Source organism: Dipteris shenzhenensis, chromosome 25, assembly GCF_047967505.1.
Source record: "Dipteris shenzhenensis isolate YYH24624 ecotype China chromosome 25, Dip_SZ_1.0, whole genome shotgun sequence".
NCBI classification, from domain to species: Eukaryota; Viridiplantae; Streptophyta; class Polypodiopsida; order Gleicheniales; family Dipteridaceae; genus Dipteris; species Dipteris shenzhenensis.
The window spans coordinates 229,184-301,272 of NC_141620.1; the positions used below are offsets into that span (position 1 = coordinate 229,184).

Consider the following 72,089-nt stretch of genomic DNA (forward strand, 5'->3'; position numbering starts at 1 on the left):
GAATGGTTGAGACCTTTAATGGTTAGGAGCCATCCCCCTAGTCACAATAGGGATGGAGGCCTTTAATGATTAAGTTGGATTGTGGTGGGAGATGGACATTATACATCCTCTATGGATTGTGGAGAATGGTAGAAATGATATTCTGGGTGTAATGATGGGCATGGAATTGACACTTCCATTAGCACTCCCCATAAAATGTATGATATACCCTTGAAACTGATTCGGAATCTTACCCCCTTAAATGAATGATGGATGTGGGGAGATGGATAGTATAACCCAAAGACACTTTAGGTGACTAAAACCTCGGGGTGTGATAGCTCTATGCCTACTGAGGGTTCTGATTAATCAGGCTAAATGGCCTTCCCTCGACCGTATCATTGCACAAAAGGGAAAGGAAAGGATGGAGCAGATTACCCATATTACTGGGGACAAAACACTAAAGGAATTTGGACGATCAATTGATGGCACAAGATAGGAATTTGAAATTTCCTAACGTGCCCATATGGAGAATTAATTGTAGTAAGAGGTACGTCTCCCCTTCCCCTCCAACTTTGGGAATGGAGTCTTATTCTACATTTCTGGATGCCTTCCCTGAACTTGAGGGACCCTTTAGATGTGATGGGCCTAAGTACATCCCTACCAACAATGGTTGCTCCAATTCACATCGTGAGGAGCCCTCCTCCCCCAGATCGAGGCATTTGGACAAGCTAGAGTTCACGAGACGAAGCATGGGGCTAGTGGAGATCTCTGAAGAATGGAGCCCATCCCCAAGAACCAAGTTTTGAGGACCTCAACTTCCATGATTCACTGTTGGAATATAGCGTTTTGCTTTGTTGTAAATTTAACAAATTTAAGTACTAAGAACCACTAGGCTGGTCAATAACAATGTCTATTTAACCATGCTGATTCAGGACAATCACATAACTAGTGATTGAGCTGGAGCAGCCACAGTTGCATGATGTTCCAACCATCGGGCTGGTTTAGTAAAACAACAATATATTGCTGTTAATTTCTACTCAACCATGCCACCGGGCTGGACAACAACTAATGTCTATTCAACCATGCTAGTTCAGGACAATCACATAATTGGCAATTGAGCTGAACCAGCCTACGATTGCATCATGTTCCAACCACCGGGCTAGTTTAGGACAATCACATTTAGTCCAATCCTGGTTTAAGAAATGAAACAAGTAAACTATCCCAAAGCTCAATCACAAACAACCACCGTGCTGGTTTAGGCACCACTGACCTGCGTCATGTGTATCATGTGCTCCTCAAACACCTTGCGTCCCATCTGCTTCTTACAGATGTCCTGTATATTTGGAGAAACTCTTGTATTTTCATGCCAAAACGTCATCACTATAGTAATGACCTCTGCACTAAGGCTATCTCTCTTTTTCTTACGTTTTGTTGAAGCTTACAAACTTCTCAGATCGGAATGATTGTGCATTGCTTATGCTCTACGTTCAAGTGTTGGAGCCATGTTGGTCCTTCTGATTGAAAACATCTTTGACATTGTGTGCCCAAGCCATTTCTTCTTTGTTTCAAGGGACACCAACATAGCTAATGTCGCCCTCTTTGCATCTAGTTGATCTAAGTTGTGCACCCCTTTCACTTTCTATAGGCCATTTCTTAGGTTAGAGAGCATCGCCTCTTGATCGTGCATCTCCCAAGGTGTTGGTAGGGTTGTTACTCTACAAACTTTAGGGTGCAAGGCTAAATCTTGTGAAGACTCGAGACTTGGTAATCACCTAAATGGCCTGATGTTGTTGCCTCAAATGCTCCCACCAATCGTGACAGCACAACTCGTGTTCTTCGCTCCGATGGCAATGATCGAATGCGTGCATTTGCAAACTACTTCTAGCTCCTGCTCTGCAAGGAGTCTTCTTTCTTCTCGTTGTTTCTCCCTTTGCAGATGTTGCAAAAGTCTCTTTTGTTCTTGCCGATTTGATACCATGCCATTGTCTATTATATGTCTACCTAAGACTTGATCCTCTAATTCATCTTATTTCTCAATAGTATTGGGTGATACATGATCTCCATCTTCTTTCCCAATGTCGTGATCTCCACCTTGCTCCATTATAATGTCATTATATGAAATTTCTTCTTTGCTACATATCATGATCTTCATCTTCTTCCCTAGATCCATTAGGATTGACTAAATCTAGATCGAAACGATTTGGATGGAAGACCACCTATGTTTAAGATGCAAAGCAATTTTATTAATTTATGCTTAATCATATATGAACATGTACAAATTATTTAAAAATGAAGGCATTAGGTTAATTAATTCATTAGTATGTACTTGCTCACAATGCAAAAGTATCACTTTCATCGATCTAGAGTTTGGTGGAGTCTATGGCAAAGAGACCACTACTATCTATTCTGACCGTAGCGTTGGGACCGTTGTAGATAATTCTAAACCAAATCACATCAAGAATGAAAATACTAAATCATCTAATATCAATTTCATAGATTTTGCGTATCGTCATACAATAATCTAATTGTGAGGAGAGAAGATTGGTATCAAAACAATTGCTCGGCTATCTTATATGAAGTTGGCCATGACTCTACAATCATATGTGACTCTCTTTAAATCGATGCATTCCACACAAAAAATGCCGTCCATATGACCATAATGCATTGTACTTTTTGTACTACAAAAGAACATCGTTAAAACAATGAGGATGCATGTGATCATGAATATATTAATTGAGTCAAAAGGTAAGAAGCTTACATGTACTGTACATCCTTGTGCAAACTCTCACTCTCACTCAGTTACTATCTCCCCATCATCTTTGGCTTTACGAAGAGCCTGTTGTAGCCAATCCATTGACATGTCTTTGGGGAGAAGAGCAAGATCCCATGGACATAGTTGTGCTTGCTTGTGCATGACTCTAAATCTGCCCTCGCATTTACTCTTTTTGCTTTAGCCTCTTTATATCTCTAAATCCACTTTTGCATCTCCTTGCTATTGAGGATACAAAATTGTTGAATTTATCCCTTTGTTCTTGGCTAATCTTTCTTTCAATCCCTTTTCCTTAGGGAACCTCGGTGACGATACGATCATTGTTCTGGTTATGCCAAGCATGTGGCATATCGAGATCCATGGATGCAATAAACTCCGTGATATATACTATTGACACAAGCTAGCCTGAAGTTTTCAAAAACTGTTCAAGGGAAAACATCCAATGGCTATGAATGGTTCCTACAATGGTGACCTCATCAACTATGTGTACAAGCAAATGCACCTCAATTGTCATAATGCTTGAGTCAAAGTGCTTCTCAAGCAAGCACACAGCTTTGATGGAGTCCACCCTAGCCTTCTCAATGCTCAATACTGAGATCTCTTTTTTACAGATCCACCTATTTCACGTGCCCCTATAAGATTCACAATTTTATAGTAATCATTCATAATTGAATGAAATATAGTCAACGTGATATGATAGTAGTAAGCATACCTCACAATGCCACTAATCTTGTAGAGAGCTATTCTAACATATTTTGATACGTATCCTTTCATTGTAATTGGGAGGGTAAACTATCCAAGCAAAAAAGGAATTATAACAATGCATCACAATCATAGCTATACTAAGCATGAGGGCAATCATAGTTCTAGTAAGCATTCAAGCATGTAGAATACCTGTAAGAACTTGTGCCAATCATGGGAATTGAGGCCAGTAAGCTTATTGTCCTTTGAAAATGCTCCTTTCAAGTAATGCATGTGTCACGTAAGTGTCCGAAAAGAGGCAATGTCTACCTTGACCATTCCCTCCTCTCTCTTGGAAAGAATTCTTGGTGCTTTTAGGAGGACCAATTTTGGACCACACATTCGGGGCCACAAGTCATGCATCTTATCCATGGCTTGCAAGTCTTCTCACACTCCTCTTATGTCTTTGTCAACCAACCAAGTGTACCCAGATATAAGCCCCCACATTCTTGAAGATATGTTTGGGATCCAAGAGATTATTAATTTGCAACTGACCCCAATATGGAAGCTCGTGAAATATTGATAGCCTCTTCATACCATGAGGAGGCTCCTCTCCATTATCCCTCCACCAAGAGGCAATCTAGTCACTTGCCTTCAAAGAGAGTGATGGTGGATCACGTTGACCTTCACACATAGGATGGTCAAGTAGAAGGTAGCGAGCATGACCATAAACCATAATCCTCACATGTTTGGAGGGTTGTGCAAGTGCATTCAAAATGCCACCACAAATAGGATAAGAATGGTACCCACTTGTAGTGTCCTACATGCAAACATAAAAAGGTCATTATAAGCCATGCATAGACCACATCACAAAGCATACCTCTAAAAATATAAAAGACACATATGCCTCTCCATAGGATCTGGAGCTCCTCTATCAAAAGTGCCATGTACACATCCATATTCTTAGCCTTGTACTTCCCTAACACAAGTAGAGCAGGCATGACGTGTCCCTTGTTTATTGTTAGCCATGGTGGGATATTGTAATTCACCACCAAGATGTCGAGTGTAACTCGAAAGGGTTCACGACATCTATTGCAAGCCCAAGATGTAAGTTGTGTGGCTCCCTTGCAAAGCAACCACATGCTGTCTATATGCTTCTAAGTAGCATCCTTAGAGTGTCATCAGTGGACCAGTGTGTAGTGAATCAACTCCGCTATGGAATGTTGTGCCCCACACTCTAGACAACTAAACAAATGCCCATGCTCATTACAAAAGAGAATACAATCATTAAGATAAGCATGGATAGTGTCATAATGCATCCCAACCATTGACAACTTCTTTTTCTCTTTGTTTCTTGATGTGGGCATGGTATTTGAGGCAGGCAACATCTTCTAGGGCAACCTATTGCAATTGACATATGCAAGGAACTTCAAGAACAAGACTAATAACTCTTAAAACAATCAAGATCCAAACATCAGTCGATATAGATTATGCACTAACCTCCTTAAGGCCAAGTCACTTGTGTTTGACCAACCATACTTTGCTTGCAAATTCAAGATCGAGAGGCAAGCTGAAGTTTTGATATCTGAGCACCATATAGAATAGTGTTAATTGCAACTCCCATACCACCGTCTCAAACTCGGACATCACGGGTACATGTGACATCGTTGCCTCTAAAAATAGAATCCATCATGTCCACCATACCTCCTCCTCATCTTGCACATCAAGGAGACTATGCTCATTCTCCAAGTGTGCATGTGCACGTGCTCCCTCATTGCCCTCCTCATCCTGTATAATGGTTTTGTGTAAATACAAGGTTAGTGTGTGCAATACACATGCAATATTAATCATGAACTCAAATATCATAGACTTACTGATGATCCACTAACATCGCCAACAATCGGTACTTTTGATCACTCTCCATATACTTGCACGTGGCGTATGAAAATACCGTACTGATGTCAAACTTCTCGCTTGCAACATGTGCAAGGATAACACGACAACCTCTCCTTAAGCCACTATGTGCTCCTAGGCATTGGCCCCTCATCCGATGAGCTTTCACTCATCCTCTCCATTTGCACATCTCCAAAACCACAACACAAAACAAAGTCAAGACCCAAAAAATTCAAAAATCACTCAAGCACCCATCAAATTTAGGAAAATCCCCTGTTTTGTTAGAATATACTAACTTTATACCCTGCTTTCATAGGTATATACAAAACCCCCTTCGTAGTCTATTTTCATCTGTATATACTGATGTCATATCCTATTTTTGTTAGTATAATCGACAACATAAGTACTATCACGCTGGTCAGGAATCCCATTTACCATGCAAGGACAAAACAACATCTAGGGAGAAAGTGATAAGTGGGAAAATTTACTTGAGCCTCGGTATATGCCAATATTGTGCTTTTAAAACTGTTAGTATAAATTGATGGAACCTTGGCAAAAAAAGCAAAAAAAAGTCACACGCTTCCTCTCCTGCGATGCCTCACTCTATTTTCATCATTTCACCCTCCATTGAGACAGGTTGCCCTTCATTTTCCATCCCCCTTGCAATCCCTACAAGCAAAGCTCTGTCCCCAACTCCCACTTCTCCATCCTCTCCACAAATCTGCCTCTCCACATCTAGGTCTTGCAGCAAACTTCTTCCTCCCTTTCCTTCAAGGTACGTGTTTATCTTCTCTTTCTTTCATTTCTGAGTTCATGGTTTCTATGTTATTCTTTTGCTATGTCTTCCCTCTACTTTTCCTCAAGTTTTCCTGTAGTTTTTCGCTTCTCTTTTTCCTCTAAGAAGAACCATAAGGAATAGCAAGATGTGCCAAAGAACCATACCTCTTGTTTTGGTTGTTTACTTTCTCTTTTGCTCTATATTCTTGCTTGTAGTAGACTTTCCCTTGCAAGGTCGCTCCATTCCCTCACTTTTTGCTCCCACTACATCTTGGTTCACCCGCATTTAAAAAAAAAAATGATGTGCTTGCTTTGTTTTATAGGGGAGCCTGTTAAAACCGCAATTTTCTTGTGCTCTGAGGTCATCTCTTGTTCTTGAGCTCTAAGTAAGGAGCTTCTATTTTTCTCTCATCTTATTTTATTTTTATGTTGCAATGGCCATTCACTAGCACTATAAGCGCTAGCAAATGGGATGGGCATAGGAAACCCTTATCTCCCTTAACTATCGCTCCCTCTCACTCTTCCTCTCTTTCTCTCTCACTCTCTCTTTATCTCCCTCTTTCTCTCTTTTCCTCTCTCTCTCTCTCTCTCTTCCTCTGTTCCTCTTTCTTTCTTTCTCTCTCCCTCTTTCACTCTGTCTCTTTTTCTCTCTCCCTTTTCTCTCTTCCTCATCTCTTTCTCTCTTCCTCATTCTCTATTTCTCTCTTTTCCTCTCTTTTCTCTCTTTCGCTCTTTTCTTTTTCTCTCTTCCTCTCTTGCCTCTTCTCTTCCCTTCCCTTCCTCTCTCTTTTCCTCTTTCTCTCTTCCCCTTCTTTCTCTTTCCTCTCTTCCTCTTTCTCACTTTCTCACTCTTCCTCTCTTTATGTCTTCCTCTCTTTTCACTCTTTCTCTTTCTCACTTTCTCTCTTTTCCTCCCTTTCCGTCTTCCTCTCTTTTCTCTCTTTCTCTTTCTCTCTTTCTCTTTCTCACTTTCTCTCTTTTCCTCTCTTTCTCTTTCTCTCTCCCTCTCTTTTCTCTCTTCCTCTTTAAATCTTTTTCTCTTTCAATCTTCTCTTCTACTCCTTCTTCTCTTCTCTTCTCTTACTTCACTTCTTTCCTTCTCTTTTTCTCTTCCTCTTTCTCTTTTCCTCTCTTTCTCTCTTCCTCTCTTTTCTCTCTCTCTTGCACTCTATTTCTTCCTCTCTTCCCTTCCCTTCCTCTCTCTATTTAGCTTTCTTTGTTCCTCTCTTTTCCTCTCTTTTCTCTCTACTTCTTTCTCACTTTCTCACTTTCTCTCTTCCTCTCTTTTGTCTCTTTCTCTCTTCCTCTTTCTCACTTTCTCCCTTTCTCTATTTTCTCCTATTTCTCTCTTTCAATCTTTCTCTCTGTCTCTCTTTTCCTCTCTTTCTCTCTTTCTCTCTTCCTCTCTTTTCTCTCTTCCTCTTTCTCTATTTCCTTTCTCTCTCTCTTCCTCTCTCTCTCTTCCTCGCTTCCCAATTGGGATGTGGCTCCATTTGTAGTTCGGATGGTGGATCATTGGAGAGTTTAGCCTATGCAGGTTGACAATCACGATGGTGGATTTTAGATTTGTCATTGGAGTGGTACATATTGCAGGTTGACGATCACAATGGTGGATTTCACATTTGTCATTGGAGTACATAACTTTATAAGCATGCGCAGGGCAGGGCAGCATAAGCATTGGATTTCATGTTTGTCATTGGATTTCACATTTGTCATTTGTGATACTCTCTATAAGCATTGCGCAGGGCGGTGCAGAATTATCTCAAGGAGATGAACCATCACGTGCCTCCCTTAATTTGCACAATTTATCCCTTCCCTTCCGCCCATCTTCTAGTTCACTAACTAATAGCATTTTTGACCCTATTGGAGTGGGAAAAACATGTTTGGCTCCCAAAAATCGTACCATGGCCTTATTAGATGTGAGTGGCACCCTAGCAACAAATAACTTTTGAGGAAATGAGGATGGGGTTGCCAGTACGTGAGAATCCATCATCTTCATCAGATGATGCTGCGGCTGCCGCAGCTTTCTCCAATGGCAACGTCCCTTCGTCTCTCAGTCCCTCGTCGCCCCAACACATCTTCGTGTATGGCAGCTCTAGGCCCGATTTGCCCGGTGCAGCTCCTCTCCCTGGCGTTCAAACCAAGAGGGCTTGGCTTCTTGGAAGTCGTCTTTACTCATATACTGTTCGTAATATCATCTCATCCTTCTTCTCTGTAGTTGTCAAAAGGTGTAAGCAGATACTCTAGGAGCCGTACCGCACCTAAGGACTCCTTAAGGATGAATGGCTTGCAAATAGGGATGCAAGTTAGAGCCTCATAACAGTTTGATTAATGCCTTGAATCTTGATACGGTCCTTTCACATGAGGGCTCTTCCACAAGTTTGCTCGAGCGTCCTTTATGGAGAGCATGTGTCATTCTGCACTCCACAAAATATGCATATAGTGCTTACACGAACGTACATGTCCTGCTGTGCCTTCGTTTCTGTCATCAATGGCAACAACGTGCCAATTGGGCCTAGAATTATCTAATACTGTTGAGACTCATTACCTTCTCGTAGTGTCCCCAATGCTTATGCACGCTGTTTTCTTGGTTCCCACGTGGACAGACATTCCTTGACATCCATGACGTTTGTTATATTCTAAAAGATATAATTTTATTTCTGAATAGAGAGATGGAGTTCAACGTGCAGCAGTCCGGCTCGAGGAATCAGGTCATGCAGTATTGGGTTACACAGTGTCTCTGAATAGCTGGACTGGTTTTGGAAGGCTGCTGGATACCTTTGAAAGGAGGGAATTCTCCCCGGAACACTATGAACGGGACATCGTGGAGGTAAATAATTTTTAATTCCAGACATGGGATGAACTTTTTTTGACAGATTTTCTGCTGTTAACAGACAGACCAACGTAACAAAATTTTACGAGACTCGAGTCACAGCAGTGCCAGTGCATGTGTTCCATGCAGGTCTCACATGTTAACTGACTCCTAGGCTTGTCAAAGCCATAACAGAAGTGGATATGCTACTGAGATTTCTAACAGCCGTAACACAGGCGTACCAAGTATTGAACGTTGACGGTCAAAGCCAGTGCGAACATATATTAGCAGAAGCGCTTCTTTTTAATAACACTGCTTTTAAACGCACATCCCATAAGGATAATCATATGGCAATTTAAATTTCAATTGTTGCTAGCAACGTGACACATATTGTCTCTAAGGTTTTTTGTTAATTGGAAAGGGTACGCGCATATATCATTTTATTCAGTGCTTGTGTGAAGCCTGCAGCTTGCTCTTTTGGGATTCTAACGTAAGAAACACCTTCATTATTAGATACCTCAGTATCTCTGGAATGCAACGATCAAAACTCAGTATGAAGGCCTTTGTATAAATGGATGCTCATGTGTGTGTGGGTGTGTGCACATGTTTCAAAACATATGTTTATGCAATGGTTTGGCATTGATGACGTTGTTGGGGAAGTCATAGTAGCTACTTCCCATTGCTGTCTTAGCGACACTTGAATAAGGAATCAGTCTTAAACACCCCATCTGGATCTCAGGGCCATTCAGCCTTATGTAAAGCCCCCTTTGGGGGGAGCAGTCAAGGTATTCCAGGAAGCCAAGGGTGCAGACCGCAGAGGGCTCCTCCTTGGCACATCAATGCTGAGAACAACATTCCAGGCAGCAAAGGCAGAGAATCACTGGACCGGATCAGAATTCAGAAGTGCACCTGGGCACTATAGAAGACGGAGACAAGTTCCCACTCGGTGCAATGGAGGCATCAGCACCAGCAGCAGACCTTGGCCTGCGTGGGAGCTCATACAGCAAGCAGACCATCGTTGATCATACAGCCAATCACTAATTTCCCCAATCAGTCAGAGGGTAGTAAAAATCCTTTGAATAAGGGTACACAACCTATCCCTAGTGCACAAGTTTTGCTGATTTATCTACACTCTAGTACAAAGAAGTAGAAGTCTTTCATGAGGATGAAGCACATCCTTGCCTTATTATGTTGGACCATGTTTAAGCTCCCATGATATATTGCAGATGCATGGAGTCCTTAATGAGAGTTATGATGGATGATGGTGCCACTTTTGAACGTCTCTCTCATTAAGAAGTGTAAGTTTCATGAGAGTTCTATTGCTGATAAGCATGTCTCATTGGCCAAAGATTGAGACAAGAAAGTTTGGGACACATTGCGAACAATGTAAATTTGAAAGTCAAGGGTATAGGAACACTCTTGATTTTCGGACTAAGCATCTTGATATGACTGTTGTGGTCATGGGTAGAAAACATCTTTATGGGTTTGGTTAGGTTAAATAACTCCATTGCTTTTCAGAAGGATGGACATCGATCCACCTTCAAGGTGAGCATGATATATCTGTTATTCCTCTAATTAGTTTTGTGTAGTTGGAGCAATTGATCCAGCACTACAATTCCTAGGTATTACTTTGTGGTTTTAGCTTTGTTGGTAGAGGTAGAATTTTGGTTGTCTGAATTTATTGATGTTTTTGTTACCCACATGTTTTGCCCCCCCCCATTTATGAGGAGAAGGGCAAGGGGCTTAGGCAGTTAGAAGGAGGAGTGATTGAGAGGGGGTCGCCGACGGGTCAAAGTCAATGGTTGGTGGCCAAGGCAAAGTCAATGGTCGGTGGTCAATGGCCGATGGCCAAGGTCAATGGCTGGTGGTCAAGGTCAATGGCCGGTGGCCAATGTCAATGGTCGGTGGTCAAGGTCAATGGTCGGTGGCCAATGTCAATGGTTGGTGGTCAAGGTCAATGGTTAGTGGTCAATCCACCACCCCTTTGTGGCCTCTCCCCTCTATCATATAAAGCCCCCTTCCCCCTCACTATCATACAGCATTCAAGCCTTCAGCCTCTCAGCATTGAAGCTAATCCATCATCGCGCACTTAGTAGGGAGAAGGCGACTTGTCTAGCCCACCGTTGGTGGAAGAAGATTGCAGCAACTGCTGCCCTTTGTAGCTGCTCCTCTTGCAGCCTTTTGCCCTTCATTCTAGAAGGAAAAACTTAATCAGTTTTGCCATCTCCTTTGTTACTTTGTTGCTGCACTTTTGTTGAGTTGTTTTCCAGCAAGTATTCATCTCTTTTGCTTCCGCTGTACCGTGATTTCTAACTTGGTATCAGAGCCCATGTTCTAGGGCTCACCTAGGAGCTTGAAGGAAGGGACTTCCACGCGAGAATCTTCGTCGAAGACGGTCTCAGTTCAAGTATTACTTGCTGCCCTTGCTGTCTGAACAGTAAGGAGGAAGAATTCTGTTTCTAGACATGTCGATAAAAGCCTCATCCTTGACAGTCCCCTTGTTAAGCCAGGCAATCTCCAATTCTAGAGGACAGGATAATCAAAGGTCAAACTGGCGCAAAGGTCCGATCACTTACATGTAAAAACACCACAGGTGACTCTCCGTCAGGACAAAATTCCACAACCAAAGTCCTGTCAAACAGCCCCGGATCGGAGGCAAAATCCACAACCAAAGCCCTGTCAAAGATCCCCGGTTCGGAGGTCAAAAAAAAGGCTCCTTGCTGGCCGACCAGATTGACCTGGTCGGTCAATCTGACCAGGTCGGTCAGATCTGGGTCAACCAGCTGGCCGACCAGCTGGTTGACCGACTAGCCCCTTCCTATTTAAAGGGGGGGGGGCCTAGGTATTCTTTATCACTTCAAGCTCCAGAGGTACCTGCACACCCTGAGCCTCTTCTGCCCCCTGGCTGCCTCCGCTGCTGCCTCCACTTCTGCCTCCTGGCTGCCTCCTCTGCTGCCTCAATTTCTGCCTCCTGGCTGCCTCCTCTGCTGCCTCCTCTTCTGCCCTTCTTTCTGCTCCAGATCTGCTCTTCTTTCTGCCCCAGATCTGCCCTCCTTTCTGCTTCAGATCTGCCCTCCTTTCTGCTCCAGATCTGCCTTCCTTTCTGCTTCAGATCTGCCCCAACTTCTGCTTCAGATCTGCCCCCAACTTCTGCTTCAGATCTGCCCCCAACTTCTGCTCCAGATCTGCCCCAACTTCTGCTCCAGATTATGTTCTTTCTATTCCAAATCTGCAGCAACTCTTGCATCAGTTTGCTGTCTCAGATTTGGTTCAGTTCCAACTTGTGGAGCTAGTGCAGAAGTCCACTACAGTTGTCTTCCCTGGAGGATTGACGTTTGCTTCCTCCAGAGCTTCTCTCTCATATCTTCTCCTGTACTGAGTTGCATTTGTGATATATATTTCTTCTTCAGCCATTATTAGTCTTCAGTATTGTTTTATTGTCTCCAAGTATTTTCTTTATATGGTATCAGAGCCAGGTGTGCCAATCGACACCTGAGCCTTGATCTGGAAAGCTTGGAAGATAAATCATCACCTGAAGATGTCTTCTCCCTCTTCCCCGAAGCGATCTCAGCCTGAATCGACCTCTATTCAACCACCACCTTCGTCATATGTCGAGAGAGAGTCTGCAAGGATTGAAAGTGATGAATACCTCTCCAAACTCTTTAAAGAATTTGCTGAATTCCAGAAATGGAAGGAACTTGAAGCGGGTACCCGCACACCTCGTGCCTCTACCTCTCCACGGTTCTCTCCGATACGTCAACAAGGACCTCTATTCAACTCAGAAGAAGCTGAGCAACATCTCAAGTTCGGTGCCGACGAAGAACAAGTATACCCTGACGAAAGAGGACAGGCCGGCATGAGAACATTGGGTTATTCGACTGTGCCTATCCCACAAGAATCAGTGCAAGGTATGTTGCCCTATTCCCTTAGTGCAACTCCATCTGTTATGCAAGGCATAGGAACGAGTAATCACGAGGACACAGATCCATACATGCATGTGAACATGCGCAGACGAGAAAGGAGAAATGCGTCTGACAATGAGTTTGCTTTCGGTTCACATTCTTCCCTCCCTCCCATCCCTCTCATATCTTCCGCTGCCATCTTTCCTCCAGTGGCTTCTCATCCTCCTCCTTCTCCCATGCCACTGGATTCCTATAGTTTATTTCCCTCTATCTCTCCCGCTGCCTCTTTTTCACCTCTCATGTCATATCCCGCCTCTCATATTCATCCCTCCGCCTCAGGACCTTTTCCAAATTCTTTTATTCCTCCGGTGGTGCCGCCTCTCCCTTCTTCTCACTCTACTTTTGTTCTAAATTCTCTTCTGCCTCCACCGGTTGCTTCTCCCTATCATTCTCTTTCTTCCCCTCACCCTGTCTCTGCAACAGCCAAACATGCTTTCACTGATATGACTCGTTTTAACGGGTCTAATTATACCACATGGTCAAATCTCATGTGCCATGTGCTTGATTCTCAAGGCCTATGGGAACTCGTTTAAGGTACTGAATCGCCACCTGATCCTCATGTTTATCCTCCTCAGGTAGTTCGCTTGTGGCGACATCGTAATGCCACAGCCATTGTCAAAATCATGCAAGGTCTTTTACCTGAATTTCACTCTCAATTACAACATTTTGATCTTGCCTCTGAGCGATGGGCACATCTCACTGACCGCTATGCAGCTCGAGATCGTACTCGTCGCATCAATCTTGACCATGATCTCCAACAATTCCAGATCCTTGCTGACGATGATCTCAAGGTCAAACTAGCAGATTACCGGCGGTTAGTTGCTGAATTTGCCACAACTGGTCCTCCCAAATCCGAGGATGACCAAGTTACTTTCTTTTTAAACAAACTTCCACCCAAGTATTTCAGTTTTATGCAACAAATCATTTCTCAACCTTCTCTTCCTACTTTTTATGAGTTCGAATGTCAACTTTTGCGTTATGCTCGTCTTTACTCTCAGGTCCACCAAAAACATAGCATTCCTGCTTCAGAGGGGGCTCTTCTCTCCGGGATTCAAAAAGATCAATCCAGCTCCGGGAAGCCCTCTCCTACTCCTAACTCCAATTACTCCTCTAGTAGTAAACCCGCCTGGCACACCCTTCCCAAAAAGAAAAGGTTTTGTCAGCATTGCTAGAGAGTTGGGCATATTGACGATGAATGTCGCTCCAAAGCCAAAGGCCTTCTTCCTCAGCCCCCTACCACGACTCCTCAACCACCCCATTGGACTCCACAGTCCCCTACCACGACTCCTCAGCCACCTCGTTGGCATCCTAGGAGTGGTCCTCCTCCTCCGAACACTGGTCTTTGGAGACCCCAGGGCCATGTCACTAATCATTTCACTCCATCTCCTCCTTTTATAACTCCTGAAGGTCTGTCTGACTGGTCCACTGGAGATTCTCTAGACTTCACTTCTCAAGCCTTGATCCATATCACCGAGCTTGACTCCTCCCCTTCCTTATCTGGGTCAGCTTTTCATACTCTTCCATGTGGCTCTAAATCTTCTTGGATTGTGGATAGTGGAGCTACTCATCATATGACTCCTCATCATGATCTCTTCATTTCTCGCCAACCGGCAACAGGGGGAGTCCGTTGTGGCAATAACTCTGTTGCTACTATTCATGGTGTTGGTTCAATAACTTTTGATATTGACAAAGGCCCCAATCTTGCTCAATTGGATCAAGTGTTTTATGTCCCCCAATTAGGGGTCAATCTTCTTTCCGTTCATCAACTTTGCCTTCTTGGTCGCACAGTGCTATTTACAAAGATGCATGTTGACATCATAGATGAGACCTCGGGACTCCTTCTAGCTCGAGGCGACGCCCAACCTAATGGTCTGTACTTCATAACTCAATTTCTTGCGACTCCCTCCCATACCGGATCTGAGTTTCATCGGCTTTATGGTATTGCTACCCTAAAAGATCCAACTGACACAGAACGATTATGGCATTATCGTCTGGGACATTTGTCCTATGACTCTTTATATGAAATGTCTCGGGATCATCTAGTTGATGGCCTACCTAAATTATCGCGAGCCAAAGATATTTGTCGTCCCTGCTAATTAGGCAAACAAAGCCGAACTCCTTTTCCTTCTTATTCCACTTCTCGAGCCAGTGAGATATTGCGTCTAATTCACCTCGATATTAGTGGCAAATCTCCCGTTCCTTCCCTCAATGGTTCACAATATTTCTTCTTAATTGTGGATGATTACTCTCGATATCAATGGGTGTTTTTCATGAAAGAGAAATCCGATACTTTTTCTTTCTTTGCTACTTGGGCTCGCTTGGTTATGAACCAAACGGGAAAGTCTATTGGGATTGCTCGTAGTGATAATGGTGGTGAATTCGTTTCCCATGAATTCACTCAATTCCTTCACGAGCATGGTATCCAACGCCATCTTACATCTCCAAATTCGCCTTCCCAAAATGCTCGTGTCGAACGGAGACAACGCACAGTCATGAACATGGCCCGTTCCATGCTTTTTGTAGCCGAGTTGCCTGAACGTCTCTGGCCAGAAGCTGTGAATACTTCTGTCTATATCCTTAATCGTTGCCCTACTCAGCCCATCCCGAACATGACGCCTTTTGAGGCCTTCTATGGCTACCGACCTTCTATTTCTCATATTCGCATCTTTGGATGCCGTGCGTACACTCATACTCCCAATGATACTCGCGGTAAACTCGAACCTCGTGTTGAACTTTTTCTTCTAGTTGGCTACTCAGCAGAAGCCAAAGCTTATCGATTATTTGATCCTCGCACAAACAAAGTTTTGGTTCACCGAGATGTGGTCTTCGATGAAAGAGAAGTTCTAAAAAATTCCTCTATTCTCTCTCCTGATGATGTATCTACTCCTGTTCCCTCCGGCAATTCTCCACCCGAAATTTCTTCCTCTCCTCCCGAAACCTCTCTCTCGCCACCCATTGCTTCTCCTCACGACCCGCTGCCACACTGGTATCGCCAAACTATGATGGATTCCAAGATTATTCCCGTAGAACTTCCTCCTTCCGGTCCTCGCCGCTCTACTCGAACAACTTCTTCTACTACCACCGCCTCCTTTTTTACCACGGCCTATATCATACATTCTGAACCTGCCACTTGGCAGGAAGCAGTTCAAAATCCTGCGTGGCATCGTGCCATGGAACAGGAGCTTGAGAGTATTGATCGCAATCAGACCTGGATCTTGGTCAATCGACCCACTCACAAAAAGGTCATTGGAACCAAGTGGATCTTCCGAACAAAACTCAAAGCCGATGGAACACTGGACAAGTACAAAGCTCGCTTAGTAGTGCAAGGATTTCGCCAAAAACATGGTATCGATTATGAGGAAACCTTTGCCCCTACTGCTCGATTAACTTCCTTTCGTCTTCTTCTCGCCCTAGCTGCTCATCACCGCTGGTCTATCTATCAGATGGATGTCAAGAGTGCCTTTCTCAATGGCTACCTTGATGAAGAAGTCTATGTGACTCCCCCACCTGGTTTTTCTCCTCTTGGCCATGAAAATAAGGTATTCCGTCTCCGCAAAGCTCTTTATGGGCTTAAACAAGCACCTCGATCATGGTTCCACATGATAGACACCTTCCTCAAAACTAATGGTTTTCATTCCACTCCTTTTGATCCAAATTTATATATCCATCAATCGTCAGAGGGGGTCTGCTTTATTTTACTCTACGTAGATGATCTTTTGCTTTTAGGCTCTACTCCCGCTACACTTCAATTCATTAAAACTCAACTCAGCACCACTTTTGAAATGACTGATCTCGGTCTTCTCTCCTATTTCTTAGGCATGGAAGTTGTTCAACATTCTGGTGGTATTTTTGTTTCTCAACAGAAATATGCTCTTCAACTCCTTGATAAAATCATTCCCCATGAGCCTAAGCTCGCTGCCACTCCCTTAGATCCCACAGTAAAGCTCTCAAAAGACTTGGAGTCTCCTCCCTTTGATGAACATCTCTATTGTCAGGTTGTTGGCAAACTCCTCTGGCTCCTTCACACTTGTCCGGATCTTGCTTACTCCGTTTCCATTCTCAGTCAGTATTTTAATGAACCCAAGCTCACTCATTGGCATGCATGTATTCGTATCTTGCGGTTCATACGTGGTACTTACTCTTATGGTTTACATTTCAGACCAGGACTAACACTACAGGGATACACTGATTCCGACTGGCCTGGCGATCTACGTCGACAACAAAAGTGCCATCGCTCTCGCCGGCAATCCCATTTTTTCCAACCGCACCAAACATGTCGGTGTTCACTTTCATTTTACTCGCGAGCAAGTGGAATTAGGTACTATTCGATTGATCTATGTTCCAGCTGCCGATAATCATGCTGATATTCTTACCAAGCCGGTTAATCGCCCTACTCTTGAGCATCTCAGCCCATGGTTGGGGATTGGTATACCGCCTCCTTCTTCTTAGCAGTTTTTGTGTACTTAAGGAAGTGAACAAACCTTGCGAGGGCACTCCTTCAAGTACTTCTTTTTTGTACCATCATCTGGGCATTTAGTGAAGATGAAAACCTACTTTGTAGGCATCTTCATCTAAATGAAAACCCTTTTAAAAAAAAAAAAAAAAAAGGGCTGATGAAGAAGATAGATCACTTATGGAACACCTCTTTGCTTCTCCCGTCTACATTGGACATTGAGAGGGGGTGTTAAGCCAGGCAATCTCCAATTCTAGAGGACAGGATAATCAAAGGTCAAACTGGCGCAAAGGTCCGATCACTTACAGGTAAAAACACCACAGGTGACTCTCCGTCAGGACAAAATTCCACAACCAAAGCCCTGTCAAAGAGCCCCGGATCGGAGGCAAAATCCACAACCAAAGCCCTGTCAAAGAGCCCCGGTTCGGAGGTAAAAAAAAAGGCTCCTTGCTGGCCGACCAGATTGACCTGGTCGGTCAATATCTGACCAGGTCGGTCAGATCTGGGTCAACCAGCTGGCCGACCAGCTGGTTGACCGACTAGCCCCTTCCTATTTAAAGGGGGGGGGGCTGAGGTATTCTTTATCACTTCAAGCTCCAGAGGTACCTGCACACCCTGAGCCTCTTCTGCCCCGTGGCTGCCTCCACTTCTGCCTCCTGGCTGCCTCCTCTGCTGCCTCCTCTTCTGGCCTTCTTTCTACTCCAGATCTGCTCTTCTTTCTGCCCCAGATCTGCCCTCCTTTCTGCTCCAGATCTGCCTTCCTTTCTGCTCCAGATCTGCCCCAACTTCTGCTTCAGATCTGCCCCAACTTCTGCTCCAGATCTGCCCCCAACTTCTGCTCCAGATCTGCCCCCAACTTTTGCTCCAGATCTGCCCCCAACTTTTGCTCCAGATCTGCCCCAACTTCTGCTCCAGATTATGTTCTTTCTATTCCAAATCTGCAGCAACTCTTGCATCAGTTTGCTGTCTCAGATTTGGTTCAGTTCCAACTTGTGGAGCTAGTGCAGAAGTCCACTACAGTTGTCTTCCCTGGAGGATTGACGTTTGCTTTCTCCAGAGCTTCTCTCTCATATCTTCTCCTGTACTGAGTTGCATTTGTGATATATATTTCTTCTTCAGCCATTATTAGTCTTCAGTATTGTTTTATTTGTCTCCAAGTATTTTCTTTATACCCCTCTCCCTCTTCTTCTCATCTTCCTTCTTCCTTCATCCCCAACTTCGGAGAAAGCGGAAAGCTAGATGTTACCAACTACCTAATATTGAACATGAAGATCCGGAGTCACCTCGTGGCCCGGAAACTATGGAGGCTCGCCACGGGAGGTGATCCAAGGCCGGTAGACATCTTGGACAGCAAAGGAAACATAGTTACCCCGGCGGATCCGGATGATCTCGAGTACCGGGAAGACTGAGATGCTCAAGCTCTTGCCATGCTTGTTGGATGACGGCAGACACGGTCATCCCGCATATCCAGATGACAGAGATTTTCGTAGAGGCATGGGCCATTTTGAAAGACCTCTATGAGACAGACAACACGGCCCCCATCCTCACTCTCCAGCATCAACTTCACAACATGGATATGAGTGAGGGAGACAAAGTACACGACCACCTGACGAAGGTGGAGGTTGTGAGAGACCAACTTGCGGTAGTTGGTCAAAAGGTGGATTCAAGCCAGTTGGCACTGATGGTGATACATAAGCTACCCAGGAGCTTCAAAGGTTTCTTGACGATGGTCACAGCAGGTCAAAGAACAAAGACCATGACTTTTGAAGAGCTTTGCCCTCTTCAGATCTAGGAGGAGGCTAGAGAGGATTTGTACTCCCAGGTAGACGAGAAAGCCTTAACTGTGAAGGACAGGTCCGGCAAGGGCAAGTCCAAGGACTTCCACAAGAAGACTGATGATCAGGAGTGCAAGAAGAACATGAAATGCTTCTATTGCGAGAAGCGTTGTCATATGGCGAAGGAATGCCACAAGAAGGAGGTATACCTAAAGCGAAAAAAGCAGAACAAGGGCAAGGAGGAGTCAAGCAGGGAGGCGGCAAATGTTACCACAGAGAAGCTCTTCATGATCGCAGAAACATGCTCTGCTCTCTTGACAAGAGAGATCGACAATGGTTGGTTCGCGGACAACGGTGCCTCGAAACACACGTCCTTCAAAAGGATTGGTTCACCACCATGGAGTCTACTCATCCAGGCTCCAAAGTAACGGTGGGGGAGAGCAAAACATGCTCAGTCAAAGGTGTTGGAAGTATAGAAGGTAATATCTGGTGTACTTTATGTTCCTGACTTATGCAAAAACCTTTTGTCTGTGAGCCAGATGGACCAGCATCAAATGTCGGTTCTCTTTAGCAAAGGTCAAGTCACAGTAAAGACCAAGGATGGAAAGGTGGTTGCTAGAGGAGTACAGGACCATGGGTTGTATTGACTCAATGCCCTACTTTTTCATGGAGATCAGGGCCGGTCCAAACTCTAGCACGAATGGTTTAGGATGTGAATTATGGCACTTTGACCGACATGCAGAAGACCAAAACGGTGGATGGACTTTCACTGATCACAGGCAAAGCTGGTGTCTGTTGAGCTTGCTTGGAGAGCAAGCAGCATCGAGACAAGTTTCCTCAGAGCTAAGGCCCCTCTAGAGTTGGTCCATTCCGACTTATGTGGACCGATGTTGACAAACTCCTTCGCAGGTTCAAGGTATTCTCTTTTATTTGTCGACGACTTCAGTAGGATGACTTGGGTTTACTGTATTGCCAAGAAATCTCAGTCCTTTGAAAAGTTTAAGGAATGGAAGGCAAAGGTGGAGAAAGAAATAGGGAGGCAAGTCAAGGCTTTCCATACCGATCGGGGAGGCGAGTTTACATAAACTGAATTCAACAGCTTATGCAAAACACATGGAATCAAGCGACAATTGACTACAGCCAGGACTTCTCGGCAAAATGGTGTAGCTGAGAGGAAACACAGGACCTCAGTTGAGATGGGATTGTCTATGTTGCAAGGCAAGAATCTTGCCAAAGCCTATTGGGGTGAAGCCCTTGCAATCGCAATTCATATTCTCAACTGTACGAAGACAAAGGCTGTGGAACGCATGACTCCATACGAGGTGTACTATGGTAAGAAACCAACAATCTCTCACTTACGGATTTTTGGTTGTCCATTTGCCACCTCTACTCTCAGCCCATGATCAATCTCAATAGCAATCAGTCCCACCTTCTGTAAGGTCCTAGAATTGATGAAACTATGAGTGCTACCGCTGTCCACAAGCATGTGAACAGTCCTGCCATTAATTTGCCCCTTCAATCCGATAGTTTCAGCACTTTTGGCACCCATCAAGGCATGAAAAGAGACAGCATAAATTGTTTGCTGCGCATCCTAATAGATCTCCTCTTCATCCACCGGAGCATTTCCATTTGCATCCTCTCTTGCATGAAAAGGCATAGCAACTTGATGCTCCACATGAAAGACTCTAGGCCAACGGCCTCGCATGCCATAGGTGAGTTGAGTGTCATTTGATTGTATACCGTGCATATTATGTTCAATAGCACCTCCGGGATCAAAGGGGAAATCAACCCCCTTCGTGGCTCCAAAATCTGGAGCTTCTTCCATGCCATGTGCGCCCTCTGAATCATCATGAGTGGCATCCAAGGTCTCTGAAGCATCCATTAAATCCTCATTATCCGATATCTCAATAATCATGCTGAGTTTTGCTACACATTTTGCAAACTTCTCGATGCTCAAGAGTCCACTTCTCACCACATATAAAGCATAAGTTCGCCCGCTTTCTGTTGTCCATAACAGCCGTGGTGTTGTTTAAATTCTGATTTTTCATTACAAGCCCTTGGCTTAGCATCAGATGATCTGTATGGCTTAGCATGTGGCATCTTGCTGCCTGTAACAATGGGAAACGTCGGAAATGGTGCTGCTGCTGATTTTTTATCATGCCAATCTGTCACCTTAGGCTTCTTCTCGTCCTCATTTGCATTCCCATATACGTTGCCTGCTGCCATCTTATACTTGATGACGTATTTGGGCTCAAAACACCTCTGCCAATTGGGCTGCACACTCAGCAACTTCCCTTCTTCAGATATGCCTATACAAGCGCTGCAAGTACTCTTGGATTGTACCAGTTTGTGACAATGCATAGAGCCATGGTGGCTGTCCGAGAGAGAAGCTTGACAAAGTGGACTCAGAGAAGTAGACAGCAAAACCATGCTGTAATGAGTACTTGATAGAGTGTGTAGAACCACTAAAAAGGCCGATGGCAAAGCTCGAGAGACAATCGATGAAGAGGCTTCAAAATGGAGTCAAAATGGCTCCAATTGGAGCTGTGAAAGGCCCCTAAAAAGAGGCTGAAAATTTGACTTCTTACCCCTTTTTTTTGGGGGGGGGGGTAATTATTACTAAACCCTGGTTACACTAATCTAATAATTAATAATTTGTTTTCTCCCCTTAAAGTTTGCAGCTTGCAGGCGGGTTAATCAGACAGACAGGAGGCGTGGCACGACGCAACGTGGCGTTGCGCGGATCTTTGGTGGAGCACGAGGGCGCATGGCAATCTCGGCTAAGATTGGCGCCAGATCGGTGGTGCTCAGCGACGTTTTGCCCAGAACCACTGCCTCACAATCCGTGCTAGCGTATTTGCCACAAGGTTCCATCTTGTCGCCTGTCTGTTGCGTCGTGGTTCATGTCAGGATATTGAAGGGTGGGCTGTTGTGGATGAGGTGTAGGCATGCACGTTGGTGGGTGTAGGCGATGGTCGAAGCTCGACGCGAGATTACTAGGCGTAGGCATGCATGTTGGTGATTGCAGGCGACGGTCTACGCTCGACGCTAGATGCTAGATTTCTTCGCTGCTGTATTGACGTTGCCTCATCAAATCCCAATCACACACTGCCGTAGAGTTCCTTCCTTGTTCGTTTGATTCGGACCCTCTTTTTTTTTTGGAATGCTAGTTGCTGGGAGGGCAGCTCACAGGTCGTTCAATGGTGGCTATGGTGCCACGGTCTGCGTCAACTTGCATTGAGTTGTCTTTGGGTCTTCTGCTAGTGTTGCTCTTGGAATTAGGAATGAAGGTGAAAGGAGAGAGCAAAGATGCCAGAGTTGGAGCTCTGATACCAATGTAGAAAAGGGGTAGGGCAGATTGGAGGGAGGGGGATAGAATAACAGGAGGGAGAGAGATGGGGGAGAAGGAGAGGGGAAGGGGAGGTGAAAGATAATGATGAGGGGTAGAGAGATATAGTGAGAGAGTAGGGAGGAGAGAAGGTGAGAGGGCGTAGGGGGCAGGTAGTAGGAAGGAGGTGGGAGAGTAGATAGGATTAGATGTCACATCCAAAGTCTACAATAAGGGGTTGATGGGGACTTACATAGTCCCTCCACATTTCCCACCTAAGAGGCCTCTAAAGGTCCTTTAAATTGGCCCCTTTTCCCCCCTTCATTACACTTGCTTGCAGACTTGTGAACTGGCTGACAGCTCCATTTTGCTGATGCTGATTCAGTTGCAGCCATCTGACACCTTTTTCTTGCTGCCCACATGGCAGCTAGCATGCTGCTCATGTGCCAGCCCTGCCAGTGCATTCAGTTTGGCCCCCATGGATGACCACTAGGCATCTCTAACTCTCTCTTGGTGCATGCTCTCCTCATTTGGGGGCTCGCAGGTGGGGAGGTGACCTACAAATCTCGAACAACCCCAAGGGCCAATCCCCCCACGTCAATGTAGATGCTCCATTGGCTCCCATCAATTTGGAGGCATCGTCGATCTTAGGTCTTTCAACCTACAGCTCCTGCTCTGCCAGGTACGTCCCATGCAAATGCACCACCCTAATACACAGGTATAATCTCGGCAGTACCACAGCTCAATGGCACCACCATCGTCAGTCACAAACCCGCCAATGATCGTGAGCAATTTTGGTACAAAAAATATCCAATCCTCCCCCTCAGAATCTGAGACAGCCTCCAGAGTTTTCCATGGGTAGTGCTCCCAAGGTCAGTTTCGACATGTCTTTACTCTGGCAGTATCCGAAGCCAAGTAACCCAATTGAGCAAGAGATCCTAGTGGTTGATCCAGACAGATCTGCCAGCCCAAGTGTGTCTTCAGAAAACCTTGACCATGAGCTCTAGATGTGCTCTCATGTAGGTAATCTTCTGATCTTGATGTACTTTTTGCAGATGTAGATGTCCCTGTCTCCACCACTAGGGCCTAAACAAGTTCATCCAACTCCCAAGGTCAGTTTCATCATGTCTTCACTCTGGCAGTATCCGAAACCAAGTAACCCAGTTGAGCAAGAGATCCTAGTGGTTGATCCAGACAGATCTGCCAGCCCAAGTGTATCTCTAGAAAACCTTGACCATGAGCTCTAGATGTGCTCTCAAGTAGGTAATCTTCTGATCTTGATATACTTTTTTCAGATGTAGATGTCCCTGTCTCCACCACTAGGGCCTCAACAAGTTCATCCAACTCCCTTCCAGCAACCCATACAAACCGGAATACCAGGATCTGCATACTTCCACCTTTGCAACAATCATATGTGTTACCAAGAAAAGCTCCTCAATGATTACCACATTTGCTGCTGGTTTTGACTTATGTGTTCCTGATTGGTCTCCTGATGTTATCCTTTCTCTTCCTATCCTTTGCAAGAGCCATGCTGGTTGCAGTAGAAGCATTTCTTTTTCTTCTTGCTCCCACTGGAAGAAGAGTCTTCATCATCAACAAACGTGTCATGCTTCTTTTTTTTAAAGGCTTGCCATTGCTTGGCTTACCCCTCTGTTTGCCTATACTCTTGTCTTGAACATGAAAGGCCTTATCTTGGGATCCATGCTATTTCTTCTCTTGGGCTTCCTCCTGTAGAAGGAAAGGCACTAACTCCTTGAAGGTCACCTGTGTCGACCGCTGCCCTGCTCTCATGGTTGCGACAAACCCTTTGTAGCTCTTGGAAGCATGCCAGGCAAGAGCCTAGCAATCTTTGCTGAATTCTTGTTTTGACCAATGTGGAGAGTTTATCCCTCACAACCTTATTGAAAACAGATCCAATACTCCTAAGCACCCTTTTGGCATCAAATCACAGCTACTTCAGGGATTTAGGGCAGATCGCAGCAGAGAAAACTCCTCCGAGAGCAATTCACAGCAAGTCTAGGGCTCAGTGGAGGGCTGGAAATCCAAGTCGCAGCAGGTATAGTGGCCCCAGGTGGCTGGAAAACTATTCGCAGCAAGATCTCGACCTAGAAACCGGTCATGCATGCCAAGGACTAGTTGATATGGCTTTGGAATCAGCCGTACAGCACCCCGAGAAGTGTGCAGGAGTAGAGGAAGTGATTTGCAGCAAGAGAAAGGGAGCTGGGACAGTAGGGAAAGAGACAATAACAATACACCACACTAGGGCGGAGGTCTTTATTGCAATAGAAAAACAACTTGGTACAACGAAGAGCATGAAGCTGAGTACAATCTTGAATGAATCTAGGAGCTTTGAGACCCCTTCTTTTATAGACTTAGCCTAGCTAAAAGCTAGACCTGCTTTTCTAAAAGCTACTATTTACAAAAGCTAAACATGAGGCCTTCGAGCCAAAACCTGTGAGGCAACTTCTTACCATAGTTGGAAGTGTACGCGTACGGTCGTCTGTACCGTACGGATTCCGTACGTTATTTTCATATACGCGTTTTTTTTGGGGGCAAGAAAAATACGATTACTGTCACTCGTACGGCTATTCAGCTGCAATTATTCAGCGTAGTTCTCCAAGCTCCACGTATGCCGTACGCATTTTCGTACGTACTACGGCCTATAGCCTTGAGCCCAGCCGTACAAAATCCGTACAGCCAGCCGTACCAACTTCCAAGATCCTGTCGTACAGCGAGCCCTCCAGGCAACCAATTGCTGAAAGTTGAAACTTGATGCAGCTTTCCACTGTCCAGTGTCCACCTTGAGCTTTCGAGTCTCAGCTACTTGGCCTTCAGCAAGAGGAGATTCTCTGAGCTCTTGTGACCTTAGCCTTCTGGATTCGATTGAAGGAGGACTGAGGTGACTCCCTCTTATCTCTTCCATGTTATCTGTTGAATCTTGGGTCTTGAAGTTTCTTCTCATTCTGAAATTCAGATTCTCATCTCTCTCTCTCTCTCGCAGATGGGAAGAAAGAAAGGAGAAGAATGGGAATTTGTGGAGACACTGAAGCCTTTGGGAAAGGGGCAGTTCACTTGTAAATGCTAGTACTGCCCTCACAAATGGGATGGAGGACCTACCCGCATAAGAGCACACTTTCTTGGGCTGACAGGCCTTGGAGTTGACCCTTGCACCTCCCTCCGTGAAAATGTGAAAGACACTTGCAGAAGGTTGCAAGCGAAGGCAAATAAAAATAAATTTGCAGAAGAGCTTGATGTAGATGTGGCTGATTTGGGAGATGCTTGGGAGAGTGGTGTTGCAAGTGCAAGTGCATCTTCACATGAACCAAAAGAGAAGAAACAAAAGTGTCAAAGGGAGCCTTGGCCAAGACATGGGAGTCCTAGGCATGGAAGGATGCCTACATTGCTCTTCGGCGCTTTTTCTTTGTAGAGGACATTCCTCATTGGAAGGTGAGGAGTCCATATTTTTTGGAAATGGTCCGTGCAATCGGCCAAGTTGGGCCTAGCTTTAAGCCTCCATCTTATAAATTCTTACGTAGTTCGGAGTTGAAAAATGGGGTGGTATGCATAGATCAAGAGTTGCTGCAGTTTCGAGAGAAATGGAAAAAGTATGGATGCAGCATAGTGTGTGATGGCTGATCTGACACTCGGCGTAGGCCTATCATTAATATTATGGTCTCATGCATTTTTGGATCTGTCTTCTTGAAGTCTATGGATACTAGTGGGCAGTATAAATTAGGGTTATACATTTTTGGAATATTAAAAGATGCCATTCTTGATGTTGGGCCAGATAATGTGGTGAAGGTGTGCATGGATAATGCATCTAACTACGTGCGAGCAAGAGATTCGGTAGAGGAGGAGTGGCCTCATATTTTCTATACTAGATGCACATGTCATTGCCTTGACCTCTTGTTTGAGAACATTAGGCAGCTTGCTTGGGTGAAGCCAGTGTTAACACATGCCAACATGATTGTCACGTTTGTTACTTGGAAGCACACTGTGTTAGCATTATATAGAACTTTCAGCAAGAAGGAATTAGTGAAACCTGCGTAGACTCTGTTTGCTTACATGTTTATCGTGTTAGCAAACTTGTTGAATGAGAGAGTCTACAATAGATTGCGTCATATGGTTGTCAGTGATGAGTACTGCAAGAAGAAAGTATCACGCACTGTGAAAGAACAACACGTGTCTTCCATCGTATTGGGTGCCTCGTTCTGGCACGAAGCAAGAGTCATAGTGAAGATATGTGCACCTATTCTAAAGATCCTTCGTTTGGCTAATAGGGCAGGGGCTACCATGGGACTTGTATATGAGCTGACTGATCGAATGGTGGAGAAGATACAGACTATAGATGGCATAGACTCCTCCAAGTTGGTTGATGTCAGAGCCTTGTGTGTTAATAGGTGGGATATGATGCACTCTCTTTTACATGCAGCAGCTTTTTTCTCCATCCTATTTGGAGAGAGAGAATCCAGATGGTAATAAGGAGGTGCATGATTGGTGGATGGATGTCATTGAGCACACGAAGTATGATGTTGACGGGCAGGGCATCTTATTTGACGAGTTTGATGTTTACAAGTCCATGTGAGGCACATTTGCTTGGGCAATTGCGAAGGATGATAAGAGGATGCACTAAGGGGTGAAGTGGTGGGAGACATTTGGGGCTCACACTCCAAATTTGCAGCAGTTGGCTATTCGAGTGCTCTCGCAGGAACATGTGCTTCTCCCTGTGAGAGGAACTAGAGTACATTCTCTCTTATACATACCAAAACAAGAAATAGGCTTCTTCCAAAGAATACAGAACAATCAGTATATACATCCATACTAATTTGCGACTGATCTCCAAAATCAAGGAAAGGGGATTTGAGAAGATAGAAGTGACCTTGGAAATGATTAACAAGGAGAAGGATGATGAAAGGCTGCTTGCTTTGCAAGAGAGTACAGAGGGAGAAGAGGAGATTCTAGTCGGATCAGCCCCTCTTGTTACAGGAAGGATGAATGTTGCTGCAGCTTCAAGCAGCTCCAGTATTTTGGAGTCCCATGGCGAGGTAGGTGAGATTGACAGTGATGAGGATGAGGATGATGAGGAGGAGGAGGATGAGGAGGATGGTGCTGATGTTGATGATGATGAGGATGAGGCACAGGATGAGGATGCACCTTGAGGCTTGAGCCTCATTAGTAGTGATGCATTTCAGTTTTGTTTCTTGGCTGTAGCCTGTGGCAGCTTGTAGGGCCCAGGCTGGCAGCCTTTTTAGTTTGTTATATGATGTTTTCCAGCTTGCCTTTGAATCTCAGTGTCACAAGAAACGTTTCTAGAAACGCGTTTCTAGAAACGTTTCGAGATTTTGACAGACGTTTCGTCTAGAAACGTGTAAAATTAGTGTATTTTTTTATATAAATAATAAAAATAGTGTATTTTTTATTAAAAAAATTTCAAAAAAACTTCATGTTTTGCACGTTTCTTAGAAATGTTTCGGGCAGAAACGTTTCTTCACGTTTGTACTGCCCGAAACGCGTTTTCTGGTGACAAAGCCTTTGATGTAGTACTTGTAGCCTACAGGGCCCAAGAGATTCTCACTTTTCTAGTATCTACTACCTGCTACCTTTGATGATTGATCATGATGTTTTGGTGTCTATCACTATGTATGAGATGATAGAATCAAGTTCCTGGACTCTTCATGACTTTAAAACCAATAAAAGTTTGAAGTTTGAAGTTGAAAGTTTTGTAGTTCTCTCTCAAGTAAATGTGTACAATCTATATTTTTATGATTTTTTTGGGGTAAAATTAGGGTCATGTATGATTCAGCCCCAGGGGCTGTGTTACGCTCTAGCCGAGGTAGCATGACCTCGGAAGAATCAGTCGACATTTCCCTTAAAGGATCTATGTTTGTAATATATCTATTTGCGCTTCATGTAAATGATTGAGAGGGAATTAATGTCAAGGTCCTAGGTTAGGACTGATAGCACCAGACTAGGTGGATCTAAGGCTAAGGGCCTAATGCAAGAAATGTGCCTAGGGGTAATTGGAATTAAAGTATCCCAAGAGAGGGGTGAAAAGATGCATTAGGAAGGCCCTATGATGATGACATGTGGCATCTAGATCCATCTAGGGAGATGGGGCTTGTTGGAGTTAGTGAGAGAAGGAGAAGGAACTTTGATGTGATTTGAACTTTTTGATTTCTCTGTGAGCTCTCACGCTTCAACAGGATTTGGCTGGGAGAATACTCTGTGGTGCTACTCCCATGATCTGCAGGAGTATTATAGGAAATGTACGTAACAGTTGGTATTAGAGCGTTCAGGTGGACGAACGAGAGGAAGAAAAGGGGAGAGACCCTTCGTTGTGATTAACTGCAATACCAAGAGAAGGAACTGAGAGTAGGATTAGCCCGTGAATTGATGATGCTCGTGAATTGACGAGAAAAAACAGACAGGCGCGGGATATGTGACAACGATGCAGCTTATCCGTTTGGCGTCACGTCTTCTCTAATCTCCCAGGTTTCTCAAGCGTAGTTTTACGCAACGAAATCCGCCTCAGCCCACGTTGTTCAACCCCCTGCGATCCCGTGACAGCTTATAAGCCACGTAAAATTTGGTTTGGTCAAGGCTGTAACGACGAACAGTAGGGCCTGGGAACGGTGGCGCGTGAAAGAAAGGAGATTGCGTAGGAAGAGAGCGCAGAACATGTGCGTAGCGATGGATGACGTACGGGCAGTGACTCGTGAACGGGGAGGCCTGCGACGCGATAAGCGATGATTGGGATTCCTTAACGTCGAATTCATGACCAGGGAGCACTTTACCCATTTTTCCTCTTTGTTTTCGTCATTTCTGTTTTGTTAGAAACAGATTCGGTTTATAGTTGTCAGATTGTAGGTATTCCCTAGTATAGGGAATTGTGTTAGTTTTGTAAATACAGTGTTCTAGTGGTGTTTATTTATTTATTTAAAAAAAAGAAAAGCAAAACACCCATAGACCTGAATGGAAGCAGAAGAAGGAGCTTCCGGGATGGACTCTGTAGACTCAGGAGTCCGGCCGACCCAGCAGGTGTCGCTCCAGTAGCTCACACCTTATCTGGCAGGATTGCATTACTTGAGGATGCCTTGCAGCAATTATTAGCGCAACAGTTACAGGCAAATGCAGGGTAGTCTAAACTTAGAAGAGTGATACAGACTATGTCTGTCAGACCTTCTCGAGATGAGAAAGGAAAGGCTCTGATGGAACTGGAGTCTAGTGTCCATACGGTCGAGCCTAGGAAGGCTTAAGTATCTAATATTGCCAATTATAGGCCAGAAAAGTATTTTGGTTGGATGAATGACCGTAGTTCTGATGTCATTGAGACCTGGTTACACAAATGGGACGAGGTGTTCGCCATTTGTGAAATCAGAAATGATATCAAGAAAATCTGCGAGGCCACCCACATGTTTAGTGAGGCAGCGGATTGGTGGTGGATTAAACAACAGAAAGATGGTATAGCATCCACTACCTGGGAGGGGTTTAAAAGAGAATTCAGAAAACACCTCTTACCTCCTGACGAAGCATCCCGAGCTTGGGATCAGTATAGAAACCTTCGTCATAGAAATTTGTCAGTGGCAGAATACACTGATAAGTTTCGAGAGAGTGTAATGAAGGTTGATGAACCCCTACCTCAATCGATCCAAGTGAAAGATTTCATATTTGGATTGAATGATTGGGTTAAAATGAAAGTTCGGGCTAAGTATGCGAACACGTTGGATGATGCAATAGCCATAGCCCTGAACTATGAAGATGCGAAGGGCAGCAGGACAAGTGGATTTGCACAGGTCGGAACCCAGTATGGATACCAGAAGAAATCTGGGTTTAAGAAGAAGTGGATTAGTAAAGGGAGTGGTTCTCAACCGAGTGGTCAAGCCAAGCAGGCGAAATGAGCTGAAACTCCTAAATCAAGTACCACCATTAGAGTGAAGAGGAAAGTAACACCAATGGCAGCTTGGGCTTGGTCTAAGTCTTCCTTAAAGCCAGAGCAAAGAGAAAAAGCGAGGAGAGAAGGCTTGTGTTTTGGTTACCTTCAGCCTCATCAGTGGAAGGATTGTTCACGAAATAAAGATTGTCGGATGGCTGAGATGGTAGTCTCAGAATGCGACGTGGAAATGGAGGGAAGTCCCAAAGCGGAACAGATGCAGATTCAGCTAGCGGGATCTTCTCAGAGGTCAGTACCTTGTTTGTTATGTGTGTCGGTTGCTAAGCTAGTAACGAGTGCACTTGATAACATCCTATCTAAGCCCGCAGCAACGGGGTATACAGCCTTTAATGATACGGAGTTAATTAAGATGAAAGGGCAAGTGGCCAATCATGATGTCATTGTGTTGTTTGACTCGGTGTCAACTCACAATGTAATTAACTCCAAGCTCGTGAAGAGACTGAAGTTAAAGACTAGCCCATCTGACTATGCGTATACACTCAGGATGGCATATGGAAGTTCAACTGAAGTATGGGACCAAAGGGTTATTCAGTTGGAGCTTCGTATTGAGGACTATGCTGAGAAGCTTGATTTTGAAATGACTAAGCTTGCTCATGCAGATATAGCCTTGGGTATGGCGTGGCATTCTAGGAAGAATCTAGCCATTAATTGAAAAAAGCACGTATATCAATTCAAGATGAATGATGTGCTTTATGTCTTACGAGGTGAGAAAGATGTGCCTCAGGGACCGTTGGTTTCCGTGATGGAAATCCGAAAAGCTCAAGTAGAGTTATTATTCCTTTGTATAGCATCGGTAGAGCCGGTTGATGATTCTTCGGCTAGCACTGATGTTGCGCAAAGTGGTGAGATGGCCAAGCTGGCTAATCTTATAGCAGAGGAGTTCTCTGAATGTTTTAGGGATGAGTTACCTTATGGGTTACCTCCAGAGCGGTATAAGATTGAACTGATCTCGGAGGCAGAACCTGTAAATAGACCTCCCTATAGAATGAGTTTTACTGAAGAGGTGGAGATGCGTAGACAATTGGAAGAATACCTCAAGTTGGGACAGATTCAACCAAGTTTCTCATCTTTTGCTTCGCCAGTGATATTACAGAAGAAAAAGGATGATACGTTTCGCCTCTGCATAGATTACTGAGCATTGAATAATATCACTGTTAAGCACAGGTATCCGATGGCTCGGATTGATGATTTGCTAGATGCATTACATGGAGCCGTGATTTTCAGCAAGATAGATCTTAAGTGTGGCTACCATCAGATCCGGATTAGAGCCGAGGATGTGCATAAAACCGCTTTCAGAAGTAGGTTTGGTCATTATGAGTTTTTGGTAATGCCCTTCGGACTTACCAATGCTCTAGCTACATTCGTCATGCTTATGAACGATTTACTACGTCCGTATATCGAAAAGTTTGTAGTACATTTTATTGACGATATTCTAGTATTCAGTAAAAGTATTACTGAGCATCGTGAACACTTAAGAATAGTGTACAGTACTTTGAGGAAAGCCAGTCTCTATGTAAATAAAAAGAAAACTATACTGTGTATGGTTAGGCTTGAATATTTAGGATTCATAATTACTCCAGAGGGGGTAGAAATGGATTCAAAGAAAGTGGCTGCGATACTGACTTGGCCAATCCCTCAGAGTCTGACCGCTTTGCGATCATTCTTGGGATTTGTTCAATTTTATCGAAGACATATCAAAGGATATTCCGAAATAGTATCGCCATTGACTGATTTGACCTCAGATAAAGTACCTTTTATATGGGGACAGAATCAACAAGAAAGTTCTAAGACCATAAAACAAGCTGTGGTCACAGGACTAGTGTTAAAAATAGTTGATCCCCAGAAACCGTTGTTCCTGGAAACCGATGCAAGTGGCATTGCGGTATGAGCAGTTCTCCTTCAAGAGGGAAGGCTAGTAGCCTTTGAAATCAAGAAGCTTTCTCCCTCTCAAAGGAATTGGCCAACTCATGAATTGGAGTTGTATGCTGTTATCCATGCTTTGAAAACATGGAGGCATTATTTGTATGGTTTAGAGTTTTATGTGGATGTGGATCATGATACTCTGAAACATTTTTGTAAACAGCCTGACTTGAGGGGCCGCCAAGCTAGGTGGGCAGACAAAGATGAAAAAGCATATTCATGAATATGTGACACGGTGTTTTTCGTGTCAGGTAAGCAAGGCCGAGCGAGTGAAGCCACCCGGACTTTTACACCCCTTGGAGATACCACTAAGTAAGTGGGAGAGCATTTCCATGGACTTTATTGTGGGTCTGCCTACGACACAAGGTGGATATGGTTCCATCCTTGTGGTGGTTGATCGTCTAACCAAGATGGCTCACTTTATTCCGACTAGAGAGTCCGTTAGTGCCCCGCAAGTGGCGGATTTGTTTATTAGACATATATTTCGTCTGCATGGATTGCCTAGATCCATAGTGTCAGACAGAGATGTCAGATTTACCGGTCATTTTTGGACAGCGGTATTTGAGATACTAAGGACTGAGTTGGGAATGAGTAGTGGGGATCATCTTGAAACGGATGGTTAGATGGAGAGAGTCAACCAAATTTTAGAGGATATGCTTAGAGCATATGTGTCATTGAGGCAACATACATGGGACAAGTGGTTGCCATTGTTAGAGTTTGCCTACAATGATAGAAAACATTCCTCTACGGAGTTTAGTCCGTTTGAATGGAATTATGGTTATAGACCAGCAAATCCGACTACAGTTGGAGTAGCTCAGAAAGTGCCTAGTGCCGCGAACTTTGTGGTTCAGATGCGGGAGATGCTAGCACTTGCGAGAGCTAATATCCAACAGGCTATGGATAGAGCCAAGGCGTATGCGGATGAAAACCGGTCTATAAGAGAATTTAAGGAGGGAGAAAAAGTTTTTCTCAGAGTTCCTTCGCACTCGAAGTCGTTAACTTCAGGAGAGTGTGCTAAGTTATCACCTCGATATTGTGGGCCGTGGTTAATTCTAAAGAGAATAGGCAAGGTAGCCTATAAATTAGAATTGCCACAAGGTTGCAAGGTGCACCCGGTTTTTCATGTTTCTCGTTTAAAGAAATTTTTGCATATAGGTGACTCACTAATCGAAGGTGTGGTTTTGTTTCAGCAGATAGAGGATAATGCAAGGCGCAAACCAACAAGAATCCTGGACCGAGGAACAATGCAAGTGCAAAATCGAAAGATACCCATAGTGTTGGTTGCATGGCATGGTCAGCCTCTATCAGAAGCTACCTAGGAATCCGTATACCAGTTGCGGAGAGTGTTCCCAAACTTTATCATCGAGGACGCTGATGTCTGAAGAGGGAAGGAATGTTACGCTCTAGCTGAGGTAGCATGACCTCGGAAGAATCAGTCGACATTTCCCTTAAAGTATCTATGTTTGTAATATATCTGTTTGTGCTTCATGTAAATGATCGAGAGGGAATTAATGTCAAGGTCCTAGGTGAGGGCTGATAGCACCAGACTAGGTGGATCTAAGGCTAAGGGCCTAATGCAAGAAATGTGCCTAGGGGTAATTGGAATTAAAGTATCCCAAGAGAGGGGTGAAAAGATGCATTAGGAAGGCCCTATGATGATGACATGTGGCATCTAGATCCATCTAGGGAGATGGGGCTTGGAGTTAGTGAGAGAAGGAGAAGGAACTTTGATGTGATTTGAACTTTTTGATTTCTCTGTGAGCTCTCACGCTTCAACAGGATTTGGCTGGGAGGATACTTTGTGGTGCTACTCCCGTGATCTACAGGAGTATTATAGGAAATGTACGTAACAGGCTGAACCATACTCCAATCATACTTCCGTATCCGTATGACGTATGCGTATGGTCACGTATGAAAAAAACTATGCTTCTTACTAGTAAGCATGCATCTATCCATCTCCATAAGAGTGCGATTCTTGCGCTCAGCTTTGCCATTTTGCTGAGGTGTAAGCCTCACTGCAAGCTGATGCGTGATGCCTTTCTCCTTATAAAATGCCTCAAACTCATGAGACATATACTCCCCCCCTCTATGTGTGCGAAGTGTCTGCACCTTGAGTCCTGTCTCATTCTCAACCATAGCCACAAAGTGTTTGAAATGCATGCCTTAAGACCATAGACCCAAGTATAATTGGTGAAGTCATCTATGAATGTAACATAATAGAGATAACCACCGAAGGTAGGTGTCCTCATGGGACCGCAGACATCATTGTGTATGAGCTGCAATTTACGAGTAGCTCTACTGCACCATCCTTCTTAAAAGGAAGCCTATGCATCTTGCCAAGGATGCCACCCTCACATGCATGAGGAGGAGGTGACTTCAAAGGAGGCAATGCATCAACCATAGCATGCTTGTGAAGTGTCATCAAGCTGCCATAGCTCATGTGCCCATATCTGGCATGCCATAACTCTACATTTTGCATTATTGCAGTAGGAGTGCTCACTGAAAGTGCAAGATCGGATCTTTTCTCATATATGTCAAGCTGAAAAAGACCCTGATACAAAGTGCTTGACAACATCAAAGCATAGTCATTCTCTTTCTCTCTGACTGCACACTTATCATCATCGAATGTAACTTGAAAACCTCTATTGAGAGAGGGCACTGAAAGCAAATTCTTCTTTATACCTGGCACATGAAGAACATCTGTAATTCTGAAATCTATGCCATCAGTGGATGTGAGTATGATGTCCTCCACTTCACACATTGAATAGAAGAATTATTTGCACATGTCACCTTCTTTTTAGTAGGTGGTGGATGCAGAGATGCAAAAAGGCTCTTCTTGGAAGTGATGTGCTTAGAAGCACCACTATCAAAATACCAAGTGTTCAGTGTCTCATTGACATTGAGAGAGCATGCATCCTTTGAAGGGTCATAACTACTAGTCAAGAAAGCATATGGGTCATCCTCAATAGTGGCTGTAGTATTTGAACTATCCACTGAAGGGTCATGACTACTAGTCAAGAAAGCATATGGGTCATCCTCAATAGTGGCTGTAGTATTTGAACTATCCATTGAAGGGTCATGACTACTAGTCAAGAAAGCATATGGGTCATCCTCAATAGTGGATGTAGTATCTGAACTATTCACTGAAAAATCTGAAATGCAAGAAAAAAAGGCATAGTGCTCTTTCACAAAGTTGGCTGTAACATCCCCTCCATCATGTGCATTAGGAGATGATGCATTTGACACAGCCGTACTTGAATCCCTTTTCTTTTCTTTAGCTATGCCCTTCTTGCATTCACCAATGTATTGACCTGGTTTCTTATAGTAGTGACAAATGCCCTTCTTTTTAGGCTTATCTACATCACCTTTAGCCTTATAAGAGGGCTGTCTAGAATCATCTTTATGCTGATGTCTGGGCTGATTGGCATGTTGCTTTTGTTGCCCTTTTTCTTTGGGCTTAAACTTAGAAAGCATGGCATGCTCGCCAACTTGTGTTGCCATATTTCTTCTTGTCTGCTCTTCTTGCAATAGAAGTCCTACCAACTCGTGAAAAGAGAGAGGATTGCTGCCCCCCCTCAATGACAAATTCAGCGAGGTGTGGAAACCACGATAGGACTCATGAAGAGAATTTAGAGTGGTGGTAATCATATTTGGATCCGGAATAACTTCATCTATATTCAGCAATTGCTCCCTCAAATCATGAAGCTTTGTGAGGTGAGCATTCATGGAATCTCCCTCATCCATATGCGTATGAGATAGCTCTCTCTTCAGGAAGGAAACTCTGGCATCATTTCTTGCTGCAAACTTACTCTCTAAAATTTCCCAAGCTGCCTTTGAGGTCTTGCATGACCGAATGTGAGGAATAATGAACCTCTTGACAGAAAGAGAAATAAATCACAAAAAGAGCTTTGCACTATGTTGTGTTTTTAGAGGATGAGTTTGGGAATGTTCCTGGATTCATCTAGGTAGAAGTGCATAACCAACATTGCAAAAGTTTGGGAATGTTCCTGGATTCATCTAGTATAAGTTTGGAAATGTTCCTTGGTTATGCACTGCTCGTTTTGCAATGTTGGTTATTCATTGCTCGGTTCAAGAGACTTACATGAAAGGTGTTGTTAATCCTCCAAAATATCCTTGATGCATGGGAGATTGTGAAAAAGGTTGCTACCCTGATTCATAAACTGAAAATTATTACCTTGACCTTTCAAACCAGCACCAGAGCCAAAAACAGACTGTGGCAAGCCGTTGTGTCTCAAGGACCGTGGCTGAGGTGAATCAGAAAGATGATTCCATGTAGAGAAACTGTAGAAAAGGAACATCTTGTGCATATCGAGTTCCTCTACTTCTGGTTGTTCCTTATAAGTCATATCTTTTGGCACATGGCTTCAAGAGGCTCACCTGAAAGGCATTGTTAATCCTCCAAAATATTCTTGATGCATAGGAGATTGTGAAAAAGGTTGCTACCCCTGATTCATAAACTGAAAATTATTTCCTTGACCTTTCAAACCAACACCAGAGCCAAAAGCAGACTATGGCACGGGAACATGTTGTGCATGATGCATAACTGACAGCGTATCACCAGGCTGCTGTCCGTGCATTTTCTTCTTCTTCTTAGGTTTTAAAGGAGCACTAAGGAATTGACAAGCCGTGCATGCTGTGTGAGCTGAGCTAGAGTTCCCACATCAATTATCAACTGTGCTTTAACATGGCATCTGCATCCTCCTCACACTAGGCCAGGAATGCTCTTCTTGAGAAGACTACGGTTCCTCCCCCCAATCACTTTCCATGATTCTCTTGGCTGCAAATAACTTCCAGCAAATAGTACTTGCCCACTTGAGGAAGATGGTGATATCCCGGCAATGGAACCATTGAAACCAGCCCTCAGATAAACTAAAGGGCAGTAAATAAATATTAACCAGCAAGTACCAGTATTTCAGCCACTTAGAAAATAATTTCAGCAACACAAAGAGAATACAGAACCCACAACGGGGAGGTAGATTGCTCCTGCTGAGAAACCGAACACCCAGTTGGCCTTAAATTTCAGCAACAAAAAGAGAATACAGAACCCACAACGGGGAGGTAGATCGCTCCTGCTGAGAAACCGAACACCCTGTTGGCCTTAAATTTGGCGCCCCTTTCGGTATTTCTTTATTTCTTTATTCAGATTTCAAAAATTACAGTAAGGCTAAATGCCCTTGCACCTATCCAAGCACAGGTCAATTGAATCTGAACACTGGCAGACATAAGCAACCTGCTACTCAGCCAATCCCTTGCTCAAAAAAGCGTCCAAATCCAGTGCATAATCCATGGCCAACAGTTCCAAAAATCCCATCAACACCTTCAAGGAAGAATCACCCTCTTCCTTCCTATGGTTGGCTACGTAGGGCTGTTCAGGACTTTGGAAGTTTCTATTGGAAGGGGCTTTGGAGTCTGGACGGACGTCTATACTTATGTACAGAGCTCTAAGCCTTGCCAACAAAACAGGGAGCTGAACCTAAGGCCTGTTGGTCTTCTCCAACCATTGCCCATCCCTGAAGGGAAGTGGACACACATCTCTGTGGATTTTATTTTAGGTCTGCCAGTGACTTTTAGAGGATGGAACAACAGCTATGTGGTGGTTGACAAGCTCACTAAGGCTTCAGAAATCACAGTATGCATATCTGAAGGGGAATATTAATGTTAAGCTTGCCATAGGTATTATGGACCATACAAGGTGCTGAGCAAAGTTGGTGAAGTGGCCTATCAGTTGGAGCTTCCTCCTACTACCAGGATTCACAATGTTTTCCATGTTTTACTACTCCTTGGGTCATATGGAGCAAGTTTTAGAGGAATCACCTCCTATGGATATATTCCAAAGAGGATCATTGGATTCAGAGATCATGTGCTCATAAATAAGACATATATGAGTACTACATTAAATGGAGGACCTACCTGACGCTGAATCTGTTGGGATATCTCAAGGTGTATGCCCCAGGCACACCTTGGTTTCTATGTGTGTGTGCTAGAGGCACAATTAGGTGCCCATAAGCACTGTTAGGTGGTAGATGCCACATAGGATGATTGAGAGATTCTAGGAGCTGATTGAGGAGATGATTGTGGAGCTCAGAGGTCATCAGTGATGTCAGTGATCATGTAAGAGGTGCCTACATAAGGACCTCACCTTTCTTCATTCCATAATCAAGCATTCTCATTTTGTGTTCACTTCATGCTTTCCCTTTAGTTCCCCAACATGGTATCAGAGCCCTATGATCCTCCTTGAGCCCATTTGTGCCACATCATCTTCTTCTTCTCCATCTTCTTCTTCTTCTTCATCTTCACCATTTCTTCCCCTTCTTTCCAAAACTTGCTCGAGCTTGTTCTCCCTCGTCGCTTCACCATTCTCCAAGTCCTTCTGGCTGGAGATACCCCTCGTATGGGCGAACTTTCACCTGCAAGGAATTGAAGAAAGGTCGTCGTTGCTGGTCGCCATTTCTCGAAAATCGTCGAAACTCTCTTCTGCGTATTCTTTGTTTCTGCTCCACCTTTCTCTAATTCCTTTTAGGGGAAGCTTCTCCATACCTTGGGCTATCTTGTGTTGAAATTTGAGCAGCAATGGCTGCATATTCAAGGAGAAAACACGAAAAAACCAGTTGATCTTCAAGCTACTAGCTATGGTAATGTGACGTGGAATTGCGCCTCTCCTCCTCAGTGGCTCTTCTCTGGTATATGAGCTTTGTTTCTACCTAGAAAGCCCTGTTTTCTTTGCTCTGAAGAAGGAGATACAAGCCCTCCAAGTTCAGGCCTCTATTTTGGACAGTTTTGACAAGGTTGTGAGTTTAATGCTACATTAGATGCTACTTTAGCATTTCTGATGTTTTAAAGTGTTGAATAGCATCAGTATAACTGTGGCTACAACTTTACTTTAAGTTGCTATACCTGGATTTGTTTGGAATGCTTTCATTTAGCCACTTCTATGAAGCATGGAAGATGAAGCATCATTTCCATTATGATTTTTAGTATGCAATTTGGTCACAAGTCCTTGCTACATTAAATGCTTATACTTTGAAGCTTTTCAGCTTTTTTTCTAGCCTTGTAAGAGAGTAGACTCTGCCCATTCTGGGTTAGACCCTCTCATGGCTACCATCTTGAATATGGATAAGTTCAATGGTAAAGGCTTTTACACATGGCAGATGAAGGTTAAGTTTACATTGATGAGGGAAAACCTCTGGGGGCTTGTCAAACCGGCTTCAACTTCTTCTTCAACAGCCTCTAATGCTAGAGAATCCTCAGCTCCGACACGCCCGGCAAGAGATCCTGCTAGAGAGGAGAAAGCCTATGGCATCATTGCTCTTGCCTTAGGAGATGACTACATTCATCACATCTCTGACTTAGAGTCTCCTTCAGAAGCTTGGTAGAAGCTTGACAATATTTTTGGTGCTAGCTCTCACATCTCAAAATTGTCACTTAAAATTGCTTTCTTTGAATTGAAGATGGTTAGTGGCACTCCTCTGGCTGCCCATGTCAATCTTATGCGGAGTCTCATGACTCAACTTGCTTCTATCAACTCTCCAATCACTACAGATGATGCAATGGCAGTATTGCTCAAAAGTATGCCTGAAGATTATGATCATGTTGTTACCACTTTGAAAAATCTTCCTAATCCTAATCTTGAAGGTCTTATTTCTGCTCTTCAAGAAGAAGAAAGGCACATGGAACTCCGGAGAGGCAATGACACAGCATACTAGAGAGGCAATGACACAGCCTATGCCATAAAATTTCGAAAGGGCAAGTTTTCACCTTGCAAACATTGTGGGAAGACTAATCACCTCTCAAAAGATTGCTTCAAGATTAATCCATGCAAACACTGTGGCAAAAAGAATCACCATGAAAAGTATTGTAGAGCAAAAAAGGAAGCAACTACAAAGTCAGAAACTGCTAATCTACTTTCATTTGATGAGTCTCCACATGATGAAGATTATGCTTTTTGAACCATCTCCATATATGCTTCAGATCTCTCTTTTTATGTTGAGTCAAGGTACTCAGCTTGGATAGTCCTCCAAAATGAATGAAATAAACTATTGTGTTCTTTGTAAACACCTGTGGTCACCATATGATGTAGGCCATGTGTATGTGTTTTGCTCCATGGTACCTCCTGCAGACATTGTGTGCATGTACATGCAGGGGAGATAACCATTGGAAGGTCTTATGTATCTCTTTGTTTACTTCACACCCTTGGGAACCCTCGCTAGCATGAGATCCTAGCCATAGATTTATCCTTGACCACCATGAGATGGCATGAGACACTATGTGACTAGATGTATCCTTGACATAGCCCGAGGCATTCCCTTGAGGGGGGGTTTGTTGGGATATCTCAAGGTGTATGCCCCAGGCACACCTTGGTTTCTATGTGTGTGCGCTAGAGGCACAGTTAGGTGCCCATAAGCACTGTTAGGTGGTAGATGCCACATAGGATGATTGAGAGATTCTAGGAGCTGATTGAGGAGATGATTGTGGAGCTCAGAGGTCATCAGTGATGTCAGTGATCATGTAAGAGGTGCCTACATAAGGACCTCACCTTGCTTCATTTCATAATCAAGCATTCTCATTTTGTGGTCACTTCATGCTTTCCCTTTAGTTCCCCAACAGAATCTTCATGGCAGCCTGTTGAGCAGTACCCCTATCTCTTGATGATTTAATTCCACTACTCTTCTAGGGAGCTATTATTGAGGAGATGATTGTGGAGCTCAGAGGTCATCAGTGATGTCAGTGATCATGTAAGAGGTGCCTACATAAGGACCTCACCTTGCTTCATTCCATAATCAAGCATTCTCATTTTGTGGTCACTTCATGCTTTCCCTTTAGTTCCCCAACAGAATCTTCATGGCAGCCTGTTGAGCAGTACCCCTATCTCTTGATGATTTAATTCCACTACTCTTCTAGGGAGCTATTCAAATTTGAGGACAAATATTTTCTTTTGGGTGGGGTGGACTGGAACAAAGAGGGAGGTAGTTAGCTATCTAGCTAGTTAGATGGTAGTCTGTTTTGTAGGCTGCTAAGAAGTTGCCACGTGGCTCTTGTGGATTTGTCCCATACACGATCTTGTAAATAACAGCCAGCACAGGAACTATAAATAGGCCTGCTGTACTACATTTGTACATATTATTGATCATTCAACTATGATTCTAACAGCTGAGCACTTGCTCAAGCTGAACTCTTAAGTAGGAGAGCCCATCACAAGCCCTATTGCCAGGTCCAGCCCCCGACCCGCACTCCCCTCCAACAAACAAAGGTACTTCTTGCTGCTGTTTTTCCTGGAATGCTCTCCCAGACTAGATTCCTTTGCTGGTTGCACATTTTTTCTAGTTCAGTATCTGTCCAGTTACTGTACACTAGTTAAGAATGGACATGGCATAGCTCAACCACTGGTCAGTTTAGCTACAGAAAGCCATAAGTAGAGCTGGTCCTGTGGCATTGGCAGCAGTCTTTTGGAGGTGTCCCTCCCCCTTGTTCTCCTTATACAGGGGCTCACATGTGGGGAGTTGACCTTTTTCTGACAAAGACACCTTGAGAACCTGCTAAAAGTTAAATGCCCTGGAGAGGAGTGAGGTGAACTGTGAGAGAGAAAGAAAAGGACCACAAAAGGCGAGGCAACGAGAAAGTTAAGAAGAGAGCTTAGGAGAGAATACAGAACTATAGAGACAAAAGCAAGTCAGAGTGAAAATAAACAAGTTGAATGACTTGTCATTCATAAGGCCTGCCCAAAAGGTTGGCGGAGAAATTTCCAAGAACCAGAGGCAGAAGCAACAGCGAATGAGTTGGAGACAATGGAGGAGCAAGGGTGTAGCTTCTTGGATGTATTACAGGAGATGATGCGGGCGTGGAGGTGGAGAGTGGGGGGAAGCTTGAGAGAGAGAGAGAGATTCATAAGGCCTGCCCAAAAGGTTGGCGGAGGAATTTCCAAGAACCAGAGGCAGAAGCAACAGCGAACGAGTTGGAGACAATGGAGGAGCAAGGGTGTAGCTTCTTGGATGTATTACAGGAGATGATGCGGGCGTGGAGGTGGAGAGTGGGGGGAAGCGAGAGAGAGAGAGAGAGAGAGAGAGAGAGAGTGAAATAGTATATTCAAAGAGAGAGAGAGAGAGAGAGAGAGAGAGAGAGAGAGAGAGAGAGGAGTGAAATAGTAGATTCAAAGTGCACCAATAGTGAAATAGGAAAGTCCAATGTGGACCAATACTCCTGGGACAAAATTACAGCCAAAGAATTTAAAAAAAACATGAATTTCGTTTATTGGAGGATGTTTTCATTTACTAAGACCTTGACAGGCAGGCCAAAAAGGCCTGCCGTAATGGTGCCTAGGCCGAATGAGGTAGGAAGAGGGATGACGGAGGTTGAGGCCAGAGGGAAAAGAAGGGGCCCTAGAGCCTGAGAGCAGCCGTGGTTGCCTTTTTATTCTCTTTTTGAAGGGCAGACTTTTTTAATCGAAAAAGTAGTCTAAGTATATCATTACAGCAGAATTGGGAGAAAATGCGCAGTCTGTAACCTCTGAAAACTGTGCTCATGAGGTGAGAGACAAAGGCCCATCCCAATCCTCACTACAGGGTAACGAAAAAACACAAAAACCTGCTCCTGAAAGATATAGCTCTATGCCCTTCCCCAAGAGCTTGTGTAGTAGAGGACCTCCTTTCCCTATACTGTGACGTGCCAGAAACGATTTATCCTCCAGCATGTAGTACACTTGCCAAATTATGGCAAGGGAGTAAGCTATGAATGCCCAAACCATCGAAATGCTTGGAGGGAGAAAAGAATGTTCACCGGAGCGTAGATAAGGGGCACCACCAACCATACAAGCATGAAGCTAATGGCATCACTGCTGCAGGCGATGTCACACTCTAGCATCAACTTTGATCTGGCTGAAATGGAGTGAAGCGCTCTCCTAATACCATTCCAATGGGGCAGTGTGCCTTGTCGTCGGCTGATTGGCAAGATAAGGAGATTAGGTCTGCTTCACAAATCTTGGCAAAAAGAAAAGTTCTTGGCAGGTCTGCTTCGCAAAAAACTGCTGATGAGAAGGGCTCAGCAGAGGGAGATAAAGAAAAAAGGGGAAAGAGGGGAGGGGGGAGCACTGCCCCAGCTCGAAAAGCAAGGGTTCAGCAAGGAGTGAAGAGTGCTAGTTTGCGGCTCTGAAAGGCCTGTCTTTTTTGGAAATTAGATTATTTGGAGGCATAGACTTGCATTTAGGAAGGAGAGTCCAGCAGCCCTCCACTAGAATAATTCATGAGCATGCCATGCAAACAATTCAGTTCAAGATCTTGAATGAGAGAAATGCCGGTAATTAATGGATTTAAGGGCCAATCTGTTGCAATTTTCATCTTTTTTTTTGTTTTTTGGGCGTTTGACTAGCAGGTGATCACAGAAGGAGGGGAGCGTGTTAGATCGTATGTATATCATCGTCCAGAGGTGGATCGTTCAAATCCTGTGCCAAGTGGGGATTGGTTGCAGTATACGCAGCAATGAAAGTTTTATCCATGAATATGTGATGAAGCCAGTGGGCTATAAGCATGTTTTGTTGATTTGGTTGTAGATCAACTCCTTTCTCAAGCACTTGAGAAGATATAGAAAGTTAACAAAGTTAAATTAGTCACCCAACAAGCATGGATACTCTACCCATCTTTGTGTATACTTATCACAGATATGCAAGGTAGTTCGTCCATTTGAAGTGCATTATGCTTACCCAACCAAATTCATGTTGCTGTACGAATACATGTGGTTTTTTGTAAAAGCGTGTCAGTTCTTGTGTATGCTATCATTTTCCAAGTAACTATCATCCAAATTCTTGCCTTCATATCAATTTCATTCATTTCTCTAAAAGATTGGGCTGTTCGAAGTTTTTCTTGAAAACTTACCTTTTCGACACAAGGGTACTAAGATTATTCAATAAAATTTGGAGCTGTTTCATATCTTCAAAGCAGAGCGTTGTTATACCTCTTTTGTTTTCCAGTGCACGAAATGAGTTATAACTTGATACATGAAATTGATGCCAGGTTTTAAGATAGGAGGTATGAATGTTTTGGAACAAGGAACATAAATATTCTAAAACCAGAATGTCTGTGTGTGTTTCCACCATCAATAAATTAATTCTACAAAGTTTTATCTGTGATTGTGGATGGAAACACTTTCTTAACTGAAATCCTGTTGTTATCATCAAAATGCATGCCTATTTCAGTAGGAGTTGAGATATTGAGGACAATTCGTTGGATAAGGTTGGTTCATGCATGTAGTAGTTACACTTGATGGTAAGAGTCTCAATGGACAGTCCAAGGCTGTTATAATACAGAACATGCCTGTCATGTATAGACCAAGGCTGTTGGTATATTTCATAGATCCATCCCCATAACTTAACAGCTGATGCAAGGGTATTTTTCTTTTCTTTTCTTTTGTGGAGGACTAGGTGGTTTGCACCTATATGCATCATATCTTTCTAATCTGAGTAAGGTCTAGAAATGGTATATTTTGGTACTTACAAATGCTTAACATACAAATAAGTATTATATTATTCTTATTATGATCCTAAATTTTAAAACCAGTTTGATCAATATACATGTCTATAACAGTAGTGACTTCATATCAAACATTCTCAAATGGTTATGCATCTAGTTTCAATATGAATATTATTCAGCATCTCGTGCTGCCTAGAAATTATCATTGTGCCCTTTTATTGGAGATATGCCATGCTGTTAAAAAAATGAAAGCATGGCTACAAACTCCTTTGAAAGCTACCAACAAGAGGAAAGAGAGCTAGACATATTAAAAATTACATATTTTTTATGGATGTCTGCTTGTATTTTACATAAGTAGATTTTGGCATGAGTGTTTTTAGGACAGATGAAAGTTTGTAAATTTGAGTTTGGGTAAGGAAAAGGTTGTTGATTTCGGTTTTAAAAGAAGATGATTTGATGCATTTAATTCAAAAAGGGTACAATTTCGAAAAGGCTGAATCAACTCATGGCCTTGTCACTCAGCGTACTTGTAAATTATTTAAATGATTAACTCCTTAAGCTAGGCATACATAATTATAGTATATTATGTTGGAATATGAACACAAAAGAATGTTAGAAAAGTTTGACTACGTGTGTTTAAGAACACATATTGCAAATTGTGTATGAGTATCACACGTTCCTAATAAATTTGATATGCTAGTCTTGGCTTGACATCAATTGCATTTGTGGAAATATAGATGTAGCAGGAGACATGGCTATTATGTACCCTCCACTAAAGTAGAAAGGAAAGGTGGTTTTTTTTATAATTAGGAAAGAGAGTGACCACATTAAAAGTTAAATGCTACACATTGTATGTAGACTTTCACAATAAAAAGAAAAAGTCATTGTCCCTTAAAGTGACCTCTACATAAGCATCCAAGCCACTAAGAAAACTCCTTTTGGATATGTGGAATGTATCTAATGATACACAATAATAAAGCAATTGTGAACTTATCCTTAAAGTGATTTCCCCGTAAAAGGATTATGTTGTGAAGAGGCACATAAAGGGAAGCCTATCATGTGTGGACCATGTTTTGATTAAGTTGGCATCAATGGGTTAAGTGTTATGCTCAAGATGAGGTAACATGACCTCGGAAGGGTTAGTAGACATTGTCTTTTAGAGGGCCGACTTTTATATTGTATTTTGTTGTGTTTCTAGTAAACGGTTAAGGGAATCAATGTTAAGGTCCTTGGTGAGGGCGACATGGTGCAAGCTAGACGAATCTAAGGTCGGTAAATTGCCAAGGGGCAAATGGAATTAATGTTTAGCCCAAGAGAGGGGCTTCCAATTTATGACGTGGCATCCAGATTTGTCTAGGGATATGAGGGCTTTGGAAAAGCATGCAAGTGCGAATTTCTACGTGATCGTTTGAGTTGGCTTTGTTAGAGGTTGGTTGGGTGGAACAATAGTGTGCCTACGCCCGTGATTTTAAAGGAAGAGTTGGTGTCAGTAGATTAATATTTTCATTTGGTATCAGAGCTACAGGTGTGAGGCTGCTGCGCTTGTCGATGATTTAGAGTGACGTTGGGTATCGCGGGATCTGGCTACTGAGACAAAGTTTGAGGTTGGAGGTTTTGCAAGTGTCCAAGAGGATCGCAAAGACGAAGACATGTTTACGTTTGTAGGTCTCACATATTCCTTGACAGGAGACTAGCGTCAGCTAATTGGAAAGCTACTATCGAAAGTAGCTCTGCCGACAGAGTTTTGATGCAGTCGGGGTCATGTTTCGAAAATTGCGTTGTGACTAGAGGGAGAAAGGCACTTAGAGTCGTACGGGATTGGTGTCAAAATCGAACGAGCTATTGTTATGTGGGCTTGTGACAGAAATCAAATGAGTTGTTAATGATTGGAAGATGGGGCTATGCGTCGTCACATGATAATTTATGGCCGTTCTCGTCTAGAGTGTCTCCTCTTCGACTAACGCTCTTCAATGTTGACGTTCCACCTGGTGATGCCATGATTTGCATTTCGCAGACTATATGCCCTATGACACCTTCTCTTGAAGCGAGTTATGCTTGTTAGGGAGCTGGGAAGACCGATTTACCCAAGAGAGAAAAAAGTTGATTTGGGGATTTTTGTCGATCATTGACGGAATCTCATTTTTTTCCATTCGTAATTGACGGAACTAGACGGAACTTGACGAAAAATCAGTTTGGAGGCGCTTTGAGTGGATTTGGATATATCAAAGTGGCTTGGGGTCGAATTGAGGCGATTAGGGAGCTGAACATAGAACTTTGGACCAGGGAGCTTTCTATTTCTCTATGCATTTGAGTTGTTTGAGTTTTGAAATTTTATGGTATTTTTGAAGTTTTGATTTGGTTATTTCTCGTTGCTTAACATTGTAGAAACTTCCCTAGTATAGGGAGAAGAGTGTTAGCTTTGGTTGTGAATCCTTTGGGTTATGCTTGCACAGTTGTTTCTTCGAGCATTTGGAGGTTGGGATTTCCAATTGTAAATATAGTTTTAGGAGGTGTTAAACAAAAAAAAAACCCCTACTTTATGGATAGAGGCAAAGCAATACCGATGGAAGTGGAAGAAGAAGCTTCTAGGATGGATCCCATAGAATCGAGAGTTCGGCCCGCAGGTGTCACGTCCAGCGGGCCATACACTGTTTGGTAGAATTTTATTATTAAAGGATGCCTTGCAATGGATTTTGGCTCAGCAACTGCAAGCAAATGTAGGGCAATTTGAGCTTAGGAAAATGGTTCACACTATGTCTACTAAACCATCTTATGACGAAAAAGGTGAAGCTCCAATGGAACCTGAAGCCAGTGTTTACACAATCGAGCCTAGGAGAACTAAGGTGCCTAATATTGCCAATTATAGGCTAGAAAAGTATTCTGGTCAAATGTCTGATCGTAGTTCTGATATCATAGAAACCTGGCTACACAAATGGGATGAGGCTTTTGCCAGTTGTGAAATCAGGAATGATATGAAGAAAATCCGTGAGGCCAACCACATGTTTAATGAAGCAACGGATAGACGGTGGATAAAACAACAAAAGGATGGAGTGGCATCCATTACTTGGAAGGGTTCAAGAAAGACTTTAGAAAACACTTCTTGCCTCCTCACGAAGCATCCCAATATATAGAAACCTTTGTTAGAGAAAGTTATCAATTTGCTAAATATACTGATAAATTCAGAGAAAGTGTAATGAAGGTGTATGGACCTCTACCTCAGTCGATGTAGGTAAAAGATTTTATCTTTGGACTAAACGATCAGATTAAGATGGAAGTTTGGGCTAAGTATGTGAACACTCTAGATGAAGCACTTGCCATAGCCTTGAGCCATGAGGATGCCAAAGGAAACATACCAAGTGGGTTTATGCAGGTTGGGACTCGGTATCAGTACCCGAAGAAAACTGGGTTTAAGAAAAAGTGGGTCAGTAAAGGGAGTGTCTCACATCCTAGTGGCCAAGCCAAGCAGACGAAGCCAGTTGAGACTCCTTCTAAACCAAGTACCACCATTGGGATGAAAAGAAAAGTAACTCCAATGGTAGCTCGGGCATGGTCAATATCTTCTTTAACCCTAGAATCAAAAGAGAAAGCAAGGAGAGAAGGCTTGTGTTTTGGATGCCTTCAGCCTCCTCAGTGGAAAGATTGTCTATGAAATAAGGATCGTTGGATGGTTGAGATGGCGATCTTAGAATGCGACGTGGAGATGGAGGGAAGTCCCTAGAACAGATTCAGATTCAGCTAGCAAGATCTTTTCAGAGATTAGTACCTGTTTTATTATGTGTGTTTGTTGCTAAGCTAGTAAACAGTACACCTGATAATATCCTATCAAAGCCCGCAGCAATGGGGTAAATAGCCTTTAGCAATTTGAAGTTAATTAACAGATTGTTGGACTCAGCATCAACACACAGTGTAATTAACTCCAAGCTCGTAAAGAGGTTGAAATTAAAGACTAGCCCATCTGACTATGCATACAGTCATGATGTGGGAGATGGAAGTTCTCGACTGGAGTATGGGACCAAAGGGTTACCCAGTTGGAACTTCGAATTCAAGACTATGTGGAGAAGCTTATTTTGAAATGACAAGGTTTTCTCACGCAGATATAGCCCTGGGTAAGGCTTGGCATTCTAGCAAGAATCCAGCCATAGATTGGAAAAAACACATTTATCATTTCAAGATGAATGATGGGCTGTATGTTTTACGAGGTGAAAGGGATTTGCCTCAGGGATCATTAGTTTCCATAATGGAAGTCCAAAAAACTCAAGAAGAGTTTTTGTTTCTTTGTACAACATCGGTAGAGCTAACTGATGGTCCATCGGCTATAGCATTGATGTTACCCAAGATGGAAAAATGGCCAGGATGAAATCATCATATAGCAGAGGAGTTCTTTGATTGTTTTAGGGATGAGTTGCCTTATGGGTTACCCCCAGAGCGTAATGTTCAACATAAGATTGAACTTATCCCAGAGGTAGAACCTGTAAATAGGCCTCCTTATAGATTAAGCTTTACTGAAGAAGCTGAGATGCAAAGGCAACTGGAGGAATACCTCAAGTTGGGGCAGATTCAGCCTGCTTTCTCACCTTTTGCTTCGCTAGTGATATTGAAGAAAAAGAAAGATGATACTTTTCACCTCTATAGATTACAAAAAACTGAATAATATCACTGCTAATCACAAAGTATATGATCATTTGGATCGATGATTTGCTAGATGCATTACATGTAGCAATAATTTTCAGTAAGGTAGATCTTAAGTGTGGCTACCATCAGATCCGCATTAGAGCCAAGGATGTGCATAAAACCGCTTTTAGAAGCAGGTTTGGACATTATGAGTTTTTGGTAATGCCATTTGGAGTTACCAATGCTCCAGCTACATTCATCGTCATGCTTATGAATGATTTAGTACACTCGTATATCAAGAAAGTTGTAGTACACTTTATTGACGATATTCTTGTTTTTAGTTGAAGATCGCGAACACTTAATAAAAGTGTTCAATACTTTGAGGAAAGCCAGTCTGTATGTGAATAAAAAGAAAAATTTATTGTGCATGATAAGACTTGAATGTTTAGGGTTCGTTATTACTCCTGAGGAGGTGGAAATGGATCCAAGACACAAACCAACAAGAATCCTGGATTGAGGAACGCAAGTACGCAATCGAAAGATACCCACGGTGTTGGTTGCATGGCATGGTCTACCTCTATTTGAGGCTACTTGGGAATCCGTGTACTAATGCAAAGAGCATTCCCAAATTTTATCATCAAGGATGCTGATACCTAAACAGGGAAGGAATGTTATGCTCAAATCGAGGTAACATGACCTCGGAAGAGTCAGTAGACATTGTCTTTTAGAGGGCCGACTTTTATATTGTATTTTTTTGCGTTTCAAGTAAATGGTTAAGGGAATCAATGTCAAGGTCCTTGGTGAGGGCGACATGGCACAGACTAGATAAATCTCAGGTCGAGGACCTAGGTGCACCTAAATGGGCAAATTGCCAAGGGCAAATGGAATTAATGTTTATCCCAAGAGAGGGGTAAAAGGGTGCATGGTAGGGGCTTCCAATTTATGACCTGTGGCATCCAAATTCGTTTAGGGAAATGAGGGCTCTAGAAAAGCTTCCAAATGCAAATTTCTACGTGATCATTTAAGCTGGCTTTACGAGAGGTTGGCTGGGTGGAACAATAGTGTGCCTATGCCCGTGATTTTAAAGGAAGAGTTGGTGTCAGTAGATTAACCGTTTTATTAAGTATACTTAAATTTCATATAGAAGTCTGCTTATAAGCTGAATTTTGCAAAATCTAACTGTATAAATGGCCCCTGATGGCTTGTGCCGATCGATTTCAATACTTGGAGGGCTAAATTTGGAGCTTGTATGAGAAAGTTATGTTAAAATTTGGCCAAATTTATCAAATTTAAAGCTAAAGCTATTAGCCCAAGAAACTTGGAGAAGCCCCTAGATTTGCCATTGGGATGATATTCGTCCCTATTTTTTCCCTTGGTCTCCATTCCCCACATGATGAGAGATATCTTTTTGGAGTTGTGGACTTATGGTCTTCGTATGAGGTATCATTGAATATGAATTATTGAAAGGGATGTTGATAAAATGGATTTGCAATGGTGTATGGACAATATGAATTCTAGTTTTATCATCGAATATGAATTATTGAAAGGGATGTTTATAAAATGGATTTACAATGATGTATGGACACTATGAATTCCTAGTTTTATCTTTTGGTCTAGGAGTGCTCCAACCATCTTTTAGCACATGATGAATGATATGTAGGATTGCATACATGTATGTGCTAACGTTTGATGAGATAGGAATTGATTTTTATCATTCTCTAGAAGGAGAACGTGTTGCAAATCATATTTTTGTGATGGATCCAAAGAACATTGCTCCATACACAATTTAACAATCTCTATGCCATAGATAATAGGAGAAAAAGTGAAGCTTTGGTGGGAGGGAAAAGCTTTAGTTGTATAATGGGAAGCTATCCTTAGTTTTGGGGATTCTAGAGCCACTTCTTTGCACAAACCAGGTCTACCATCTTGCTTTCCCAAGCTCCTCACACAGTTCTAAACCTTTATATTTATCCTATTTTCATTTTTTATTTATCTTATTGGGTCCCAAGCTAGACTAAATAGATTCAAGAGGATTTGCAGATCCTTTCTCTAGGAATGAAACTCTGGAATTTCTAATTAAGATGGACCTACTGCATCAAGCCTAAGGAATAAAGTGGCTTAGGAGTGATTGATATAGCTCTAGCTACCAAAAAACTATCTTCCACTTGGGTGATCAAAGGTATTTTGAGGCCGAATTGTGACTAGGCTCAACTCCTTTTGAGAAATATAAACTGGTTAGACTGATTAGGGCTCCTAAGTGGAAAAATTATCCTATATTCTTTGCTATTGGCAACCCTAAGCCCTACAAAACTAAGGGGAGTCCCCTCTAGCAATTTATGTGGAAAGCTTCTATGAAAATAAAGGCCTTTTTGCAATATTCTCGCAAGGGAGCCTTTATGGCTATTAACTCTATATGGGTCTCCATTGTATTTAGGAATGCCCAACTTAATGAGATGAACAGTTTCTCCTAGCCGCCTTATGTTATAAAAAGGTTTGTAATCTTGGGGACATCTTTGGAGTAAAGAGCAGCTAAGATGGAACACTTGGCAAAAAATTAGGAGGGAATTGCTTTAACCAATTAGTGTTAGTTAATTGATTATGAGTAGACTTGAACTCTGGCAAGGGAGCACATGTTGGAAAGGTGGCACGTTCTTGATGTATAATAGAGAATTTAGTTGGGTGGAAAGTACTTCAGTTCTTCCAATCCCCACCCCATCCTCTAATATTGAGAATCTTTTTAGAACCCTTAATGCCAAATGGATGCTTCAGGACAATAGAGAGAAACGGTATGAAAGGTTTGGGAAAGTATGAAACAAGAAGGTCCCTGAAAAGATGTCATGCCTATCTTGGCTTATACTACATAAAACTATGTGGACTAATGAAAGGGGTCTTAGAATAGGGATAGGAGATGGAAAATGCAAAAGAGGCCTTGGTGTTATTTAGGATATTTTCCATCATTTTTTTCCTTGCCCTCATGGTAGAAAAGTATGGAAATACTTACAGATAGAAATTGGGAACGAATTAACTAAAAAGCTATTTTATTAGGGGATGTCTTTAAGACCAAGCAGGAGATTTGGTTCCAAACCAGGGCCCATGCTTTGAGGTTCATTTGGACATCTATAAGCAACTTCCAATTTAATGATGTGTGATGCTTACTGACACTTTGTTTATTAATTGGTGGATAGGAGAAAAGGAGACTTGACTTCCAGATAAGTGACACACAATCTGGAACACATGAGGCTTAAGTAAGGATCTTGTTAACAACATCAATAGATGTAATTTGGATGATGATCATGATAAGCGCCCTCACTACGACCACATGAAACCCCCTTCTCAAGATGAAGCTAATTAGCCCTCTACTTAAGTTAATGCTACTCAAGTTATTGCTACTCAAAACCTTCTCATATTGCTACTACTACCAAGGCTTAAGTTCCATATGTTTCTGATGATGCTCCATAGAGTTTTTTATTTTAGGTCCCCTAATGTCTATATAGGAGGGACTAAATTGCAATTTTGTCTTTCTCCATGCTGTGACAATTGAGTTACTGATGCTCTGCTCTAAAATTTTGTTTAAGCCTAAAACTTATGTATTAGCTAGACTTAAGTGATATCCAGCCAAGGATAAATTTTTTATGTACAAAGATTTTGGATAATAATATAATCACTGTTTTTTTGGCCCAAAAAAAAAAACACAAAAGAAAAATTCTATAAAGAAAAAGTAAAATTCAAGTATGAAAGGATGTTTGTTGCATGATGTCTAAGATTATCACTACTTTAAGTAACCCAAATTCTAAATTTCCATTCTTGTAGTAGACGATTACCATTCTTTCATCCCATACAAAAAACTCACACTCCTTTTGCTTCACCTTACTTATAAGTAGCATTCCTATATTCCAAACTTCTTCAAGTACCTTTGCTTCATCTTACACCCATGCCATTGAAAATGCTAGATTCTATCCATTCCTTTGGCTTCATCCAATTCCCACATCTAGATCCTAGACTTTGTTAGCTCCTTTGATCTAAAATGTACTGGGTCATTTTGTGACTATGAAACCTACTATAGCTTGCAAGGGTTGCAAAAAGGATCTTCCTGATGGAAGGGCCTTCACTAAAGAAGTTTTGTAAAGTATATCTAGGTATAGGTTGAGAATCTATAGATTAAATATCAGGGAATTGAGATTAAGATCAAGTGATGTCACTGTACAAGACTAGGACTCCATATAACACCTTCTAAAAGGTGGGCCTCTATAAGGTATAATACCTTTGTCATTATGTCCTCACTTCCTTGCTATCTTCACACACATCTTGACACTACTCATGGCCACCCCACACCTTGCCTCCCACAATGTTGTAGCTACTACCCCCTACGTGAGTAGGGAGGATGAACTCTACGGGATTTTTTATCACTAGCTTGATATAGAGCAAACCATCCTAAATCACCACCACATTTTTGAAGAGGCAGTCCAATTCTTGGAGGAAACATACACTGTTTAGGATGGCATAGAGGGAGGTGCATGGGTACAAGAGGTTTTGTAAAGATGTATCTAATAATTGATTTTTACAATTCTCAGACACAAAAGAGCTCCGTTCACAAGACTATGGCAAATGGTACTTCTCATGGTGGCAGATGGCGCACTGCCTTGTTTTACTTGAGATGGGGAGACCCTAATATTTCCCAATTTGTGCAAGATGTGCCAATGCCCATATCAATTGAAGAAGCTCTTGATTTTAAAGAGATCATGGATGTCAACATGGATAAAGTTTGGACATGGAGATGTACAAAGAATTGGCTTAGCAATAGTAGCCACAAATAGAGGAAGAGAGGGCAAGGCCATCAATAAGATTAGAGATGGTTGTGTACCATCAACATCCAAAACCTAGTTCCGCAGACCCCTAGAAGGGTGGAAGAGAGGGTAGAGCCATCAACTAGACTAGAGATAGTTGTTTATCATCACCATCTAGAGCAAATAGTGCTTTGGAAATTGAAGAAGTTTTGACAATTGATGTCGAGGACCAAGAAAAGGGGATCTTGTATTGGATTGCAGTCTCTACCTGCTATCATCTTCAATGACAAAAAATACACTTTTTTGCAATACATACAATTTTTGATAGGGTTTTGTGAAGATGAGGCACTATACATGCTATATTGTTGGGAATCAAGTATTGACTTAGGAATTGTAGATGAAGGACATCCATGTAGCATGGATCCGACAAAGATGTCCTATGTGGAGGGTGAAACCTATGCAACTTGGGAGGAGGTGATGCATGATGAACAAAGCTTCGTCTTAAGCCTAAGCTGTAGTGGTGGAGAGGAGAGCCTCAAAGTAGAGTCATGGAGAATCATCTAGAGAGGATTCCTCATCTAGCGTAATTAGACCAAGAACTCAATTGACTTCCATAGGAAAGGTCTTGACAAAGCTGGTGTGTAGAAGTGCTGGTAGAAAGTAATGCATGTTTTTAGTTTTTAAAATTTAATTTATAGCTAGAAGTGATTTAGTGAATATGTTTTGTTGGACCTTTTAGGCTGTGATTGAGGTTCACGTTGCTCACTACATGGGGCTTTTTCGAAGGCACACAATTTTGTGCATGCATGCTAAGTTTGCACCCCATAAAAATGATGAATTGATAAAGTGTAGGGCTCTCTCTAAATTGACATCCTTTACATCATTATCTTGTGTTTAGAAAGCAATGTTGGTTCATAGAGTTATATCCCTTAGATGTTTTGGGCAAAAGCTCTCTGGAAGGATCTTGATAGTTTCAAGATTTGATGCAACAATAACATGATGGATTCTCCATTCCTCACTCAAAGTTTTTTGAGTCTGACTATCCTACTAGCTCAAAGATGGATTGCATTCCAAAGTAGACTTGAAGCAACAAAGAAAGAAGATTCGGATATACTTGTATAGAAACAATTGTATACTCCAATATACTTCAAATAATTACAATGATATCATTGTATACCTTCAAAAATATTAATACAAACACTTTCTATGCTACATTGTTTGGATTCTTGAAAATTTGCATTAAAATTTGTAGTTTTGGATGAATTTAACTAAAATCGTTGTAATTTTGGATGTTTTGGAGCATCTCATGGCCTTGTCGTGGGCACATGGGCCCCACTGCAACCTCAAAAGTATTAAACGAAAAATGCAAAAGAATGGCATGCCCAAGGGCCAGATGGGGACCCCATCTGGCCCTAGGGCATGCCAGTTTGCCCCATTAATTAAAAAACCCCTTTGGGGTTGTGGTTGGGCCGACCACAAGGCCCATGTTCTCACCAGCAAGCCCATGTTCTTACCACGTGCTTACTTTTCCATTAAAAGAAATTGTTTTTACAGTAAAAAGAGGCAGATTGGCAAGTTTTCATTAACACAATGTCTGAAGGAAAACATGAAATGAAGACCCAAATTATGACCTTACGTACATACAAGAACACATTGTTCTACTTAGTGTACTCAAATGCACGTAAATATTTTGGGATCTTTTTGACAGCACTGTTTTCTTTGCAACTTGATCATTGGGTAACACTAGTGTGTTTGAAATGTGCAAAAAACTATCCAACATTTCTTGCAAAATAGAATTATACCTTTTTCTTTCTTTCATATGTAATATGTTCAAGTCTTGACAGCATTGGATTCTTAAGACCTTGGCCACAAAGTGCATTATAAAAAATATTATAGATGGATAGGTGTGCTTGCCTACTAATTCTAGCAGCATCATAGGCATGCAACACAATGTGAATTGCGGAGTGTAGCTCCATAATGATTAGCTGGTTAGATGAGCTTCAAAATATGCTTAATGATCGGCATAAAAAGCATGGAGTTGCTGATTTTTGGTGAGGCTTATGGTACTAAAGTAGTCAGCCCAATTGGTGTGGAATTTCAGTGGATCGAGGAGTCAAAGGAGCAGATTAGGCATTATAGTGTCCAAATTAAGCATCTAAATTCATGGTGCCACATGAAAGGATGAGTGATGCACAACTTTTGCCAATGATTCTTGATAGGGCTATGGGAATCCAAGCTCCACGACCATCTCTTTGCCATGAACCCCACTTGTTTGAGCTATGTAGCAAGATGGCTATACACCTAGGGGATTAGATGAAGGAGAAGTCCCAAGGAGAAAAGATATAAGTGGCCTCATCAAATGTGTCCCAAACTTGTAAAATTGCTAGGCCATGTACTAAGTACTTATTACTAAGTGTTGTGTGCTATATGGTAACTACTATAAGTGCTATGTGCTAAGTGATAGTATAGTTAACACTACTATACTATTTGCTGCACACTATCCATAGCAATACTAAGGATAGTGTAGGAGTGCTACACGTAGTAGTAATAAGTGATAGTATAGCACTACTATACTATTTGTTGCACACTATCCATAGCAATGCTAAGGATAGTGTAGCAGTGCTACACATAGCAGTGGTAAGTGATAGCATAGCACTGTTATAACTGCAACGTTCTATACATAGAAATGCTAAGTTATGGTATAGCACTGCTATATGTTAATTGCTATGTGCTCAATTTTCATCTATTTCCATTTTAGCTAGATTGTCTATCTCCTCATCTTTCTCTCGATGTGAATACTCACTTATTGAACATCATTTCCCGTGAGAGGTTATTCGAGAATCCATCGCCCATCCCTCCCATATGGCATGGAAGGTGTAGATACTATCTTACAAAATGGTCATGAGGGTGAATGCTAGGGGGACTAGGTAGCCTCCCATCATCATGTTGCAATGGGCATTCGTTATGTTCCAAGAAACGATGATTGAACACTGTGTGCGAAGTGCTAACCTTTGATGAAGATATGGGGTGTTGATGAGAGAGATGCAACATTGCATAGATGCCTTTGCCCTTTGAAACTCCTCAAAGCATAGCCCAATCATCTGCAAAGCTTTCTATGTGTATGTGCACCTTCAATGGAGTGACAACTGAGAAGAGGGGGAGAGACAATGAGAGAGATCATGGCAAGAGAGCTCGGGAAAGAAAGAACATGATATAAGAGAAGAGGACAACAGGAGGGGGAGAGAGAGAGAGAGAGAGAAGAGAGAGAGAGAGAGAGAGAGAGAGAGAGAGAGAGAGAGAGAGAGAGAGAGAGAGAGAGAGAGAGGGAGAGAGAGAGAGCATGACTCGGTAAGAGGAAGAGAGAGAATAGAATGGATGTAACACAAAGCCCTGGGGAAGTGGGAGAAGAATTCAAAAAAACTGACAATCAATTGGGAGAAAAATTCAGAAAAACTAACAATCAGTTGTAAGTTTAACTGCCACCATTAACCAAGTGCCCAATCACCATGAGTGCCTACTTGTTGCCAATAACTAAGTGCCCAATCAATACGGCTTCATGCTCCAACTAGGTACGTTTGAACTATTGTTTTAGAACTTAGTACCTCATGTCTTGGGCATTGCTATTTGGTCCACCTAACATTGTATTGACCCAAATACTAAAGGAAACAAGTCCTTCCTTTATTGGTGGCCCACATTGTGGAATGATGCCTATGACTTTATTAAAAATTGTGATGTATGCCAAAGAACTGTCAAAACCCAACACAAAGACTTCAATCACATAACCACAGTCATGGTGCAATGAAAAATGGGGAATTGAATTTGTAGGACCCATACATCCTGCTACTAAAAGGAACACAATTCTGGTACATAATTGAAGCAACATGTTATTTCACTAAATGGGCTCAGGAAAAAAAGTACGCAAAGCTAATGCTAAAAGTACTACCAAATTCCTTTATGAAAATGTGATCACACGGTATGGTTGCCCCTTGGAAATAGTCTATAATCGAGGCATGCACTTTGTGAATGAAGTTATTCAGGAACTTCTCTTAGGATTCATGGTTGTGCACTAGAAGGGCACTCCCTACTGCCCCTAAGGGAATGGGCAAGAAGTATCTATCAATAAAACCTTTTGCATTATTCTCACAAAGGTAGTGGAAACCAAATGTTCTGGCTAGGCAAAATAGCTCAACTCTACCTTATGGATGTATAAAACCACTTTTAAGGTAGAATAAGTTTTATGCCATTCCAATTTAGTATATGGTTTGGAGCTAGTAGTCCCATTAGAATTCATTATCCCCAGTCTATGAGTGGCAGTACAAGAGTGCCTTGGTGATAAAGAATCCCTTGAAGAACTTTTAAGGATAGCACAAGTTTTATGCCATTCCAACTAGTATATGGTTTGGAGGTAGTAGTGCCATTAGAATTCATTATTGGGTCAGTCTATGAGTGGCAATACAAGAGTGCCTTGGTGATACAGAATCCCTTGAAGCATGACAACTCCAACTTGAGAAGAATACTAAAATGAGATTAAGAGCCTACCATGCAATGGCAGTAGAAAAGGATGAAGGAAGAAATGATTTGATAGGAATATCAAGGATAAGGAGATTAATGAAGTAACCTTGTCTTTCTCTACTTGACGCCAAAGTCCACAAGAGAAAATTAAAGTATCAAGGTCAAAACATTATAAAGTCAAGAAGATCAACCCAATTTGCAGTGTGCTCCTAGAAGGTTTGGATGGAGTGCAATTCAGATCGATGATCAATGGCATCAGACTCAAAGCTACTATAACAACTCGCAACTCATCCATTACAGATCACAAGCCAACATTGATAAGACCAGAGATTTGGGAATCCCAAATCCCATTTAGTTAGAACTAGATCATTACACGTGCACGTGCTGGCATATGTACAATTTTGAACATATAGGTAGACCTAATCAATTTCAATCTAGGACTCAAATGTGATGATTGGGTCCTAGCTGCCCTATGCATTTGAGAAAATATGCATATAGTTAGTCCCTACCTAGTTGTTCGGTCATGTGCGCTCATGCGATTTTGAATAGGCACATAGTAAATTGCATCAGCAACAACTTTGTTAACACACTTTCATTTCACATGCTCAAATCATGCGATGAATTCACGGCGCACACATGTTCTCATGCACAAACATTATACCTACTTACAAAAATCAATCTAGAAGTTGAATCATTAGGGTACAGTCCTATCTAAAATGGATGCAGGATGGGAAGAAATTCTAAAGCTCAAGAAGATTTGATCAAAGAGACTGCAACCTCAACAAGAGGACCCTTGCCAAAGCTCATATCCATCTATCTCTTCTCAACCGAAGTAACCCCAATCATTTGTGGTGCACAGTAAAAAATCTGATGAAGATTCAATGTAGGAAATGGAATAAAGAGAAATATCAATGCAGCCCAAGTCTCCTTCCAACTATATGACCGTTGATGCAGTAGACTCCTAGGAGCTTCTATGGCCACCTCCATTGTTATAAGAACTTTTCAATGCCATAAAATCCTTCCTAGAGAAAAGTACCTTGTTTGATAGCCTATATACCTACAAAAAACTCCTACCATGATACCATACACCCAAGAATTTCTCCACTCATATCACTCCAAGGATGCACAGGCTGGAGAATATGGCACCATCATAGTAAATCAAAGTCCATTGAATATTAATATCGCTCCTATAGTAAGCTAAAGGGCTTTATCACTTCGAAATAAAGGAAAAAAATACACCTCAAGGCTTGTCGATGTCAAATCTTGAGAAATTTAGCATCTCCTCTTCAAGGGCACAAAGTTCCATAGGGATGGAATAATACTCACACAATCATCAACCCTAGACTCAAGGAAGTATCTACATTCCTATCCACAATCTTGGGTGTCATGGAAAGAATTGATACCTTCCACTCCGCACATTTGTTTTGCTCAGTATAGATAGCTAAAATAAGACTAGATCCAGCATTTGGTCATCTTCTTCACAAAGAAACTCGATGGTTCATCAAGCCAAAACTGTAAAATCCCCCACTTATTGGGAGTAATCATCAGTAAAGAGGTGCAAGAAAAGGAAATGGCTCTACCATTGTCACCAAAGCCTTTTGAGGATGTAGAGATCCTCCTATCACCCATGTGGGAACAATCCCAATTGCCTCCTCATGCCACATTGCCCAATGAGGATGCCTAGAGGAACAATTATCTCCAATGGAGGTAAGCAATGAGGAATTTCCATAGGCTATGCTATAGCTTGATGCACAATTGCAACCAATAGATCTCTATCAATAGCATAGCAGTAGCAAGAGCTAGAGGCTACATTGGTACAAGCACAACTTGGCAACATCATGGCATTCAATAAGCCACAAGGGGATCTACTACAAGATCAACAATAAGACTACTGCACCCATGGGTCAGAACTATTGATGAGCAAACATAGCCAACACTATAGGGTCATTAGGATGGATGCATGGGCACCTCATGTATCAATAATTTTGACAAACCTCATCACTGTCGTCTGCCATCCTCCAACACCAAGCCCACTAGATGCTCCAAATGTAAAAAATATTCACTAGATTGGCCAAGAAGGAGCACACTTGAGAATTGGAATGACCAACTATAGTAGATATCCAAGACCAATTCCACGGAATTGAGATAGAGATCACAGCACTTTGGACCAAAATAGTCAAGAAAGAGGTTGAAGAAATGTGGATGAGCCAAGCTCTTCAAACTCAAGAGAAATCAGTTCTTAATCAGTCCATGCTCAGCAAATGGAGGAGATGGTACAAGCTAGGTTCACACTAGTCCAAGAAGGAGAAGAACTCAAAGATTGCTAGGAAAAGCCTATAGAGGTGCAACAGTCTCTAGCGGCATGCACTTTCTGTGTTGAGTGAGGAGCTCACAAGGAAATGCCTTCTACTCAAAGAATAGGTTGCCATCAATTAACAAGAAACCACTGCTCAAGCCCAAGTCTTGGAGCAATGGTCAAGTACCAACGAATCCATTGCACAATAAGAACAAGTCACCTTATAGATGAAAAATATTAATGGTGCATATACATCAAAATACCATGAGTAAAGGCGAAGCCTAATGAGTTGCACTTCCATAAGGTTACAATCTCAAGATTGAACTCCAACTAATAGTGCAGACCAATGAGGGAATGGATGATACAATAAATGAAGCCATAGTATAGTGGATGACCACACTTTACCTAGAGCTTGTGGCTGCTCTACAAATAGAAGATCATATCAAAGGATGTGCACTAATCCAACAGAAGCATCTCCAACTCAAGATCCTATCTACTCATCCATAGGGTCAAAAACATTGTGCAATCTTTCATGTGAAGACTTGTCATCAGATGAAAAAAATATATTTTGCCTATCCATCCATGCAGGGTTTACTACACTTAGAACAGATGCTTTCACTGCATATGTATGCCTCATGGGTACTCTTCCCCTCAAGGTCATTGATAGTCTACTATCGCTACAAAAAAACCCTCAATCATATCTATAGGGAATTACATCTCCACCATCCCACCCTTGCAACAATTGATGATCCCATCTCAGTAAGAAAAAGAAGTGTCAGAGCATGAATTGGTCTACCTCACATCTAACTTGCCATATCTTACCACTCTCTATGTCAATCTCATAACCTCACTACCCCTTGCTACTACCACCTCAACCTTTCTCGAGCTCTAGTCAAATCTTCATTCCCTTCACTACCTCTTTGCTCATGCCTCTCACCACTTCCAACTCACCAATAGTCTCAAAATTTCTAGCCCCTCACTCTCCCCTCACTCCTAATTTCTTCCCTCTTATTGCTAATCCCACCATTGAGGAGACTAATTACCAAGTTGCTCAATCCATTTGCCCAGTTCTTCCTGCACTCCCCTTATATACCCCTCTCACAAATAACATCTTTCCATATTCTCCAATGTCCCAAGATTCTCTCCATGCATCATCATCTCACCTCTCGCACCTCTTGAGATGCCATCAACAGTGATGGACATGATCTTTGAGTTTGAATATCAAGATCTAGATTATGCAAATCTCACTCCCATTCCAGATTCAAATGATGGGGATGATTATGATGTAATCCTAATTCCAAGTAACCCTATTAAGGACTTTTGGAACAACAACTTGGATATTAAAACTCGAGGCGGATGAACCCTAAATAACTTCCAGCATTCATTAGCACCACACTACTAAATCTTGGATCTACAGACTACAAGTTTTATCTCCAACATGATTGGAGATGACTCAAGTTCTTTGATGTGACCTTCTTGCATGAATACCTCCGTTTACCTCCATGCCTTAACCCATCCCAAGTTCCATGTAGTACCATGACATCACCATTGGGATGCCAACATACACACTTTGGGTAAGGACAATACTATTAATTGGCCATTGATCAATCCATACTCTACAATGGAATGGAACATATAAGGAGCATTGATTTGGGCACTTCAGCAACATGATGCATACATGCAAGGCAACATTGTTTGCATCCTATGGCAAAGTACTATCTTTTGCAAAACCTTGGAATACATTCTTGAGGTTCCCATCCACATCAACCGCCATCTGCTTACACTTAATTTCAATCCCAATGGTCAGATCGATGCTCAAACTACATGCAGACTCTACAAAGATTCATCTTCTTAGGAGCTCCCCATATATCTCTTTTTGAATAGATGGTAGATAATTGCTTTTCAAAAACTGAGCAAAATTTGTATGGTGCAAAGGCATTACAACATGAATGATTGGCATGCCACAAGTTTCATAGCCAATGGGTTGCACACATGGCATCCCAACTCTGTGATCACAATAGAACATAACCCAAGGGTGGGTAATAAAATGGATCTAGAGGTGTTTTAACTCTGTGTCGACGTGGACTCAAGTAGCACAAAATGTGTGTAGAGTAGTAGCGAAGCTCCACTTGTACTTACATAAGGCTAGGAATAATCTCTCTCAGAAATGCTACATGCATGATCTAGATGCAATTTCTACATACGCATCCTACATGCAAGCTCTACATGTGATTCCTACATGCATGTTCTAGATGTGATTTCTACATGCATGTTCTAGATGTGATTCCTACATGCATGTTCTAGATGCAATTTCTACATGCGCATCTCCTCTTCATATTTTGTCATGGTATCAAAGCTCCCTTGCCTTCTACTGAGGCATTCAATGATCCTTGTGAGAGAGATTGAGAGATTCTCGAGTGTTCTTGTGAGAGTTCACTTCCGTTGAGAAAAAAATTATGTCCATTGTTTTGAGAAATTTCCATCCGTACTTCGTGAGAGGTTCATGAGTAATTTCTTTGATAGATTTCATTGAGAGAGAGACTTAGAGTCCTAAGAATCCATTGAGATTTCTTTGAGGGATTCATGTGAGAGAGAGATTATGTGAGAGAGAGAGAGAGTTCATGAGAGAATGAAGTCTTCATTGAGAGAGAGGTATTATGTTTGCCTTCTTAATTGAGAAAACTCGCAAAAGTTTATCAAGCTGGTTTTTTAGTTTCACAACATTGATAGAGCATAGTAGCCTTTTATATATTTTCTTTTGAATTTTGAAGTAAAAGATGTAAATCCTAGCGAAACTTTAATTTTTTTCTCATAAAAGTTTCAAATCCTAGCGAATATTTCAAATGTTTATTTTTATTAGGGCATACAATCTTTTGACCCCAATATAAAAGTTTCGCTTCTTAATGAAACTAACGTGAAAAAATCATCCATGGTTCATATCGTTTGAGCCTTGTAAAGCCTCTTGGCTATTCCCAGTGCTGACTGGGGTTTTGACATTTTGCGAGTTTCTTATCTATGAGTTTTGTGAGTGTTTCAATAAAATGCAACCACAAAGAACATAGCTAGTGGCTAGCTATATTTGACATGCAATCCCAAAAAAAATAGTACTTCTGATGCAATCATCATGCCTTTTTTCAAAAAATCAATTTCAAATAGCAGAATATTTCTCCCAAGCAACCCAATCTTAACATCATGACAACCTTGACATCACAATGTATCCCAAAATATAATGCCATAAGATCACCTAAAATTGATGTGAGAGAAAACAAAAGTGCCAAGGTAGGAACCCTAAACCATATATGCAATAACTTGCTAGTGTGAAATTGATTAATGAAATTCAATCAATGAGCGTGATGCACTCTAGATTCAGATTCCAAAATAGCATATCTCAAGAAATAAGACTTAAAATGAAAGGAAACAAAGAATATGGCTACTCCTCTAGATCAATGTCATCTACATAGATGCAACAAATCTTATTAAAAAATAGCATGTGTCTGTATAACAAAGACATGAAAAGAAACATAGACATGGCTACTCCTCCATAGCAATGTCATTCACATAGATGCAAAGATCCTTCCCTTCTTTGATTTTGCCTTTCGCCCATATTGCCCACTATGAGCCTCCATGTGCCTAGCCATGTTTTTTGCATAACAAGGCAAATCACTATTGTAACTATCATTTTGTAGTAGCTCCTCCCTTATATATTCAAAAATATTCCCAAAGAAGAAAACCTCTATGTCTTACCAGAAGTCACCTTCCTCAATGGCTTCTCCAAACTTAGGAACCATATGAGGTGTGGATGTGGAAGTCTCTCTCTCTCTCTCTCTCTCTCTCTCTCTCTCTCTCTCTCTCTCTATCTTTCATTCCCCTCTGACAAAACTTGGCAGCGACAAGCTATGCTGGAGGGGATTCAAAATCTTTTAATTTATATTTTTCTTCAATCCCCTTCTGACATGATTGTCTCCTTGGCTTCGAAGTGGAACTTGAGAGGTGATTCTAATGAAATTTTGAACCCCCTCTAGCACAACTCACTGGCGAGCTATGTCAGAGGGGGATGGTAAAAATATAAATTTTGAATTTTTAAACCCCCTCAGGCATAGTTGGTTGGTGATCTATGTCCGAGGGGAATGAAAAATACATTCATTATAAAATTTTAAATCCTCTCCGACATAGCACGCTGGTGAACTATGTCTAAGGGGGATGAAAACATATATTCATTATATAAATTTTGAACCCCCTCTCACAAGCTCGCTAGCGAGCTATGTTGTAGGGGGATAAAAACATAAATATATAGTTAGATTTTGAACCCTCTCTTCTGGTGAGCTATGTCAAAGGGTATGATAAAAAAAATACCTTGTATGATTTTGAACCCCCTCCATCTATGTAATTGATGCTTTCTCTGGGACTAACTGGGTTTGTGCTGCTAGCTGATTGAATGCCTCGAAAAACCCATGGTGTGAAATTTCAGCATTGTGTACGTAAAACTATACAAGCTATCGCATTTCAGCATTGTGTACGTAAAACTATACAAGCTGCGATAGCTTGTATAGTTTTACGTACACAATGCTGAAATTTCACACCATGGGTTTTTCGAGGCATTCAATTGGCTAGTAGCACAAACCTAGTTAGTCCTAAAGAAAGCATCAATTAAATACTTTACTTGAGTCACTTTAAGTCCTTTGAAGTATCTTGGCTCAAGTTAAAACCTGGATTTCTAGAGATATTCCATCAAATAGGCTCCAAGAAAGATGTATCACCCACAATCGTCATGAAACTAAAAGAGTAACACATCTGGCAAACAACTAGTAATCATATACTCCCTTCAACATAGAAGGGGAAACAAAATCTGCATTCGTTTAGAAAAAGCCCCCGCCTCACAGCATAGCTCGTCGGCGAGCTATGCTGGGAGGGGGGGGGAATTTGTTGCATTCATAAAAAAATGTTGCCTTTATTAGAAAAAATTTCTCATATCACCTCAACTTCCAGCAAGCTATGTTGAAGGGGAAACAAAATCTGCATTCGTTTAGAAAAAGCCCCCGCCTCACAGCATAGCTCGCCGACGAGCTATGCTAGGAGGGGGGGGGAATTTGTTGCATTCATTAAAAAATGTTGCCTTTATTAGAAAAAATTTCTCATATCACCTCAACTTTTTTCACTCCATCGCAAAACACCGTGGCTTACTTATGCTCATTGGCAAATTGGGCCTCTAGAACAAGGAGCTCACCGGCGAGCTATGCTGAGAGAGGAGGGAAATTTTTCTTTTTTTGAAAAAAAGCCCTCCTCCTTGTTTTAATCCATATATGCTATGGAGACCATGAACTCCTTTAATTTTATCACAATCGTGCTCGCTTCTCCTTTGCACTTCATGCACTTTCACCCCATGGAACATTCTGCATACTAGAGTATTCTTAAGGGGCTTGTTTACCTAGCATAGCTCGCCGGCGAGCTATAAAAACTTCTTTGGAATTCGATTCCATGCTTCTTTAAAATTTTTTGATAGTGGTGCTCGCCCTTAGGAAGGCCCTTTCCCACCCGAAGTTCCTTGAACCTTCCCTCAAGTCGGCTTGCAGTCCCGCTAAAATCAAAGGTAGCAGTGGCGTCGTACGGAGAGGAAGGCATAGAAAAGACGACTTTAGTGAACGATGTCGATGTGGAAGTGAGGAGACTCAGAACGCGCATCATTGCATTCATAAAGACAACACAAAAGTCATCTCTAAATCATCTCGTAGAGCTCCAGCAAAGTCTAGACTCTATACGGCCAGTTGCAGCAAATAGAAATTTGGAAGCACTGATCCAGGAACCCAAGGTCAAGACTGTGTGACCCAAAGGATGCAAATTCATGGTTTGATGACGCTGTTCCCACACGTTGTTCATAAATACACAGATTCCCTTTCCTGGATTCTTCATGCGCTCCATGCAATCCTTTAATCCACCTTTTTCGTGACCGATTAAAATAGAGGTGATGACGAGGAGCAATGAGGAGACTCAAGAAGGCAAGGGCACAGAGCAAGAGCGAGGGAGAGGGATTTTGTAGGTTATTCATAGTTCTTTCTATCCCTTTTGTCCGCTCAGCCTTTTCTTTGCTACCCATCAGATCTAGCATTGGCTGCTTCATTCTCCTTTGCAGGCATGTCTCTCTGGACCTTCCCGATGTTGAAAGTGGAAAAAGGTTATGAATTGGCTGTCGACACCGATGAGGCTCAAATTAAGAGGCAAGAGGCGAGGAGTGGTGGAATGAGTAGGAGAGGCATGGCTCAGGAGGGCGGAGGAAGAGGCGGAGAGAACGGCGATGGAGGAGGGGACAAGGGGGCAGAGGGGCGTAGGTTCCATGCTGAACGCTGGCGGCGATGCACTCTGAAAGGACTCGTGGAGAAGGAGTTTGATGAAGCGATGAGTAGTGAAGCAACATCTTGTGATTGATTCCCTCGCTTGTCCGGAAATGGTGGTGATTCACTACGTCAGCACGAGGACATACAAGCAAGCAATACCGGTGCTCACTGCGTCTACGGCAAACTCTTGAACATTTCCCAGCAATTGCACATCACATTGCACAAAATTGTGAATAGGAGAAGGTGTATGATGCACTGAGGCATGACCTCATTCTTGATTGCGCCGAATGACCGTTTTATGAGCCCAAAATCTTATCATTTTGCAATACGTAACTTGTTAGACTTCGTTTTCCTGGTATGGCTGAAGCACACGAGTTTAGACTGGCTTCCAGTGCAATCTCACAAGATGGACGAATCCCTCAAAAATTCACAGCGGATTGACAGCGCGCCCAGAAGGATGAGTCCCTGAGGGCACTGAGAGCCTTGCTTTAATCGTGGAGGATCCAAATGCTCCCGATCCAGCTGAACCAATTGTTCTATGGACGCACTGGTGCTCATCTCTCGATCCCTCCACCTATCTGCATTGTGTACACATAGATCTTACAACCAGCTTTCTTCTTCACTTCTGTTATCCCCGTGACGTTTGAATTCTTTGAACCCATGGTTCTTACCAACATCCCGCCAATGTTGAAAGGTAAATGTGTATGTCCATGAAAGGACGGACGTACTACTTTCTTGGGTGTTAAACTCTAGTGGCTCTGCTGGCATGTAGACTTAGTTTGCACCTTGACCACTGCAAATGATCGTGCAGGGTCTTCCAGCTGGTTTCACTAGCAAGAATGCAAATGAGAAAATTGAGCATGCGGCTTCAAGAGGCACGATCTAATTCTTGATCACACCCAACCATGGTAATGTCTCGAGACCCAACCATGGTAATGTCTAGAGCTATTGCAACCAAGCGCATCATGATCCTTTGACCTATACCAAACGTCCCTCCGACCACAATCGCTTGACTTCCTAAGTACCGAACAGACGCATTCAGGACCACCATTTCCAAGTCTAGGTGTTCTACAAGAAAACTCTGCAGACGAAGTGTTGATCCAAAATTGATCAATGTTGGCTTTTTCTGAGCAAAAACCCCCGAGCAACGAGCGAACAAAAGGTGGGAGGGGTCAAAATATATAGGCTCAAGTCATTTTTGGGGAGCAAAAAAGTTCCAAATTATTTCAAGGAATATGTAAGTAAATATGAATTATTGATAAATGGATATAGATATAAATATACCTTTATATAATATACATATATAATGTCCAAGTGGTGACTTATTTTATGACTTCAAAAAATCCTTTCTTTTCCTTTCACCATTGGTTGGATCATGAAATTTTGAGCAAATATCCTCTTTACAATTTCTCAGGATGACCTAAGAAAAATATATAATACCTTTTTAATAGACCCTCTAAGTGTATTTTGCCAAAGGAATATGGTTTGAAGAGCTTGTCCCAATCCTATTCCGCCGGCAGAATATCCTTGGAGAGCCTACGCAGAAGGGGTCATAACTTTTGCTCCTTAGCTCAGATTGAGGAGCTATAAAAAGGAATAATGTTCAAAATTTCATGATCTATGCAATGGTAGGCTTAAATTTATACTTTTTTTTATAGTTATAAAAGAGAAAAAGTAAAAATTTCAAGATGTATATGAGAGTTACAACTTCTCCCTAATTCATATTATGGTAGGAAGGAGTTCGATCGAGACCAAAAGTACTTAGGTTTGGAGAATTGGGAATATTTTGAAAATACCTCCCTTACCTTCCCATATTTGATAATATATTAGAGATTAATTTATGATCGATTATAATGGCTTCAAGTATGAGGTTTCCTATATCTTTTTCCTACTCATCCAAGAAATATGGTATACATTGTTACATGAAAGCTTCAAATATGGGATTGATAAAGATTAGGGAAACTCTTTTAAATTGATTGAATTACCATAATCCTCAAAAGAGAGTATGGTAGGGAGGTATATATAGGAGTTTCTAAAGTGTTCACTATTTGTTCATATATAGATGATGTTCTCTAAAATGAGGGTTGTAATGAAAAATAAGTAAGTATATGGTCAGTGAGAAGCATCTTCTAAATCAAAATTGGGCAGAAGTAATTGTCATTGCAAACTATTTGCTTAATCAGCTTTTGATTGAACCGATTCAGGGTATGACACCTTGTGAAGCATTCACTGGTGGAGACAAGCCATGCATTGGGCATCTCCACATATTTGGTTACATAGCATATGCCCATGTACATGATGATCATTGCATAAAATTAGATGCAAAGTTACATAAATGCATCATGTTGGCTATAGTGAAGAGAGCAACGCATAGAAGTTGTATGGAGAAATGCATTACCCATAGTCTCTTGGGAGGAGATTTCTAGATCAAAGCTAGATTCTCTTTGATCTTTCCATGTGTGTGTGTGTGTGCGTGCATGTGTGCGTGGGTGTGTGTGTGTGTGCACATGCATGCATGGATGCATCCATGCATGCATGCATGCGTGCGTGCGTGCATGTGTGTGTGTGTGTGTGTGTGTGTGTGTGTGTGTGAGAGAGAGAGAGAGAGAGAGAGAGAGAGAGATGTATTTTTTATTTTTTATTTATATTTACTTGCTTATCTGGACCTCAATGTACACAATTGCAACATAGACAAACACTATGCCAATCTCTATTGCTTTTCAATAGCAACACCCTTGCCCCTTGTCCTCCCTCTCCTTTTGTAATGTGATTCTACTAGATTCTCTATCAAAACCTTCTCTTTCAACCTATCTCCTACATAAGTTTCCCAAAACATTAATTTCTTGTCTAAGTTCTTCCTGAATGGTCTCTAAAAATGCTCTCCTACCTCATCTGAGAGTTCTCCACTTTATTAAAAGCGAATGTGGCCAAATGGTGAATGTTGTCTCCTAAACTGGGCCCATTTACTTTTCTCCTTATGATCCTCAAAATGTCTTGTGTTAGCTGTGGTTTGTGGGATGGGTTGAAAAATTTCGAATAGTTAAGTTGAGAAAGAAGCACCATAGTTACACAAGCACAATATTTGTAGAGACAAATCAAGATAAGAGAGTGGAATTACAAACATGTAAGGCTATTGGTGAGTGTAAGGGAGCCAAAATGCAAGGTACACGTGACAAGGAATTGAGGGCAAGAATATGCCATTATCTTGTAATAAAAGAAGCAAACCAATGTGCTAGTGGCAGTTAATATCCTAGTGTTGTGCAACCAACCTCTGAGCTGCAACCAATCAGTGCTATACTCTCGCTATACTAAAATGAATTGCATTGCTGCAAAGTGTTATCCTAAAGAAGATTTGTTGGCCAAGTAAACTTTGGAGAACATTAATAATTCAATAAATTACAAACAGATTACATAGATTACATCTCAAAGCCTCCTTTCCTTTAGCGAGCTGATTCCACTTTACTTTGAGCAGGTTGCCTTTTTGAGCTCCCTAATTGCAGGCTTAGCCCTCCTTGCTCCTTTCCTAAAGGGGACTGGTTTCTCCCTTAAGGGGCTGGTTCCACATTGCTTTGAGCAGGTCGCCTTTTTGAGCTACTTGATTGCAGGCTCGGCTCTCCTTGCTCCTTTCCTAAAGGGATTTGGTTCCTCCCTTCAGTGGCCTGGTCCCTCCCTTCATGTTGCTTCCTCTTTCCTTGCTTTGAGCTCCCTGGTTGTCGGCTCGGTCTTTCTTGCTCCTTTCCTGAAAGGGGGACTGGTTCCTCCCTTCAAGATCCTTTTCTTTGCAATTAGTTGACTTCTTTGATTCAAGCTCCTTGTCGTTTGCAATTTTTGCCCAAATGGCAAATTGAGTTCTAGGATCTGCTTTCTTGTTGTAGAGAGCTGTAGCAAGTAGTCACATTGGATCTATCCATGTGTGGGCAATGGGTACATTACATACTCTAGATACTGAGCTTACATGCATAAACACCCCAAAGAAAAAAACATGCACAAGGTGGTAGAACGTAGGCCATCGGATCATGCAGTCATCTATGATGGGAGTATGGCAAACCATGCATTTTGGACCCTACTGCCTAACATCATAGGCATCTGATTTAACTATTATGGCTATCAATACCACAGTCTGACTCTGTACATGAAGAAGTTGCTTCTTGATTCCTTCCTCCCTCACCCTAGGGCTTCGGATGTTCTCCTTCATCTCTTCTACACTTTTCTCTCTCTGTGCATTAGCTTCATCTAATTCCCTCAGCATCTCTTGAAGCTGTTTAAATTGCTCCAATAGCATCAACATGGGTTGTTTCCAAGACTTCCACTCTAGTTTGGAAACCTCCCATGATGACGGACTAGTTTTCAAAACTTTCAAAATCCACTGGAAGCTTGTGCAGGGTCTTTTGAAAAAGTGGTTCTACATAACAAGCTCTGTTAAGAATTCACGCTCAACATCATGTGATCATGTGTGCATAGCACCATCATGTGATCATATGTGCATAGCACTAACCCAATAGAGCGCTATAAAGGAAAGGGTCATTCCAAAAAAGTGGCCATCATCAACAACAAAATCAAAATTAGAATTAGAATCAGCATCAACATCAGCAACATCCGCATCAGTAAAGAGAAATCATTCCAATCGAGGAAGATTCCAAGGACGAGAGAATGCATCCACCAACATGTCAAACATTCAATGCAACTACTGTCATAAGTTTGGACACTATGAAAGAGATTGCCGCAAGAAGCAGTATGACCAAGGTGGTCAATCGAGGGAATTTTCGTGGTAGAGGAAATC

The 72,089-nt window shown here is 42.2% G+C and overlaps 1 protein-coding gene across 1 annotated transcript; it reads left to right on the plus strand.

Moving 5' to 3' along the window:
- Positions 1-7,966: 7,966 nt before the first annotated feature.
- On the plus strand, positions 7,967-44,120 carry LOC147885271 (uncharacterized). Its single transcript, XM_087396730.1, has 3 exons — positions 7,967-8,284; positions 8,769-8,930; positions 43,684-44,120. Exons 1-3 carry the CDS (start codon positions 8,057-8,059, stop codon positions 43,792-43,794), a joined length of 501 nt encoding a protein of 166 aa, XP_087252856.1. The 5' UTR covers positions 7,967-8,056; the 3' UTR covers positions 43,795-44,120.
- The last annotated feature ends 27,969 nt before the right edge of the window (positions 44,121-72,089 follow it).

Coding starts and splice junctions, on each gene's coding strand:
- LOC147885271 (XM_087396730.1), top strand. CDS start 8,057: ATGAGGATGGGGTTGCCAGTACGTGAGAATCCATCATCTTCATCAGAT. Junction 8,285..8,768: donor GTCGTCTTTACTCATATACT/GTTCGTAATATC, acceptor ATTTCTGAATAG/AGAGATGGAGTTCAACGTGC. Junction 8,931..43,683: donor ATGAACGGGACATCGTGGAG/GTAAATAATTTT, acceptor TTTGACTAGCAG/GTGATCACAGAAGGAGGGGA.